The sequence below is a fragment of the Dermochelys coriacea genome, chromosome 26 (genome assembly GCF_009764565.3).
Source record: "Dermochelys coriacea isolate rDerCor1 chromosome 26, rDerCor1.pri.v4, whole genome shotgun sequence".
In the NCBI taxonomy this organism is placed as follows: Eukaryota; Metazoa; Chordata; order Testudines; family Dermochelyidae; genus Dermochelys; species Dermochelys coriacea.
In genome coordinates this window covers 9,986,580-10,058,668 of record NC_050093.1, presented here as the reverse complement: position 1 = coordinate 10,058,668, position 72,089 = coordinate 9,986,580, and the positions used below count along the sequence as shown (strand labels likewise).

Here is a 72,089-nt window from a genome sequence, read left to right as displayed (position 1 = left end):
TCAAAGGAAACCTGGGCAACACCTTCAAAAGTCACACATGGGAACTTAACGTTGCTACACACTAAAAATCAGATCTTAATAAAGACACTTAGAACAATCTGTAACCCGCTTATTCTACTTTGTCCTACCGCTGGAAAGGTGTTCCCAGAAGCTGGGAATGGGCTACAGGGGATGGATCACTTGATGATTACCTGTTCTGTTCGTTCCCTCTGGGGCACCCGGCACCGGCCACTGTCGGAAGACCGGATACTGGGCTAGATGGACCTTTGGTCTGACCCAGTATGGCCGTTATGTTCTGATGCGATAACTGTCTCTTGTAATGTGTGTTAACTCCTTATGCTAAACAATCTGTTCCACCTTGTATTTAGATGCGACGCTGATTACCTTTTCCAGACCTGAAGAAGAGCTCTGTGTAAGCTCACCAACAAAAGTTGGTCCCATAAAAGATATCACCTCACCCATCCTTTTTCATTGTAGAAGTTTCTAAACCAAGATAGTTGTGGTGATACAAAAATTGTGCATAGGTCAGTAGAAAGAGCAGAAAGGGCAACTGAGGTTCAGAGAAGTGAAGAGACTTGCCCAAGGTCATACAGAGAGTTGGTGGCATAGCCGAGAAGGAAGCGATGAGTTTGTTGGCTCCCAGTTCTGTGCCCTATTCACGCTGCCTCCCTGAAAACCCTATTTTTATACTGTAGTTAAAGGGGAATGATTTATTTTTCTCTCCTTTTCTTCCTAAGACATTGCTTCTAACTATTTTTAAGGATTTCCCTATGTAGCTCAAATCCCAGCCTGTGTGAAAACTTAGTTTCTTTCTTTCCTACCATTGGTCTCCCTGGGCCTGATTTATGATCTCTCATCAGTTTTACACCTCCTATGGCCTGAGTGCATACTCTTCACTTAAACTCTAAACCCAGTTTGGAATCGGGCCCCGCCTCTGTCAAAGCAAAGATCATTGCTTTCTTTGTTCTCTTTCCTTCCACAATATTTATTATTAGGGTGTGTTCTTTATTGTCAACATGAGTACTCATCATCCTGTAAAACCAGGGCGGGGAGGGGGCAGGGAAGACATTCAAATTAAATTAATTTGTTTTGCAATGAACCATGGACTCGAGCCAATTTTCAGGACAAATGTCATGCTGCAACTTCAGATGTTGAATAAATTTTACCATAATTTATGGCCATGGTATGCAAAAGCACACTTTTTTTTGAGTGTCTGCTTTGACCTTGAGGTAAATTAGAGATGATTCTTCAGTGGATGATAGGCGTCATTGGCTATAGCAATATGTTCTGTCAAGCAGTCGGGTTTACTTGTATTAAATTCCTTACACAGTAAATTAAACCAATTATGTTCATGTCTTAACTCAGGTTAGAGGCATTTAGGAGCTTTTATAATAAAAGTCATAACAGAATCAACTAGACTTGCATATATTTAATCTCCTGAGCAAATTGTACCTCTATAGAGGACTGCACAGAGTGCTATGTAAGTACTAAGTATTATTGTATTAGATATCTATGAAATGTAGGGACTGATCCTACCCTCCTTTTTTATGCTGATGTCAAAGCTTCCTTGGAAAAAATTGATGCTGTTTTGGTGAAGGAACTAGACTGGGATTCAGACGATTTGAGTTCAGTTCCCGGCTCTTCCTTGCATAAGTCACTTAATCGTTCTGTGCCTCAGTTTGCCCATATGTAAAATGGGCACAGTAATCCTTTCTTTCTTCCACTTATTTGCACTGCCATCTCTTCTAAGTAAGGGATTCATTATTACTATGAGTGTGGAGGGTGCCTTGTAAAGTAGGGGCCTGATCTTGGTTGGGGCTAGTATCACATAAATAATAAAGCCTCAATGGCCTTCATTGACGACAGGATCATCAGATGCTAGGGCCCAGATGTTCAAAGGTATTTAGGCACCCAGCTCCCGCAGTTAGGTGCCTAAATACTTTGAGCATCTGGGCCTAAGTACCTTTTTGAGGATCTGGGCCTTAGTTTCTAAATGACAAATAGTATCCCCATGCTTAAGAAATTGGATCAAGACGGAATCACATGGCTGACTCCTGTCTGCATTTGATGGCTGGATTCAGACAACAAAACATAAAGTTCACCATATATGCCCCAATCTAGTGCCTAGTGAAGTCGGTGGAAAGACTCTGAACTGGTAATAATGAAGTCGCCTTAGAATGTTGCAGACTTCAGTTGCAATCTAAAAATGAGTGCATAATTCTGACCCTGTAACTCAGTTCACAAGAGGTCTGTGAAGAATGTTATTTTCTGGGGATTGCAGCTCTGGAACAGGTTGATAAATATCTAAATGAGGGATGTTAAACTAATGTAATTTTATGAGACCTTGAAAGTAATTGCAATGGTGGACATGCGAGAATGATGTAAGAAAAATCAAGTTACTAATAAGAAGATACATATATTAGACCAAATGACTGGAAAGGAAGTAGGGAGTCTAATTGGAATTATTGGCTCGACTAAGGCAATGGGGCTTGCACAGATTTTTAAAGCAATGCAGAGGACAATTATTAAAGACAAAGGAGTGAAAAATTAGCAACAATGCTCCAAGTAATTCAAAGAAAGGAGAGGGCAATGTCTGTAGAAGGAGAGCAGATTACTTACACGTGAAATGAAAATAGTGGGAAGTATCTTCTGTTCAATGAGAGAAAAGTATGTGGAGAATAAATTTTAAGGGAAACACTGTGGAATAATAGTGGGGTGGGGAGGGAGGAAAAGAATTGATTCAAACTTTCAAAAGGAGCAAATTAAGGAGAAACAGTATCTCTCTATGTACTCACATGGCCCTTGTCTTTGTAGTATCTGAGCCTCTCATAATAACTAATAAACTTTTATTCTCAGAGCTACTTTGGGAGATGGGAAGCACTATTTCACACTCGGAAAACAGGGTAGGTTAAGTGGTTTGCCTGAGGTCACAAAGGAAGTGTATTCATAGATACTAAGGTCAGAAGGGACCATTCTGATCATCTAGTCCGACCTCCTGCATGACGCAGGCCACAGAATCTCACCCACCCACTCCTACGAAAAACCTCATCTATGTCTGAGCTATTGAAGTCCTCAAATCGTGGTTTAAAGACTTCAAGGAGCAGAGAAGCCTCCCTCAAGTGACCCGTGCCCCATGCTACAGAGGAAGGCGAAAAACCTCCAGGGCCTCTCCAATTTGCCCTGGAGGAAAATTCCTTCCCGACCTCAAATATGGCGATCAGCTAAACCCTGAGCATACGGGCAAGATTCACCAGCCAGATACTACAGAAAATTCTTTCCTGGGTAACTCAGATCCCATCCATCTAATATCCCATCTCAGGGGATTAGGCCTATTTACCCTGAATATTTAAAGATCAATTAAAATAAAATAAAGTATTGCTAAACTGGGAATTGAATCCAGTTCTCCTGAGTCCCAGTCCTGTGCCTGATCCACTAAATCTACCTTCTTAATAAGCCTCTAACTATCCATACTGTAACTGGCAGGGTCTAGCATTAACCCCTGTCTAACAGAAATGAATGTGGAACTTTGATTTCCAGTTGTTCTGGTACAAATCAATACATTTAGTTGCGTTTGACTGTATTCTTGATTTATTAAGACTGGAAACTCTAAGCAAATGTGGAGTAGAGTTGGGAGACAAGTCAGAACCCATGTGAATGGAAAGTTTGCATAAATCCGGGTCAACGGAAGTGCTGAGTTTCATTCATCTCTAGTTGTAAACCCCTGGCACACTGGGGTTTTACAATTGAAATAGCAATAAACCCTTTTAATAATAGCTGCCCTGTCATGAAATGGTGGTTGTTCTATATACAGTAATGTTCCTCAATGATCAGTGCTGATAGCCTCCCACTGTAATCAGATCAATTGAATGTGTATACTTTCTGAATAGCCTCACGGTGAAAGTATAAGAGGAAGGGGGGAAAATCAACCAGGAGAAAAAAAAATAGCGGAGACTCATATTGCACCTGAGAAGAACAAAGGGCTAATCTTTGAGTTGAGGCATTTTCAATACCCAGGGAGATGGCACTCAGGGAAGAATGGAAAAAGAGGTCACAATAAGGATACAAATGAATGAAACCCGCAGAGCTAACTTGTAGAGCTAAAGGTTACAGGGGATGTTTTATAATTGTTCTATGTCAACCAAACTGTGCAGAGAGAATTCTTTGAGGCTGATATGACTAGCTCCTGCAGGCACTTTTGTTGCCACCCAGCATGGCAATGCATGCATCGTCACTAGAAAGGACCACATTGTAGACCGGTGAGAGAAAAGCATCCAAATGGGAAATTATATAGCCCCGAACTCATATAACCGACAGCTTGGGCCAGATTGACTTCTGGCATCCATCACTGCAGCACTGTTAAAGTCGGTGGAGCTACACCAGTGAGCAGCAGCTGAGCATCTGGTGCATGATCAGTCCCTGACACCAAACAGGCAGTTGTTTCTGAGAATGAATTACTTGTGTAAATGGCCTATGTGCCGCCACTGCAGACCTCTATTCCCTGTCACAGGAAAGCACCAGTAAAAGCCCTGATTCTGTAAACCCTTAGGTTATGTCTACATAAGAACAACAACAACAGAAAAGACCCGCAGCAGGGAGCCCCAGAGCCTGGACTCGCGCTCATGGTGCTTGTGCTGCATGGCTAAAAATAGCTGTGTAGCTATTGCAGCTCTGGCTGGAGCCTGGGCTCTGAAACACAGCAATGCTACTTTTAGCTCCTCAGTGGGGCCCCAAGACAGTTGACCTGGGCTCTGAGACGTGCTGCTGTGGGGTTTCTTTTTTTTTCTTTTCTGTGGTGTAGATGTACCCTGATACGCTTGCTTTACTTTAAGTACACAAGCAATTTAACTGAAGTCAATGCAGGAGTCAATGGGACTACTCAAAGCGAAGCACATGCATAAATATTTTCAGGAGGCAATTTGTAACTTGCGTGGGAGCAGTGAACTTTTCCAGCTCTGATCCCCAGAACTTAATGGGTTACAAATACGGTGCTCTAGAAAACAATTTGTGATACTAAATTCAATAATTTTCCCATAAAGCTGCTTGCGAAACAACAAAATAATAATTTTGGCAAGAGTTTCTAAGGCTTTTTTTGTCTTGTTTTTCTTGGCTAGAAATTTTTAAACACTTTGAAATTCCCATCTCTAGTTACAAACCATCCTGTGCCATCACCCAAACATCCAATGCGGCCTGCTAGCACCACTCTACTGGCTGGATGATCATGTCCCTGCTCTGGGTCAAGATGTGTGGTCTTGTGGGTCTAAGTTGGGAAGTTTTTTGCCCTGGATATTTAGCCAGAATCTTAACTGGTATAAGTTGACAAAGCCCTGTTGCTTTTAGTGGAGCTATGCCAATTTGAGAATCTGGTCCATTAGTTTACCAGGGATGTTTTAATCAGATATTTTTGTTGGGACCCAACTCTAAGCACCACAATAGCTTTCAAACCATTTGACATGTCATCTTAGAACTTGAGCTGCGGTACACATTGAGCGTCACATGGGTATTACACTTGGCGAATTTAGATGGGATTTTTTCTCAAAGATCTGCTCTAGGGATTATTTTGGCCTGTATTCTACAGGTGGTCACACTAGATGATCACAATGGTCCCTTCTGCCCTTGCAATCTATGAATAGAAAATTTGGAATTGAAAATGCTAAGTAGCCACTAGTTCCCTATAGCCACAATTCGGCAAAGCATGTAACAAAGTGTTGAAATGCCTGTGATGGACGGAGAGGCCTTGCACCAGCAGAGAAAGGGTTAAGGAGAGCCTTTGAGCACAGCTAGCCTTGTCATGCTGTACCTGCAGCTGACACCAGGCCTGGAAGGCTGAGGGTCCAGGAAAGAGGACTGAGCTTTGCTTGCAGAGCTGTGGAGACAGGCCGTCTAGACAGACCAGTCACTTGAGAGGAACAGCTAGACCCCATGGAGTGAGCAATGTGAGAATCAGAGACTGCTTGGGAGCCAACCAGAAGGCTGGGGGATGGCCCAATACTGGGTTGAGTAAAGTTACATTTGCTTTTTGTAGTAGAACGTTAAATATCCACAGCAATTCATTTTGGGGGTGCAAAGCCCCTCAGTCCTGCCACAAGGGGGAAAGACTGAAGGGACAATTAGCTGGTAAGCCAGAACCTGCCTCAGTGGGCACCAAAGAGACTTCTCCCTGCTTCCCCTGGGAGGCTTACAGGGGGTGGGTGGGATGCTGCTCCAGCCACACCACTACGGTGCCATTGAAATTAGTTGAACATGTGCTTAAGCGCTTTGTGGAATTGGGACCTGTGCTGTGATCCTTCCTGTGTTGAATCCAGTTCCTTTGTATAGCTGGTAGATTACCAATTTATACGAACAATTCACACACAGCAATAGCAGGTATATCTTTCAATATTCTACTCCAGTTGCATTGTTCATGCCAGAAAGGGGCAGGTCTTTTCAATTGCAAAAAAATGAAAGTAGTAGAGGAAAACAGGAGTAAAGTTACCACCCAAGAGAGAGGCAACTCTTGGGATTGTAGGGGGGAAAAAAAGCAGTCTTGTAACTTTATTATGGCACTTGATCACGGTTATGAAGATGACATAAAGTTGCGAACAGTTATAATACAAAAAGGCAGTTACAAGAATGCAAAGTGGTCCATCACATACCCTGTATGACAACTTTATTACTGCAATGGGCTAATCTTGCAATAGGGAAATAGAGTGCCCATAAGTTATTTTGAAACTAAACAGCACGGTAAGCCAATGTGTTACTGTGTGAAATTTATTTCTTATGAGGCACAATAATTATATTGAACGGTTACCAAAATGTACAGGCACAAGGGAATAAATTGAGCGATCACAACAGAGATGGCTCTTTTATGTTGTAAGGACTTAGAACAACCATTGCAACACCGGCGACATCTAGTCCTCAGAGAGTAGTGTTCTAGGGACTGAGCCAATGCCCATGCAAGTCAGCGGAAGGATGTCTATTGATGTCACTAGCCATTGGATTAACCCCTCACTTTGAAAAGTACTTGAGCGTGCGCCTAAGTTCTACTGAAGTCATTTCATTGGGGGGTTGAGAGGTATATGTGTCTACACAACCTGTTGTTCTGTGTTTGTCTTCTAGATTAGTGGTTCTCAACCAGGGGTACGGAGGGGCTACATCAACTCATCTAGATATTGGCCTAGTTTTACAACGGGCTATATAAAAAGCACTAGCCAAGTCAGTACAAACTAAAATTTAACATGCAAAATGAGTCAGCCATTTTTCAATAACAGTGTGTTGTGTCACTTCCTGTATTTTTATGTATTTTTATGTAATAAGCAAGTGGTTTTTAATTGGGGAGAAACTTGGGCTATGCAAGACAAAGGGGTACAGTGGTCTGGAAAGGCTGAGAGCTACTGTTCTGGATTGTAAATCCTCTGAGGCGACTGTCTTAATTTTGTGTTTTGTATGATGCTGGGCACCCTGTTAGCACTTGAGAGGTAACAGTATTGTGGAATCCCATCTCTGTAATAGAGTCATATTTGACAGTACACCTCTCAGTATAACAAGGTGTATTATGAATGGAGAATCTCACTTAGCTATTAATTTCCTTGATTTGGGGGGTTTGGGTCAAAAGGTGAATGCTAGCTTTTTTTGTCTTAAGACATCTGCATTTCATGTGTTGAGAACAAACTAACGGCGTAGTAAAGATGATCTAGTGGATCAAGCACGGAACTGGAGAACTCGGTTCAATTCCTGACTCCACCTCTGATTTACGAGTGACCTTGATCTAGTCCATCTATGCTGTGGGTATGATTCACTGCAGAGTTAAACCTGGGGTCTTACCTGGGTAAGCACCATTGTTACTGAAAAACCTGTGACATGGGTGTGGAGTTGTTTAAGCCCCAGGCTATCTGATGTGGCTGGGAGGGGATGGGTTAGAACCCTGGCTTTGCTTTAACTCAAGCTGGAACTTGTCCATTTTGCATGGGGACACAGGCTAAATCACTTGAGTGCTAATAATCCTCCAGTGCCTTCCCAAAATTCCACCTAAAGGACAGACAAGTTCTCCCATAATTGATTGGGAAAGAATCCTAGAGGATCTCATCACAAAGAGCCATGGGATATGGCTGCAGATCCACAAGAGTGAGCACAGAAACAGTGAGGACACAGTAATGTAGATAGGGCTTTGCTGAGGGAATGTACACCTGTGCCTCACCTCCCCATCTGTAAAATGGGAATAATACCTCCCTACCTGACAGGGCTGATGTGAGGATGACATCCATTAATGATTTTAAGGTGCTTAGATGTTTCAGTGATGGGGGTCAGATAAATACCTGGGTAAATGGTTAGGTGGAAGATTCTTCAGGAAATCTTGCTTTTTTAACGCATATAAGCTAGAGGCTCACCCTCCACGAAATTTATTATTCACTTAAAAGTTCTGCACTGCGTTATTGTGTTCCAGATGAACGACATTTCCCTGCTGGCTATCAGAGGGAACAGTCTGCTGTCACTACTTGGTAATTGGTTCCGCAAATATATCCTTTATTAAAAGCCTGCTGTTTTCCTGACTGTCTTATCTTCTGCTAAAAATAGTCTGATTAATAAAAGGGATATGTCAAGATAGACATCTTTTTATATTTTTCCTGAGAATTAGAAAACACCAAACGGTACTCTGAGTTTCTTACATTAATGCAAATCTTGAACCGTCAGCACCATAATGATCCTTAAATCCTTTGTTCACCACAAATTTAGCTCTGTGGAGGTTCTCAGGGGCTGGCAATAAGATATTACCAGTCTGAATCCGATTAATGTTGGCAGTGATTAAAATTCAGGAACTAGCTGATCAGTTGTTTCATAGCCAAGTTACAAACCATGATGCCAATGGCCTAGGTGACCTGACGAACATGAGTTTGGGGGACAGCCCTATTTTGAGATCTCACATAAACCACCAGTATAAGTATTGGGAAGCCCTCATCAAATTCTCGTCTGGGCAATTGCATTCTGCCTACCTGAAATCTCTCCATTAGTTTCAAATGGATGCAGAGTAGGCTTGTTCCCTTCCTATTCGTAATCAGTTTAATTTCACCCAAGATAGTAGCTGCATTTCATTGATGTAGAAAATGAGTTTTGTTTTTTCTCTCTGGTTAGTTTGTGTGCGTGCATGTGTGTATATATACACACACACACACACAAAAATAATATATTAAGTTTGTAAAGATTAAATTAATGTCATTATGTAAATTCAAGATAAAATAAGATATTTACTGCCATGAGTAGTACTCCGGATGTATGCATGTGTTGGGATACCAGTAAAAGAAAGCCCTCATTATAGCTCAGCGATGTGCTACACATAGTTATAATTGTCTGTCATTTGGGAGTCCTCCGTGCTTTCTTGAAATTGCTGAAAAGAGCTTTGGAAGTAAAAATGGGGCTTTGTTTTCAGACGTATAAAAGGCTCAGGTCTTGTCTGTATCAGTATCAGTACATCAGTATCACTGCATCAATTTTAGTGGAGTTACTCCTGATTTACAACTCTGTAAATGAGAGGAGAATCAGGCCCAACATTTTCAGAAATATGTAATAAATTCCACAAATATCATCCTCAAGAGTAACTCCATTGACTAAAAACACGGTTCCCCTCAGGAATGAATGTGGCCCATTGTATCTTTCTCAAAACAGTACAAGTTCTGAGGGTCAACTGGCCTGGACATAAAGGCATTAAGGAATGAGATTTACACAAGCACTGTGTGTTTATGTTGATCTATGTAGGGCACCTTCTCTCTTCTAAAATCTACCTCTGGGATGAAACGTGTTCTTTGTAGGGATGTGTGGGTTACCTGACAGATGGGCAAGCTGCGAGGAGCTGCTTGGAAATGTGGAATATCTCCCGCTTCCATCCTGGTGCATGTTTGATGAAGAAGGTCAATAGAACACTAAAGGACTAAGGGTTTTCTCTGGGAGCATCAATCACCTGGAGTGGGAATGCAAGTTAACATCAATTAAGGGTTGACATCAGCTCAGGAGTGTTCACTCTCTGTGTAACATATTGTCCATGAGAACCTTCCCTGCATTCAAACCAGGCGCCTCATTCAGTGTTCGGAGGTACAAGAAGGTTCAAAGAGAGGCAGAAAAAATACTGCAAGTAGCAGCCATTCTTACACAGAGCAGCAAAGGTGTAAACATTGGGCTAGCTCCTCAGATAATGTAAATTAGCATAGCTCCAGTTAAATCGGTCTATCTGTCGTACTTGTATGACTCCTTTCTGTGTAGTATGTAAGCACCTCAGTCTTTCTGTGTACTTATCTTCACAACACCTCTGTGAGGTAGGGCAGTGCTCTTATCCCCATGTTACAAATGAGGAACTGAGGCCCAGAAATTCTATGGGTATGTCTTCACTACCCACCGAACTGACGGGCAGTGATCGATCCAGCGGGGATTGATTTATTGCATCTAGTCTAGGGGAGCGGCAGCAGTCGACTCACCGTGGTGAGTAGGTCTAAGTACGTGGACTTCAGCTACGTTATTCATGTAGCTGAAGTTGCGTAACTTAGATCGATTCTCCCTCCCCCCCCCCACACACAGTGTAGACCAGGGCTAAGTGACTTTCCCAAGGTCACATACAAAGCTTAGGGCAGATCAGAAAACTGATCTCAGGTCTCTCAAATCCTATGCTATTGCCCTACTGCTAGACCACCCTTCCTCTCTCATGGGCTTATACTGATGGACGCTAGTGGAGGCTCTTATGCAAAATGGCAGTTTAAAAAAAAAATTCAAATGTTGTATGAAATGTGCTTGACAGAACAAGTACTTTTGGTTTCTGCTGGGGGGGGGGATGGGGTTAAATTCATTCCTCTGCAGACAGCCTGCCCAAGCCCTATCCAATACTTAGACCCGACTTAAGCACTCTTTTGAGGGTTTCTGTGGGATGGAGCCCTTGACAATCTGGCCCAAAATGGATCTTGAAACTGGATCGGAATATGCCTGAAGTTTGGAATAGCTCAAATAGAAATTATACAGCTTGACCCATATCTGGAAATATTTACTATGCCTGCTCTCCATATGCACACCAGCACAAGCACTATTTCCAACCATGAAGATTCAGCCAGTCAGACAATGGGCATACCAGCAGACCTAGGCATGATTTTGAAAAATGAGAACCCCTTTAGAGGTTCCAAGTATTTCTGTGTGGGATAACTATCATCATTATTCAGTCCTGTGGACATCAGCATTTCTATATTAATTAGATTTACTTTGCATTGTGAGTGACCTACATCAATACCAATGCATCTTGACTCACAGTTGAAGGAAATATTTAGATAGTGTGATGTTAGGGCAATGACAAATCCTGTCCAAAACGCCTTTAGAAGAATCACTCACCGATGCAGTGATTACAAGTAAGACGCGTTCATTAATTTTATCTAGCACTGACAGTCCACATTTGTTTGTTTTTTAAAATAAACACCTCTATATGTGAATCACTTTCAGATATGAATGCAGGGCAGGCTTTGCTATTAAAAAATATCTGTGAATTTGATTTTTCTCTTTTACATTTGATTTCTAGGTGAAAAAACAGGGTGAGTATAAGTAAATTAAAGCACTGAATAATAGAGGAGAAGAGAAAATTGCATATGGAAAAGGTTTACCTGTGCCTTTAGCATGAGAAGCATTGACGACCAAGGCAGATGGCCTTGGCTAGCATAACAAACTCTTCCAACGTAGAAAAGCGGCAAGATGCTTTGGGGAACTAAATTCTGAGAATCTCGCTTTCCTTTAATTAAAGAAAAAAATCTCCTGCAGGCAGCATTTCCAGTGTTACTGACAAACTGCTTAGGTTCCTCAAGGTCCATCTACACGGCACACTCCTTTCAGTGGCGTGTAAAGTACATATGCCACATGCCCCCCTAGCGCAACATAAATAGCTGCTTAGATCAGGGAGGCACAGCTTAGCTTAGGCGGGTAGAGTACACGCTCACTTTAACCTTGTGGGTATGTGCCATATTTGTCCAAGCAGTGCCTTCCCCCATCTACACCCCTGTGTTTAGTGTCCCGCTACCTCCCCACTGTTGGAGCCTTTCCCCATCCCCAGAGTGGTGTGCAGTATAGAGGCATAGCCTCAGTCCTCCAGATTTCAGTGTGACAATGTGGTTGTTGAAGTGCTACTCATGAGGTGGTAGTGTCGGTTTGTGATCTTGTCCATGGTACGGGGAAACTCCCAGCCTAGGAGAAAGCATGTGACTTAGTGTCCCACAATCTCTTCCAGACTCCTACCTGTGCTGAGAAGGGAGTAAACTGTTACAGGGCTCAGCATGTGCTCCCCAATGCACCATTATAACTATACCATTGGTCCTGTTGAGGGTAGGGTGACCAGACAGCAAATGTGAAAAATCAGGATGCGGGTGGGAGGTAATAGGAGCCTATATAAGAAAAAGACCTATAAAATTGGGACATCTGGTCACGCTAGCTGAGGGGAGGGGCCACAGTTAAGTGTCTGCCCATTTGCACGAGAGGAGGGTGCAGTAGCTCTGTGGAGTAAAGTTGGGCGAATAAAGTTTTTTGATTTTAGTTTGCTGGCAAAGCTGAAAAATAATAAAGAAGTTGTTTCAGGTTGAATGAAACGTTTCACTTGTTCCAAAAGGAATTGTTTCATTTCAACTTCAAGCATTTTTTTTTTAAACTTTTTAAAATTCAAAACAAAATTAAAGGGCATTTTCAAAATAGTCATTTTGAATCGAAAAATCAAATCTTTTCATTTTGAAAATGTCAGAATGAAACATTGATTTTTTTTTCCAGAAAATTTCTTTTTGTTTTCAACTGAAACAATGGGGCAAAACCAGCAGGAATTAGAGAAATGTTTTGGAATAATCAGATCTGCATTTTTCCCAGGAAAAAAATTTCGGCCATAAAATTTTGCCACTCTTTACTGTCGAACCTTCTGTCCTCTGTGTACTGGACATCCTATTATGATGCACCAGCAGAAGGGTGTAAGCACCTTATCCCCGCTTCATCACTTGCGTAGGCATGCAGGATTGGGCCCTTTATAGCTACCTGCCCAAGACTAGTGAGGCATGTTACTGTTACAGTGGGCCAGGATTTGCAGTAAACATAAATTTTTATATACACAAAATGGTCTAAAATGAGTTGTATTGCTATTGTTTTTGATTGGTGTTCTTTTATGAGTTACAATATGCCAACATTCGGGGTGCTGTGTATAAGTGATTGGCTATATGTGGCAGAGCAAAGCAGTGCAGCCATGGCTGCATGGTTTATACAGTAACTGATGGCTGTGTTGCTGTCAGAGGGTGTCTGACCCTCTGAAAGGGTCAGGGGCCCAGGCTACCTCTGAGAGACTCCACAAGGAGGAAGGTGGCAACTCAAGTTCGCTTGGGGTAGTTAACACACTGAGTCACTGGGAGAGACAACGTGGGCGAGATAATATATTTTTTTGTACCCACTTCTGTTGGTGAAAGAGACAAGCTTTGGAGCTGCAAAGAGCTCTTCTTCAGGTCTGGGACTAACAGGGCTACAGAAGCACTGGAAGGCAGTTAATTAGGAAGGGAAGTCCCCATGCCTGATAGGCTAAGAACCTCGGTTAGAGGAGGACTCCTCTGTAGAAAGGATGCTCCAGGGAAGGGGATCTCCCCAGGAGCCAGAACTAGGCAAAAGTTCTGCAAACAGGGAAGCCTGGGAGAGACTCTGAACTAACAGCGAGAAGACTGCAGAGCTCTCCAGTCAGTGGAGAAACCTAAAGCCTCATAGCGGGAGGAGCCTAGAGACCTTTTGCTTTGAGAATTAGGTTTTTACCTGGGTTCTAAGGGAAGAGCCTTTAAACCATTGTGTGAGCGGTCCTTTCAGAAGGCTTTACTGCTATAAAGAGAAGGATTTGGCTTCTCCATGACCTCATTGTTAACTCAGTGCGGGGAGGGAAACTGAGGTGGGCCCCAGCAGAGGTTGACTCCTGCCAAAGGGTGTGCTCAGAAGGTGAAGGTACCTCTTCTGAAGCTGTCTAATAATGTTACTCCTTTAGGCAACGATGGCTGTGGCAAAGTATCCATTGTACTTAAGAATATTTTAATTTTAAGCATGGGCTTGTATACATCCCTGTCCAGCAAAATCTTGAAGCATGTGCTGAAAATTAAGTGCTTATGTGCTTTGCTGAATTGGGGCATAAAAGTTTAAATTGTTTCAAACGTCATGTGGGATTAGATTATGGCTGGTCTCTATGTGGGTGAATGCAAGCAGCCTTCGTGTCCTGAAATCCTCCCCTGCTTGTTTGGCCCTTAATTACATGCCACACAAACTGTCACTGGCAATTTTGTTGTTGGCATAGGATCAGATTTTTCACGAGTTCTGAAGATCTATACCCATCCCTTGCAGTATTTAAATCAAGACTGGACATTTTTTCCAATTTGAATGTTATGCACTTGAATCAGGAATTGTTGATCGAGTTTCTCTGGCCTGTGTCATAGAGGAGGTCAGACTGATGATCATACTGGTCCCTTCTGGCCTCAAAAATCTCTGAATCCATAAATCCAGTTAGATTCCAGTCAATGGAAGATGAGTGCTCAGCACCTCCAAACATCAGGCCCATAAAGTTTAGCAAAATGCTCTTTCCACTAGATCTAAAAATGAGATGGGAAGGAACAGCTTGTCAGTCTAGTAATCAGAAGCTTGCTAATGGCAGAACTTGCATTCACCTCTATATATCCATTGTACCTGTGCTCTGTAGATTGTAGAGTGAAAGATGATCTCAAACCAAAAATGTTTCCTTTTAGGGAAAATAGGACTTTTGTCACTTTTAGAACCAGGAGAGGTACCTTTTGTTACAGTTGCTCTTATTGACTTGGATTTATGACAAGCACGTGTCTAAAGCTCTTTGCAGGTACATAATATAATGTCCACTCCATGGTACGCTACAAGCTAAGGGTAAAAGCCCATTCATTTCAATGATAAGAAATCCCCCAAGTCTTTTCTCCCAGGACTTTGAGAAAACTAAAGGGAGTTACAGGTGCTCAGTAAATGCTAGGATTTGGCCCAAACCATTAACAGTCTTCCTCAGGCACATTAATGAGTCAGATTCATTGCTTAGTGCACTGGGGTCTTGGCTTCTTAGGGTATGTCTACGCTGCATTTAGATATCCGCAGCAGGCCCGTGCCACTTGACTCAGGCTTGTGGGGCTGTTGAACTGTAGTGTAGAATTCCAGGCTCAGGCTGTCGCTGAGCATTGTAAATCCAGCCTGAGCCCGGAAGTCTATACTGCAGTTGAGCAGCCCCTTAGCCCGAGCCCTTTAGCCCGAGCCAGCTGGCACGGGCCATCCACGAGTGTCTAACTGCAGTGTAAACCTACCCCTAGCTGCTACCACAATATGAATAATAATGTGTATAAATCAGTGTAGTTCTGCTGAGTTCAATGAACCAGTGCCAGTTTACACCAGCTAAGAATCTAGCCCAGTAATCCTCCCCCCCCTCCCCAAAATACTCCTTTCCATTATCCAGAGTTTAATCCTGCCTCAAAAGCTCAGGAGACAATATATAGAGAGCATCATATCACTGTAGAATGCCAAACAGTGTATCTTTGCCATGGACATACAGTAAGTATTAGTAGCACAGGTTTTCCCAGAATAATGAATTATTATTTCAGGGTCATTAAATTGCCTACCTGATAAAATGGCAAAAGATCAGCTCAAATAGCATGTAATAGCTAATGATAGTAACAAATAGGTTAATGATAGGCCCTGATCCTGCAAATATGCTTAACTTTACTCCCCCGAGCAGCCCAATTGAACTCAATGCAGCTGCTCCCACATGTAAAATTCAGCAATTGCATAAGTGTTAGCAGAAGCGGGACCTTAATCTGTATGTTTTTTTAAAAAAATGTACACTTTTTTTTTCGGTTCTACACACTGGAAATTTGAAGTTGAGGGGGCAAATCCTCCTCTCAAATACACCCAATTGGTTTGGATGGCCTTAGAGAGAATTTTGTCCTTGGAACTGCTGTCTGACATAAAATAAAGTCCCTATGTTTTACAACTACTTGCTCTGCCAGGGTCTTGACATGCGGACTCAGCACTGTTTAGAGGTAAGACTTCCTATAAGATAACATCATTGGCAGGAAACCCAAACCTCTGGAACGGTTGACACTAACTGTGGAATGCGCGGCATATTAATGAAGAATAACTGGCGAGGTGATCGTGCTATTGAAAAGGATCTCGGGGTTATGGCAGATCACAAATTGAATACGAGTCAGCAATGTGATGCAGTTGTGAAAGAGACAAATTTCATCCTCGGGCGTATTAACAGGAGTGCCGTATGAGAGATGGGAGGTAGCTGTCTCACTCTACATGGCATGGGTGAGGTCTCAGTTGGAGTACTGTGTCCAATTCCGGGCGCCACACTTGAAGAAAGATGTGTACAAATTGGAGAGAGCCAAAAGGAGACCAGCAAAAATGATAAAAGGTTTAAAAACCATAACCTCTGAGGAAAGGTTAAAAACACTTATGCATGTTTAGTCTTGAGAAAGGAAAAGTGAGGAGGGACCTGATCAGTCTTCATATATGTTAAGGGCTGTTATAAAGAAGAAAGTGATCAATTGTTCTCCATGCCCAGTGGAGATAGAACAAGCAGTAATGGGCTTAATCAGCAGCAAGGGAGACATAGGTTAGATATTGGGAAAATCTTCCTAACTATAAGGGTGGTTAAGCTCCGGAACAACCTTCCAAAGCAGGTTGTGGAGTCGCAGTTATTAGAGGTTTTTAAGAACAGGTTAGACAAACACCTCTCCGGGATGGTCTGGCCGTCTTGGTCCTTCCTCCTCATAGGGGGTGGGATTTGATGACCTTTCAAGATTGCTTTCAGCTCTACATTTCTGTGTTTCCACTATTATGATGATGATGATGATGATGATTTGGGGGGATCCCATTACATAATATAAGGAATGTAGTAATTGCCATATCAGATCAGACCAATGGTCCTGTGACCTTGGCATGTCTATTAGTCTACCAGCACCTCAGTTCTCCACCTGTAAACTTATTTGTATAACATTAGGGCCTAGGAGCTCTCGTCATGGAAAAGGACCCCTTTATGATCATTGCAGTACAAACACAGAACAAACAGATAATCCCTAATGCCAGAGAGATGGCATGTGAGACCGGTAGAGTGAGTAGCTATTAGCAAATGAATTTGCAGTTGGTTTATTAGGCATTTACAGTAGCTAGGAATGAAGCCTTTGTTTAATTGAATTCTCAAGAAGTTTGTGTCCCCCCAGAGTTTCATGAGACAATTTTTGCTCAGTTCTAGTTCTGTGGCACAGGTATCCGATATACGTTTTCTAATAAAAGTACAGGGAAATACGGTAATGCTTCACCTTTGTGACAACAGAAGGGTAAGGTGCTCCTGCAGAGTCTGTGTGTGGCTTCTGTGGATTTTTCTCTGATTTCCATGCTTGCAACCTGCAATTTCTTTTGCTTTATGAGCCTAGAGCTCTTTCAGCTGCCTTATGAATGCAGCAGTTCCCTAGCTAGGAAATGCTTTACGCTTAACAGTTGTAACCTTTTCTTCAAAGTTAGGGTTGCAGCCTGCTCTTCAATGGATGATGTGCTTAATTCGCTCTGAGTGCCCATGGGGAGATCATATTTTATTCCAGCTTTTGACATTTTATATTTTAATTAGGCTTACCCTGTAGGAAGAAAACCACTAACAACCAGACTTTCCTTGCTAGCACAACATGTTGCCTAGACTGAAATTTGCCGGCTCTGGTCCTGCTGGTGCTCTGTGCTTTTATTCTGCTGAACATCTCAAGAGAGACACAACATACTGTGTACAACAGCTAAGCTTGCAATGATTGAAATCGGGATACATTTAATTCCAAGACTTCTATTACTTCAACTCCATTTGAAATAAGAAGGGACATTTACATAGTTATACCATTGTGGTCGCCCTGAGGAGAAAACCAGAGGAAAAAACACATTGCTCGCTTTGGAGAAGAAAAGCGAGATTAAAATGTGTAGCCAAGCACGCAAAGAACAGCACCTCTAGCCTGGCCTTTTAGTTAAGGCACGGGAACCAGATTTAGGATATCTGCTTTAATTTCCCAGCTCTCCTGCGGTTTGTTTTTTTGGAGCACGTACTTGTGTACCTTACTGAATCAGCGCCTGATCAAAAGCTCCTTGTAGCCAATAAGAGTTTTTAAATTGACTTCAAAATTAACTTTTGATCAGGCCTTTAATTTCTCTGTGCCGTCGTTCCTCATCTGTGAGACAGGGATAATAAAACTTCTCTGCCTCAGAGGATGCTCAGATACTTTATAGATGATGTTTATATAAGTAAAGTGATCACATTATTATCTATTATTTGTACTGTAGTAGTGCCTAGGGTAGAGCAGTGTGCGGGACTGGGATCCTGCAGGACCCACTGCCATAAGAGCGGGAGCGGGATAGCTCTCTGCAGGGGCCAGTTTTTTAAAGGTTTTCTGGCACCTGGGTGCTTTTGAAAATCCCCGTAGGCACCTAAACACCTTGAAAATCTGGCCCAAGAAGCCCCAGACCAGGAACCCATTGTGCTAGATGCTATACAAACATGGAACCTTGTCCCCAGAGAGCCTGCAATCAAATCATGAAACAGGAAACAAAAAGTGGATATAAACAGATGGGGGAGTAGAAGAAAACAATATTGGTCAGCATGGTAGGCAGTGATCTCTGCATTTATTTCTCAGATAAAGAAAGAAGAGAATTGTGCATTGTAGAGTCTAGAACTTTGCCATCCTTCTCCCCTTTCTTCTGGTGGCACTGCACTTTTGCTGAAACTTACCAGGTTAGATGTCATCCTGGAGCAGGGGGAAAGGGTTTCAGACGTCACTTACCTTCATGGGCTATGTCATGTCAGAATATTAGTCTTTCATTCCAAACTGCACTTGCTTATAATGGGAAGAAAGTAAAAACAAGAGTGGAAGGTATGTTGCAAAGACAATGAGAGGACGCATAAAAACAATTCGCAAAATATAAGCAGAATCTGAATGAAATTGTATGGTTCGTTGTATCCATATCTCCACACCCTCCATGTGGATTTTGGAAAAGGGATGGCCTTGTAATTGAGGGATAGGACTAAGAGCCAGGAGACCTGAACTCCATTCTCCCTTCTGCCAAATATTTCCTTGTGTGACCTCAGGCAAATCACTTAATCTTTTTCTATGTCTCAGTTCCCCATCTGTAGAACACAAATGTTTATATTTGAGGACAATTAATCATTGGAACAATTTAACAAGATTTGTGGTGGATTCTCCATCACTGGTCATTTTAAAATCAAGGTTAGCTGTTTTTCCAAAAGATGTGCTCTAGTTCCAACAGGAATTAATTCAGGGAAGTCCTATGACCACAGGAGGTCAGATAGTAGAGCACAGTGGTTCCTCCTGGCTTTATACACTGTGAATAATGCTTCCTGGGGGTGGTATGAGGATAAACTCGTTAATGTTTGTGAGGTACTCAGATTTGGTAGTGATTGTCATGAACCAGGATGTGGGCAGTCAGGCGCAATGGTTGGAGCCAGAGTCAGGAACCAAGTGGGAAGCGGGGCTGAGAACAAGGCAGGATCAGGGCTAGAGTGAGACTAGGAGCAGGGCAGGCACAGGAGAGATCACAGCTGCGGGCACGTACATTGAGCAGCCAGAGATGAGTTGGTGGAGTGGTCAATCAGCTGGTCTTGCTGTGGCTGAACTGTGCTCATAGGCTGCTCAGAGACTGGGCAGCTGCAAGTCCTCATCTCTGACAGTGATGGGGGCCACATAAATACTCAGATAGCACCTTTAAAAGATCCTGGCCTGATGATCTCGGAGACTGAAGTCCTCTATACGCCAAACGGAGACAGCACAAGTAGCGGTGGAGTCTATGTGTATATATAAATGACTCCATCTTGTGCTGATTTACACACAGGCCACGTACAACACGATTGACATCACTTATGAATTTGGCCCAGGGATTTTTAATTACTAGCTCAAGGCCACACAGCAGCTGACCGTGTAACAGCTAGGAAGTGCAGGATGGTATCACTACAGCAAAACGCAAGGAAAAGTTACAACTTGGAGAGCAATCATTCCTTTTCCCCTTTACTTTGCCTTGGTTGCAATTGCAAGCAAAATTACAGCTGTCATGCAAACCACTAGCAGCGGTAGGGACGTATAAGTTTATATTGCCTAGGAATTACTGTAATAGATACATACAAAATGACTGGTCGATAGACACGCTGTACGTTATATATACAGGACCTCTTGAACAATTACTACTTAGACAAGCTGCTTCCACTAGTTTTAAATGCCATCCTCAACAGAGAGCAACTCATACTAAAATGGTTTTAAGTGCCACATCATTCTCCTGGCCTCTTGAACTTGTTTTTCTGGTGCTGAACTACTTTTTAATTTTTCCGACCTTTTGTGATCAGGTCACAGATGTTCAGAAAGTGATTAACAGAAGTTGCCCAAATGTGCAGTCCTATTCCCAGCAGAATATAGCGTGACAAGCTGATTCAGACGTGTGGGTCAAATGATTCCCCCCCGCCGCGGGGGTTGACTGCACTGGGCACAGGTGTTATCTTCTGTGTTAAGGCCTCATCCTGTGAGGTGCTGAGCACTCTCAGCTGCTATTGATGGCAGGAGAGTGTAAGGATGTTAAGTATCTTTCTGAATGAGGCAAGCTACTAAGACGCACTTTATTTTACGTCGTCAGATCAAGTCAACTTAAAACTCTTGCCATTTGATGGGGAAGTTCTGTGCCTTTTAAAGTACTTTCTGTGACTGTATTCTCCTTACTTGTTTATTTTATTAATTTAGTCTTAGATGTAAAATCTTCATACCAGAGGCGTCCCTTAGCTCCCCAAATATATAATTCAAACTACAAAAATTTAAGAAAAGCATTAGCACTTCTATTAACTCAACCAAACCGTATTTCACGTAATTGTTCGTCAGCACAGAATGCTCCCCCCCCCTCCCAATTCCTGACCACATTTCTCCACCACATGGTAGATGGAAGGGTTATGATTATCTGGATAGTCCTGGAGAGTGAAGTCTTCTCTCTGAACACACAAGAGCTACAACACTGTATTCTCTATATGTTCTTATATTGCTCTTACCACTGTAGTATCTGAGTTCCTTCCAGTAGTTCATTAATCATTCTAACTAATGTCTGTCCCATGTTTGTTCTCAGCATGAGCAGCAGCTGTGTCGGCTTCCCCCACACTGCCCAGACCTGTCAAACAAAGTATTTTAATATAGCCAAATGCATCCGGGAACAAAGAATGGAGGACTGTATCCTGAAAAGCAGTGATTCAGAAAAGGATTTAGGGGTCATAGTGGACAAATAACTGAATATGAACATGTTGTGATGGGTTCCCCCCAGGGTGCCACCTGGAACTGGGGTACCACTGAGCCCCCTGACCCACCAGCCTGGGCTCCCTCTCACACTGTACCGCTGTGACAAGCTGCAAAGCCCTCCAGCCTGCACTTTCACCAGTATTCACAGAGATGGGGACACGCCCAGCTGCAGTTACATGCAGGCTCTCTAACCACCAGCTTCTGAGCCTGGGACCCCAGAGCAGTACCATCCTGCCCTGGTCAAATCTGGCCAGTACCTGGATTTAATACCCAGTCCACCTCTCCCTCAATGTGAAGAGAACAATGCACACTTGTGGTAACCAAGCAGAGATTTTCCCCAGATGCCTTAGTCAAACGCACGCTGGCTTGGATTAAAACATAAAATAAGTTTATTAACTACAAAAGGAGAGATTTTAAGTGATAGCAAACAGATCAAAGCAGATTACCTAGTAAATAAACAAAAATGCAAACTGAGCTTAACACACTAGATAGGTAGGATATAAATTAGCAAATCCTCACTCTGAGTGATAAACAGGCTGGCAGATGCTTTAGGCACAAGTTGCCTTGCTCTGCAGCCTGGGTTTCCCTGGTTTTCGTACACAGGCTAGAAATCCCTCTAGCCTGGGACCATCACTTCCCCCTGTTCAGTCTTTATTCCTCAGATGTTTTCAGGTGTGTTGTTGTAGGGAGAGTGAGGTCCCTCCATGATGTCATTTCCCCCTATTATATCTTCTTCCCACTTGCTGGAAAGCTCTTTTGCTGTGACCTGGCTCAAACCGTTTCCATTGTGTAGTGCTATCTCTGAGAGGTTTCTATTGTACACAGTTCCTGGGGTAATCCTTGTGCTTGTGTGCATTTCCTCAATAAGCCATTAACACTGTTTGGCCTTTTCACTGTTGTACCTGAAAGGCTGCGAGTGGGTGTTTTCAATCTCGTGACATGTTTCAGTAACACACCCATAGCCAAACTTCATAACTTCACATGCGACGATAGCATATAAAATCCAATGAGATATGACAGTCTAGCAGAGCAAGGCTTTTAGAAGATACCTCACAAGGCATCCTTTGTACAAAACATATCCTAATTACATGACAGTGGTGAATATTGGGGTGCCACACATGTGATATACTGAAAGTCAGACTGGATAATCTAGTGGTCCTTTATGGTCTTAAAATCTATGAATCTTAAGCCCTAGCCTTGCAAAGATATATAATACCGTCGTCTTCACTGGGGACTGGCGGGTGGGGTGAAGAAGAAGTCAAAGACTGCTTCTGAGAGACCTAGATGTGAACAATGTTGAGTGGTTTCTGTGCAACTGCAATTAACAATCCAAATTATGGTGTTGTGTATTTATGAATGATGGTAAATTATGAAGTTTAAAAAGCTGTGTTAATTTCAAACGTGATGAGTAAAACCAAGTGGGGTGGTGGGGTGGGAAATCAGTCAGCTAACCCCTTCCCTCTCTTGGAGATGCCTGTAGTGAGTCCAGGACTCCTTCCATCCCTTTTCACCATCAGGGAGGGAATTTGGGAGTCTACTAGCAAATTATTTTTCATGTGTTGTGTCATCAGTGACCACAGCCTTTCCTGTGAGTCAGGTATTTCAGAAAAGAAGGTCCCAATGTATTATGATAATTAGCACTTGTGTATCACGTTGCATTGTAGATCTCAAAGTGTTCTACAGAGGTAAGTGGTATCTAACTAAGGCAGAGAAAGATCAAGTGACTTGCCCGAGATCCCACAGGAAGTCGATGGCAGAGCCAGAAATTAACGTCAGATTTCCTCTCACCCTATCCCCATAAGATAACACAGACCCAGCATTATTCACAGGATCATATTGCTTCTCAAATCTGTCTGATCTTTGTGACAAACTAAAAGATCCGTCTCTTAAAAAAGAAGCAGATACATATGCAAACCATGTTGTGAACAAACTGTTTTCTCCAGCTTTGCTGACTACATATTTTGCCGACTTGTCTTCTGAAAAAGTAAGCATGCATTTCCCCCCGCTTAATCTCCTGAAAGCTAGCAATAGTGTGTTTTACAATCACAGAAACAGATTTGCATCTCGCAAAGAGACGCGGATCATGGTGCCTCTGAATCACAATTACACTTGCATTTCCTTCTGGCTCTTCTGTTTTATGAAAGCCTTATCCTAACTGTGCATTTTTTGCCTGGTGGTGACATGTTTTTATATTCAAAGCACTCTGGCTGGAATGCAGCATGAGTTTATGTTGGCCATGTGGGGCAAAGGCGATAAAGGTCTACTAATTTTTAAACCGAGACCTGAGTCAGCTGCAAGCCCACCTAACCCGAGCCCGACAAGCACAAGTCATGATTGGCCCTACCCCTCCTCCTGAACATAGGCCAGCACCACCACCGCCTCCTATCCATAGGGTAAGGCAGCGGTGACTACATGTGACATTGGCCACAAACCCTGCTTCTCATGGTCAATTCCCCCGGCTATGTAGCATGTCCACTGCAGAGTGAGAGGTGCTGGGACACCTCAGCGTGCCCGCAATGCAGTGAGGTGTCAGCGGCTGGAAGGACTGCACCGGCCTGACCTGAGAGGGGGCCAATTGTTTTCCCATCTGACCTGACCCAGATCTGACACTTGTGGTCAGATCCCCTTGTGTTCAGGTGGGGTTGCCTGAACTGTTCAACCTGAAGGGATGCACCGTTTGCTCTCCCTACTGCCAGGCCAGCCCTGTAGATGGGAAGGTGGCCTTGCCTCAGGCTTCCGTCACTGGTGGCATTGCTAACAAAACCAGGCCTTTGTGTTCAGTTATCGCATGCACTGGGATTGTGCCGTGCCCCCATAGCAAGAGAGAAAGCCAAGCTCTTTCCTCCCCACTGTATGCAAAAGCCAGGCCCTGTCTGGGCCATAGGCTTCATGCTGCAAGATGCTGATACAACAAACCCCATCTGCAGGGTTGGAAGTCATGACCTCAGAGCCAAAGTGCAGGCCCCGACCGCTTGAGCTCAAGGACTAGAAGCCTAGTGCTATAGACCCACTGAAGTCGGCGGAAAGACTCCTAATATGCCAACGAGCTGTGACTAGGCCCTAAATGCGTTTGGTTGAATCAGTGGCAGATGGCTGCTCTCTGTGGACTAGTCAGCCCCAGACAGGAACACGTGACGCTCTTACAAGCGTGTAAAGGTGTTAGGTTCTGAGGACTCTAAATTCTCACCCATGTCCGTGGGGGTTGAGGATGTTCAGCTTATCAGGCATTTACTATTTTACACACGATTGGTTTCCATTGCTGAATAGACCGTAGCTAAATTTCAGGGACCCACCCAGGGAAACAGGATTAATGGAATATTATTTGATTAACTCAAATGCTCTTGACTCTGAAATCCATATAATTTCTCCTGTCTCTAAACCTGCATCTCTTGACATTTTCAAATGCTGTTATAAGCCATTCCATGTAATTTAACAATTATGAAAAATAATTCATTAATTTCCTTCTTTGGAGCAGTACATTGGGCGAGAGAGCACTGAGAGTTGAGCTAATAAAACTTTATCCATTTTATTGGAGATGATCCAAACTAACTAGCTATAATGAAGAGAGCTGGCTACCAGCACAGAGTGTGGCTGACAATGTCCCTGTGTTTTTTCTAATATTCTGCTGCTTCTGAAAATGTAAAACTTTTTTATTTTTTGGTCCCAAAGGGTGAAGCGCATGCCTTCTGGAAAACACCATGTTCCATTAAAACATAACTCCACTAGCTCAAATGGAGTCACGTCACAATGGAAACCAGTGTCGTACAACATGACAAAACAAGGGAACGAGTTGATAGTACATCATATGCAAACGGAGGCCAAGATTTTCAGAAGTGGCTTGTGATTTTGGGTGCCCACTTTCAAACACCTTAAAGAGGCTGAACCAGCTACCTTCCGAAAATCATCATTAAGATATCTGAAGGCACCTCAAATCGGTAGTTTCTTTTGAAAAATCTTGGCTACTAAACATATTTATAGATCTTTGTACACTTGATTAACAGCTTATTTATTTTAAAAAAAAGCAGTATCTGGTTTAATCAGAGACTGTATCTTGAAGCAAATATAGGGGCTGAACCTGACAACTCTTACTCATTATTAGTGATCATTAGTTACTTATGATTTAACATTAGTAAATAGCTCCATAGGAGCCCGTGGTCCTTGGAGTTAGGCTCCATTGATTTCAGGAGCCTAAATAGAAGTTAGGAGCCTAACTCCTTTTGAGCATTCAGCTCTGAGTGTATTTGTTACTTTTGGGATGGTTAAGTCAAAGAAGTGGGTTTCATGTTTTCATCTTAAGGCAGGGGGATTTGTGATCAGCCTCATCTGGTGGCTTAAGAGCACTCACATAGGAATTATTGCTTTGACTAACAATGTGACTTTGGCCTTTATACCACAAAGTATACATGCTGAACGTGAGTGGTCCCATGGAAATGCATAGGATGATTATTGTGCATAAAACTGAGCATGTGTGTAAATCTGTGAATCTCTACGTCCCCGTGCTTGCTTGCAAGCGCTCGCTCCTTTGTGTCTTGCTGTGTCTACACACACCCATTTAGCCAATGGGGAAGCTGTGGCACAGAGATTCAACGAGTTCCCCATGGCAACACAGAGTCAAGAACTAGAACTCATGACCCTTTGACTCCCCGAGCTCTGCTCAGTCCACCAGGCCTTGCTGCCTTTCGACCGTCCGCCCTGAAAAGTGAACTCCACACATTTCTGCTGCCCTTTTGCTGAAGGTGTCAAATCTACATTAACACGGCTTATTATGCAACATTATCCTAACGTTCCTGTTATTCCACAATCCACATCACTGCTGTTAGTTTAGCTCTATGCTCGCCCAAGGTGCTGAGTTGCCATTAGTATTCCTAATTTACTTTCTACTGTACTTGCAGTTATGAGATGTAATCTAGAGGACTATAAAGCTTTTTGAGTGATGGTGTTCCATTAAGGCATGTTTTATACAGGTGTTGCTAAAGGCAATAATGCAGAGTATTTTGTTCACTCCAGGCATGCCATAAATTAGGCAATGTAATTTTCTAGCCAAGTCTTCTGCATATACAGTACCATAGTGGATAAACTATATTGTGATCAAAAATAAAACCCACAACATTTTGTAAGCCTTTGAAGTGGCAAGATTTTAATTTTTGGCTTCCATAAAAATGAATTGTAACCATTTGTCTGCTGCTTAGAGGACAATTGCAGTGAGCGGTTTTAATTTAATGTGTATGGTTGGTTTAGTAGTTGGTTAGGAGCGTGGGATCCCTGAACCCCCTATCTTTGAGCAGGCACTTTCTTGCATCCGTGTGTATTTCAGTACAGGAATGGGGCTTAGATGGGGCTGCCCAGCCCTGCTTGCTCTGTCTTACAGGAGTACTCTCTATCCTCATGTGTGTAAATAGTTAAAAGACACAATTACAATAGATGATGCTAAGTATGTGTAGCTGAAGTTCCTGGGTTTTGTAGGACCAATAAAACACCTTTTTGTGCATTGCTAATGGCTTTCTCTGGGAGCTCTTGACATTAGCTTTTATACCCCACTCCAAAGGTGCTCCTAGAAAGAGACCCCTCTGAGTCAAACAGGAGCATGGGCTACAAGGACCTCAGGCTCCCATTTGGGGTTGGGGACACCCTAAACTGTGGCAAACGATCATTTGTACAATAGTAATAAGTTCTGGAGGATCCAACTAAATGCAATGCCTCACTGTGCTAGAAGCTGTACATACATGTTATAAGAAAAGGAGTACTTGTGGCACCTTAGAGACTAACAAATTTATTAGAGCATAAGCTTTCGTGAGCTACAGCTCACTTCATCGGATGCATTTGGTGGAAAAAACAGAGGAGAGATTTATATACACACACACACAGAGAACATGAAACAATGGGTTTATCATACACATTGTAAGGAGAGTGATCACTTAAGGACGACTCATCACTCTCACAGATCTTGGGAGACAGACCAGTCCTTGCTTACAGACAGCCCCCCAATCTGAAGCAAATACTCACCAGCAACCACACACCACACAGCAGAACCACTAACCCAGGAACCTATCCTTGCAACAAAGCCCGTTGCCAACTCTGTCCACATATCTATTCAGGGGATACCATCATAGGGCCTAATCACATCAGCCACACTATCAGAGGTTCGTTCACCTGCGCATCTACCAATGTGATATATGCCATCATGTGTCAGCAATGCCCCTCTGCCATGTACATTGGCCAAACTGGACAGTCTCTACGTAAAAGAATGAATGGACACAAATCAGACGTCAAGAATTATAACATTCAAAAACCAGTTGGAGAACACTTCAATCTCTCTGGTCACTCGATCACAGACCTAAGAGTGGCTATCCTTCAACAAAAAAGCTTCAAAAACAGACTCCAACGAGAGACTGCTGAATTGGAATTAAGTTGCAAACTGGATACAATTAACTTAGGCTTGAATAGAGACTGGGAATGGATGAGTCATTACACAAAGTAAAACTATTTCCCCATGGTATTTCTCCCTCCCACCCCACCCCCCACTGTTCCTCTGATATTCTTGTTAACTGCTGGAATTAGCCTACCTTGCTTGTCACCATGAAAGGTTTTCCTCCTTTCCCCCCCCTGCTGCTGGTGATGGCTTATCTTAAGTGATCACTCTCCTTTCAGTGTGTATGATAAACCCATTGTTTCATGTTCTCTGTGTGTGTGTATATAAATCTCTCCTCTGTTTTTTCCACCAAATGCATCCGATGAAGTGAGCTGTAGCTCACAAAAGCTTATGCTCTAATAAATTTGTTAGTCTCTAAGGTGCTACAAGTACTCCTTTTCTTTTTGCGAATACAGACTAACACGGCTGCTACTCTGAAACCTGTCATACATGTTATAGGAGACGGTCCCTGCCCCAAAGAGCTTGCAATATAACTCGGCAAGACGGAGGAGAAACATGGGGGAAAGGAAGTATTATTACCCCCAGTTTACAGATAGGGAACTGGGGCCAGAGAGATTTAGGGCCAGAATTTTATAGGTGCTCAAGACCCAGCAGCTCCCATTGAGAACAATCGGTAAAATTGTCATGAATCTATCAGTCAGTAACGCTTAATAACTGAAAGCGAGTCAGTGGGACCAACAGTGTGGTCCATGTTTTTTCTGCTTGTTTGCTTTCTGTGTTTGACAATGCTTTGTATAGTCACACCATTTTCTTTGTATTGTCAGCTTCTCCCTTGATGAAATGACTTCTATTAATATCAATTGGGAACAGAACATTCCTTTATATAATAATAAACAAACAAATAAAATCAGGATACACTATTTAAAATGTGCTCTATAAGAAAATGGATTTAAAAAAATTAATGACTCAAGAAAATCTGTTTGGCACTGTCCCTTTAATTATGCTTGCAAAGTGGTTTGAGATTACTGGATGAAATGGAATTAAATAAAAGTGAAACTTGCTATTGTATGATGGGATTAAATTAAGTTTTAAAATCTGAAGCCTACATGTATTACTGAGGTTTTCATTTCTGGCATTTAAATGCCAGGTTCAGTTATTTATCTGAGAAATGTGTTTATCAGAAGAATCCTAAAGTTCAAAGGAGGATAACTATAGGCAATGGAAAAGTGGGAACAGGTGCAGATCATATCCCTTTCATGGCTTTATTCTCTGGAAATAAGTCCCTTTGCTATTCTTAGTTATGCATTTTTTTTTTTAAAAAAAAGTCATACATGCCCTGAAGCATACAGAAAGAGATGAGTTTAACATCACCATTAATACTTTGACCAGCAGCCAAACAGTGGATTACATGTCTGTATTTCAGGTCTGGGCAATTCTTCAGTCGTTCTGTACACTACTTTAATCTCCAAGAGTAGCATAGCTGGAAAACTTAGAGCTTTCCAGAAGCTTTGAAATAGACCAGCAGCTGAGACAGTACAAGATGTTCAGTAAGGAACATTTGCTCCTCGTTTTCATACAGCTATATGGCTCCATGCTGACTTTAACTTGAGATGCACAACTGAAGTTCATGCAGTGCTTTGAAGATGCAGGAGGCTGGATGGTTTAAGGGCTTTCACCTCTAGCTTGCTGGTTAAAGCTTGACTTAGTAGTGACGAGAATCAGTTAATATGCTGAGGGAGGTCTCAATAGATCTTAGCAGCAAGGCATCGATGTGACAAAAGCCACCCCAACAATAGCCACCATTTGGCAGCCTTAGCTGAGACAAGGATGAAAGACACTGAGATACCTCACATCTCAGGAGTGACTCGTCTGAGGCATATCCAAAGCCCACTGACATCAAGGAAAATCTTTGCATTGACTTTGATAGGGTTTAGATCAGCCCCCAGGTGAGTGTTGAGGTCTGTTTGCAAGGCATTGTGGGAAACTTGTATCACTTTTGCCATCAGGGAGAGATTTAGGCAAAATGGGACCCAGATCCACCACACCTTCAGGCTCCCTGATTTCCTCCTTCAGAAAAACTCTTTCTCATCAGAATGGCCATCCTGTCTTCTGACAGTGGCCAGTGCCAGGTGCTTCAGAGGGAATGAACAGAACAGGGTAATTTTGAGTGATCCATCCCCTGTCATCTAGGCCCTGTTTCTGGCAGTCAGAGGTTTACGGACACCTGGAGCATGGGGTTACGTCCCTGAACATCCTGGCTAATAGCCATTTATGGACCTATCCTCCTTGAACATATCTAATTCCTTTTTGTACCCAGTTATAATTTTGGCCTTCAGAACATTCCATAGCAGTCAGGTTGACTCTCTGTTGTGTGAAGTATTTCCTTTCGTTTGCTTTTTAACTGCTGCTCATTAATTTAATTGAGTGACCCCTAGTTCTTGTGGTTTTTTTTTTTCTGGCATTGCTCCTCCTGCCAGTGAGTGTCTTGATCCCCCTCCCCGCATTAGCCTTTTCATGTTTGTTTATAATTATAAAAACTGCACATTCCATGTGATGTGGTATTTTCAGCCTTTTATTTTCTTGTTGCCAATATTGGCATTTGTCTTTATATATATTTAGTGCAAATTTCAATTAATCGTTCACCATCCCAAATACCTGTAATAATCACAGTGTCTGTATGTTCCTACTTTTAGTACCATGACGTGGCAATTACTGTGGAGTTTTTAATTGCACCCACCCTGGTTGCCGTAATCTAAACTCTCTACAAGATTTGTATTATTTTTCCTAGTTTACAGATGAAGAAACTGAAGCACAGAGAGGTTAAAAAATTACTCACCAAAAGACTCACTGACTCATTGGAGTTAGGAATAAAACCCAGGAGCGTTGAGTGATTCTTGTTGCCATTAGCTAACCACTAGACCACACTCGTTTCCAGAGAATTGGGAATAGAACCCAGGAGTCCTGGTTCACAGCTTCCTCTGCTCTAATTCATAGGCAGAGTCTTCTCAACTGTAGCAGCTAGGAGAAAAGAAATATTTTTCTCTCACAAAGTTAGTCACAAAACACCTTGAAACAATCATCATTAGTAATGTTCCAGTCACACTCAAAAATGGTGAGCTTTGGACTTCGTGCTTTTTTTTTTTTTTTTTTTTTAAAGCTAGTAGCAGAATGAATGGGAGGACAAGTATCAAAGTGTAAGACTTGAAAGTGTGATAATCTCAATGTAAAGGAAACATGCCCAGTTCGACAAAAGGAGTATATCTCCCATCGCAATGGAAATCATAATTCTGCTGCAAACCGGTAGGAAGTAAAAATACCTAAATAAGACATTAGCAATGCCAGACACACAAATATCATTGCTACTCCCACCATCTTAAAGAGCATGAGCTATTGAATGATCTATCTGTGTGGAAATCCAGCCCTTTTCTGGACTGGATTTAGACATCAGGCCCACTTGCCTTCAAGCTACTTTAATTCCTCAAATTATTCTTTAAGGGTGTGTGCGTATAGATGGAGGTGAGAAGGAAACATTAATAGTGACAGAATGCCATGTTGAAAGGTGTGGGAAAGTCACAGGAACTGAGTATTGTAGATTATTTTACAGCAGAATGGTCTGTTTTGCACTACGTCTCTTGAGCAAAAGGGAAACAAACAGATATAAAGGACAGGTTTCAGAGTAGCAGCCGTGTTAGTCTGTATCCGCAAAAAGAAAAGGAGTACTTGTGGCACCTTAGAGACTAACACATTTATTTGAAGTGAGTTGTAGCTCACGAAAGCTGATGCTCAAATAAATGTGTTAGTCTCTAAGGTGCCACAAGTACTCCTTTCCTTTTTGCAGGTATAAAGGAAGTATCTTAACAGAAGCCCTATGCGTACAAAGCATCAGTGGTTTAACTGAGTCTTTGAACACATGCAAAAGTTGAGCAATGCTTCTGGATGATCTTATTTTAGTTTGACAGTGGCTTATTCCAGCTAAGTTTAAACTTGTTCTGAATCGAAGTAAGCTAAACTGAAGTAAACCTAGTTTAAGCCAAGATGAGTGTCCACACAGCCTTTTGCATCAGTTTAGCTTAAGCAGTTTAAAATCACATATTAAGTTAAACTGGTGCTACTTTCCCATGTAGGCAAGGGCTCAACATCTATCTTTTTTTTTTACCCAGTTTAGTTAAATTGGTTCAAGTTTGTTTATAGACATTTTTATTTCCATTTGAGTGGCTTATTTCAGTTTAGGATAAACACTTTTTTAATAGGATTAATCTAAACCAAAAAAAGCCATCTTAAACCATGGTACAGGCCAAATCCTCCTCTACTGTGCAAAGACTGAGCAAATGAGCGTGAGCGCTCTGTTTGGAGGAATGTTGTCCTTCCACTCAAGGCAATGGGACAGCAGCAGGATTGCTGTGTGGCTGTTGTTGCAGCCAGTTGGGGGTATTGCTGGACATGCAGGTACATGGGTGGCTTGTGTGCTGTGTTGGGCATCCCAGACAAGGAAGTGGACACTGGTTACAGACAAAACTGGAAGCCATCTTGTTTTATTTGAAATCTATGGCAGTTCTCTTCAGTGAATGCCTGTTGTATAAGGATGATAGACCCAGAATATTTGATTGTTATAAACGATTGATTCTTACAAGCCGAGTATAGGTTAAGTATAGGAATGATTTTGTCCCAGTAGTTTGGATCACTCTATGTGGTTGATTCTTACAGCAGTGATTCTTATAAATGGAGAGCACTCTATGATGATGATGTAGCTCCTCCTCCCCCAGTTTTCCTCCATTAATCTCTGTGTGTGTGTGTGTGTGTGTGTGTGTGTGGTATTTTCAAAGAGCCGATTACCTTGGCATCTGGGCACAAAACAAAATTATGGCAAAGTGTCCAAAGAAGGCATTGCTGAGGAGGCTGGAGTACCCATTTAGAACAGCTGCGAAATTCACAACGCGGTGCAGAAACTACTGAGTGCCTGTCCACACTGCTTCCACTGCCGTCCAGGTTCAACAAGTCGCAGACATGCATGTTGGCAAGACGGAGCCTAGGAGTGTATCAGGATATATGATCTCTTAGTGGATGAAGTGTGAACATGAGAATCTGAATAAACTAGGGCTGGAATTTTCTAAGGCGTCTAAGGGAGTTGTGTCCAATTCCCATTGAAATCCTATAGAAGTTGGGCACCTACCCCCCTTAAGTTCCATTGAAAATCCCAGCCTATGAGTTTGCCTTTCTTAATAATACTTCTGTGCACTCCTATGTGATCTACACTAATTCTCTCTCCCAGTCACCTTGGTATCTAAATACTGATGTGGAGAAAATTATTTTTAAATGGCAACAACTGCACATGGGTTGAAGAGTACTAGAAGGGAGTTAATAAACAGTCATCATTTCAGTGCAACATGTAATGAATGATGGGACTGATTCTGATCTTAATTACACAGGAGTAAATCAAGAATATCCGATGAAGGCAGTAGAGTTAGACCAGTGTAATAGCTCTGATATAAGTAACATTGGACTCTACCAGTCACTGGGCTTTCTGTAGTTTAAAGCCAGTGGATTTAGAAATTAGTTCTTTTCAGAATTTTATTTTTAAAATACACTTTGAAATGTAAACCAATGAATTGTAAGCAGCTGTCACTGGTGAATGAGAAATATTGTATTATACTACCCAAACATGTTGTAGTGGTGAGATATTTTCCATGCAAACAGAGACATTACTATACTTAGCTCAGTAATGAAATCATAATTAATTGTCCAATGTACTATAAATACACCCTTTTTTAACTTGTTCCCACATCTCAAAATTAATTCTTGTTTTTACCTAAATGAAAGTTGCCTGGCATGCCTGAAATATTCCATCCAACATCACCATAATAAAGTACGACGACACTCTATCATCAGACTATCATCATTTGGATAATCCACTGCTGTAATACATCACTCGTGCGCTATTGTTCTGAGGATGTATGAAAGTAATGCATCATTACAGGGCTGCCAGCAGAAATATCCCAGCGGTGCTTTGTAAATTTCACTGCTCCCCCCCCGCCCCCTCCTTAAAAAATAGGTATTTGTGGGAGTTGAAAAGGAAGGATGTGTAGGTGGGAAACAGAGAGAGAATACTGTGTATTGAGGGTTTGATTTTTGTCAGAGATTTTCAGCTGAAATCAATAGAAAATGGAGGTGCTCAGCACTTCTGAAAACTAGGCATGAGATCTGATGACCACCAGTCCTGTGCCTTAACCACAGAGCCATCTTGATCCGCTTTAGCTACATGGAAGAAAAGGTGGGATGAACTTGTTGAGGCACTGACCTGGGACTCAGGGGACCTGGGTTCATTTCTTGGTTCTGCCACTGACTTCCTGAGTGACTTTGGGCACGTCAGTTCACCTCTTTATGTTTCAGTTGCCTATCTGTAAAATGGGTATAGTAATAGTCCCTCTTCCCCACCCCCATTTTCCTATGTTACTTTTTTTATATTGTGTTCAAGTACCAAGGTGATCGGTAAGGAATTTTTGGTGTTACAATAGTATGTGCTAGGTGCTGTACATGCACATTGCTTACTTCGGTGGCTGCTCTGAAGAGCTCCCAGTCCAAAGCCCTGAGTGAGCAAGGTATTTAAGCATATGACTAAGGCTTCTAAAGCTAATGGGACTACTTACATGCTTAATAACAATAGCTGTCTCTTATACAGAGCTTTTCAGCTGTAGATCTCTAAGCACTGTACAAAGGTCCACATTTCACCGATGTCCATCATTGTCCACATTTCACCAATGAGGAAACCAGACCTCCCATCAGTCCCAGGTTTTGTTGGACTGCCTCACTTTGAAACCCCAAATCCCCCGTCTCAATTGTAAGTAACATCGCTTGTATTTGGAATCGGGTCCTCCAAATGATGGCATTGCAGCCTGGTCCACAGGATCACAGTACCAGTCTAACTTGGCTCACTTGCCCTTCCCTTTCCACAAATGGAGGGGCAGAGGGGCCAAATTTGAGTGGCATTGCAACCCCGGGTGTGTTAGGCCACAATACCAATCAAATATGGCCTGTCCGCCTCTCCGTCGGTGGAGGGGTGGATGGGCCAAACCTGAGTGCCAGCATCTCTCTTTAGCCGCTTGAAATATTAGGTGGTATGGGAAACTGAGTCACAGAACAAGGCCCAGAGTCACTCAGCAGATCTGTGGTGGACCTGGGAAAACCCAGGTCTCTTGAGGCACCACTGCCTTCTCTGCTGAATCAGGGCACTTTGGAGAAGGGGTTGACTCCTACCGTGTTTGTTTAAAGAACCGAGCACAGTGGAGGCTTCTCAGCACTACTGATTTACTAAGAACAATATTTTATATGCAAGGACATAGTTCCGGGGTTGACTACAAAACCACAGTCGTTACTATTTTTTGGAGATCGATGAGGTCTTTGGTTTCGTACGGCGTCTTTCATACTCCATGTATCTCTGGTCACTTTACCGTTCAATTCCAGCAGCTTTGCTGGTGTGACAAGACCTACGGTAGTTGCCTAGGTTAATTCATCACTCGTCTGAGTCTAGGACAGTTTTCAATGATAGTAGGGTTTTGCATGGTCAGTCCAGCTTGTGTTAGTGCCTGTTTCAGATAGGGCTAGACTGTGACTTGGATTATGTGCTCCGCTAGGGGCTAAGTAGGAGTAAGACACCTTCCGCCCTTCACATGAGCTATTCGGACCTTGTATATATCTAAGGTACTTAATGGCCCTCATCGCTGTAGTATCTGAGCACCTCACACACTAATGTATTTATCCTCACAATACCTTGTGAGGCAGGGCAGGGCTTTAGCCTCTTTTTATAGATGGGGAACTGAGGAACAGAGAGGCTAAGTGACATGCCTAAGGTCACTGTGGCAGAGCAGGGAATTGAGTGTGGGTTTCATACATCCTAGGTTAGTCCTGTAACCATTGGGCCATCCATCCTTTCCTTGAACTGGAGCTGGCCAGAGGAAATGGGCAATGTGTACCTGCAACTCCTAACAAGGGTGTAGGCAGGTGAGGGTTGGGACTCTTCACTGGTGAGCCTAGATAAGCTGGTTCAGGGAGCATCGTCATTGGTTGTGCCAGCTTATGCGAGCAGCAAATGAGCAAATAATCCCTCCCCACACTCAGATTGATTCTCAGGGTGTCTGCCAGACACAATGCTGCTCCAGGCCTGAAGCAGTGTATCCACCGTGCCTTGCTCATGGCTGTGTCTGTTGTCACAGTCTAGTCTCTAGTGAGCCCCTTCAGGACCTCGCTTTCCTGCCTCTCAAAGCTATGCATCATTTCTCTTCCTTGCCATTCTAGCAGGCCACTGCATCCTGTCGCTGATGGCTTGTCAAAGCCCCCCCCTGCTATTCCTTTTCATTTTGGACAGCCTAGAGGAAAACGCCTCTGAGATCCAGTCTCTCCTCTGTTCGGCTAATTACAAAGCCAATCCTCCCTGGGTTTCTGTTCTGCCTGCCTCGGGCCTCCTGGTTTCTGTTTCTAGCTTTTGATCACTGCATCTCTTTGGTAAGAGCCTGACTGTCTGGGCTGCAGCCCATCTGATTATTACACTTCACAATAATGAGTTTGCAACTGGTACCTTGGTGACAGGATACGAAGAAATCATGTGCTGAGCAATAGCTTCCATGTAGCCTGAGACGTCTGGGAGCATTGTGCTGAGAAGGACTGCTAGCCAGGAAACTAACCCTCTGGAAAATTATTTAAGGGATCTTTAACTTCTGTCTGGGCATCTACTGGAGGGTTCATGTTACCGTCTCAGTCAAAGAGCGGCTCCTTACAAATCCAACTGGGTTTTAGTGTCCAAGATGTACCATGCAACTTGAACTCATGATCTTAACCAACAGCAGTATTGCTACCAACTGCATGAGTGGGCAGGGGGTATATAGTGAATTGGTTTCCAGGATCAGTGTGAAGGGGCAAAGGGCAGAGATGAAGGGAGTGATGATGCTGATGCAGAACGTGTACATTGGGCTGGGTTTTCCAGAGATCTCAAATCCCATTTAGGCATCAAAATAAGGGACCACATTTTCAAAACCGCTCAGGGCGTTGGGTGCTTACGTACTTCTTTCTGCAAAACAACACCGAGATTTAGGTCAGAAGAAAAGACAACAATGAGAGTAGCAGGTGTGGAATATATGAATCCTCAATTTAATGGGGGCTACAAAGCAGACAAATACATTAGGTAGGGTTCGTTTTTTGTTTTTGTCATCTATCGTAAACACAGCCATGTACTAAGAGGGCAGAGCCTAAGTGCACAGACAATATAGCAAGGTTACTCGGCTAAGCCACGTGTTTGTCCAAGGAAAAGCATATTAATCGGGAGCGACATGAGCAATCGTTGACCCAAAGTGATTGCTTCTGCTCTCATTTGTCTGCTCCTAAGTGGGAAGGAAGGGCAGGTCTGCAAGGGAGTGAAGAACACTTTTCTGTGCTCAACCCTTGAAGCCGCTCACTCTGCACAGAGGGAAATTCACCTGCCTGCTTTGACACAGTAAACATTTTAAACACAGCAGCAATCCTCCATCCATGGGCTGGGGCCCGCAGAGCCATTTCTTGATGGTTTGCTGAACAACCAAGAGCAATGCAGAATTCTTCAGGGAAAGTGGGCAATAGGGAGGGTAGCTGGTGCAGGAGAGAAGGATGTGTAGAGAGTATTCGACAGCTACTGGTTTAAATACCAGGTGGTGATGCAATTGGACTGAGGAAATTTCCAGCAGAGTTACTGATTTAGCACCACCCAAAGCCATGCACCAGCACCTGTGTGGGTTTTGGGATGCAGTTTTTTTTCTTAGACACTGTATAAAATGGATTGTATGTGTGCTGACTGTTGAGAGGAAGGATGGCTGTGTGGATAGAGCAATGTCCTGAGACTCAAGTTATGCAGGGTCACCTCTTGGTTCTGCCACTGACCTGCCAGTGTGACATTGGGCAAATTTCACTTAATCTCCCTATGCCTCAGTTCCCCATTTGTAATATAGAAATGGGAATATTTTTGTCTCACTCGTCTACTTAGGCTGTAGCTGTTCAGGGCAGGGACTGTCACTTACTCTGTGTTTGTGTAGTGCCTAGCACAAAGGGGCCCTCATCTCAGTAGATGCCATTATAATACACACAATAAAACTGACTCACATTATTATCTTTTATCTCCTTGTTGATCTCATCTCACCTGCTGGTTTTCTTTGTATTCCCTGTTTTTTCCATTCTCCTTAAGCAGCGTAAACTTTAAAGCATTAGGTCGAGTCTTACCAGGCATGTAGAGAAATAAATCCCATTGGAAACAGCCAAAGCGATCCCTTTCTGAATGTTATCTTGCTGCTCCAGGCACTGTCTGGTCCCTATGCATGGTGTCATGTCAGGCATTGGCAGCTCAGCCTGGTGTGGCTTTCCACTCATCACCATCCCAGCAAGGAAGCAGCGGCAGGCATGTAAATATGCAAGGGGGGAAAGAGTTCGTTCTCTGGCATGCATTCTTCCTTGTTACTTTGCTAAAATTGGAAAATGGCCAGCCCATTGATCCCCAACACCATCTATAAAACTGGAGGAAGCTAATACTATCTGACCAAGTCTGCTGCAGAGGGTATAGGAGTTGAGGAAAGTCCAATGATCTTTGCTTTAAATGCAATATGACTATATCGGCATGCAAAATCAAAGTGTAGGGACGCTTTATAATTCGCCAGAGCTAAATTGTGGCTGGTCTCAGATCCATTGAGTACAGGGATCACCTTGTTGTGCCTTGTCCTTGCACAGGGTGTACAAGAGGAAATGGGGCAGGCTATTTGCCCTTTATTTCCTCTGTGCATCTGTGCCATAGCCAAATAAAAGGTGGTCCTAATGTTTGTAAGACACTCTAGCGACTTTGGAGAGAATGTGCCATACAGCTATACAGTGGTGTTAGTTAATTAAATAATAATAAAAATTTAGCCATAGTACTCTGAACTTCTTATATTGTTATGGCAGTTGTCACATGGTGCTGCTGCTTCACATAGTTTTAAAAGTTGTTTGTTAGTGAGCGAGCATTTCTCCAAAGACAGAACAATGCTATGTTAGTGTTTTGATTCACTTTCTTTTTCGGGGGAGCTGTTGCAAACAGCAAGATAGTTTGCTCTTCAGTGCCTTAATCTATCTAACAAGAGTCAATTCTTGAGGCAGAGTTGCTCTCTGGGAACTTGGGATTGATGTTTAGCTGAGATTTATGGAGGCGGTGTTTACACACATACCATTTGTAGCAACCTCTGTACAAGGTTTGGTGTACACAGTGAAAATAAAGAAGCTACACTAAGAAAACACCCAGACTCTACTTTATTGATTTTTCTTCTAATGGGAAACTGACTTATAAGGCCCAGACACCTGCTAGCACTCATAAACATACACACCATTAAAGAAGTTTAAAATATATTACCGGCTTTAAGTATCTTGGACCAGATTGACCATATCTTGGGGAAGAGAATATCATCTTAGGAATTTTGGAGCTTCCCCCACCTTGTTCTGATAGGGGGATTGGGTTTTACCACTTTGTGATACTGACATGGTGATTAGCAGGTTCTTCAGAAAACCCTCTCCTTGTTGAAAAGTCCTGTAGAAGTTAGTAGGGATGGAGAGTTGTATAGGAACTCTAAAAACTCATCAGAATGAACTTCTTTTGGTAGAACCATTTTCTAAAATACTATAGCAGGGAGGTCATCCCCTATTGAACTATTTAGGATACACCAAAATAACAATAATAGTAGTAATTAATAAGAGTCAAAGAAGAATGATTGATTGCATTTGAGCACCTAAAATGCAGGAATTTTGTGCAGGGTTTAAACAAAATTCCTGACTACCCAAACGTATGGAATTGATTTGTAGCCAGGTTTTATTGGTGACAGATGGAGGTAAATTTTTGACAATAGCGTTCCTCTTTTTGTGCTTAAAGACCTGGTATGTCGTGAAGGCTGCTTTTAAAAGAATTCCCATGGTGCAATATTGAGGGATACTAAAAAACAAAAATTATTGTGGTATTGAGGACTGTGCCTTCAAGGCTTCCCAGACAGTGGGGCCTTGTGAAACTCTTGTTATGCACAGGCAGTTGAAACTGACCACACAATAAATGGATCCCTTGCAAACTCCTTAAGCAATGAGTGATTACTGAACAACACGCTGACAGAAAAGTTACTCTCTAGGGAATTCTGTAGGGCTTCTCCATCAGGTGGGAACGAGGATCATACTTTTAGAAGCCCCTGGACTCTGCATCCGTTCCGGAGCCTCTTTCTTCAGGACCCCAACGACATGGGTCAGGTCTCGGTTGATCGGTGGGTCTCCTTTGACTTCAGTGGAGCTGTGCTAAGTTACGCTAGTGGAGGGTCTGACCCTCTGGGCCCTCGTGAGCTGAGCTTCCAGTGACTTTTTTCACACGCCCCCAAATGTCTGTGCACTAGCCGCAATCTCTCGGAAAGCTCCTCTGGCAGCATGGGCAGTTCCCGTGGAGTGTGAGTCCCTCTCAGGATCCTGTAGATATTAGGGGAGGGGATAGTGAGGTTTACAATACAGTCCTCTCCACAAGCTTAGGATCTTTCTCCTGTCCTGTGCCTTCCCCATCTGCAAATCCGGTAACGCAAAAACTAGTAACGCAGCCCTGATGCAGCAAAGCGCTTACGCACGTGTTTAGCCTTAAACACCAGAACAGTCCCATTAGAGTCTATGGGACGACTTCTCCATTTAAATTTAAACGTGCATAAGCGCTTTTCTGGATGGGTGTCCATATCAACACATATGCTATCACTTCAGCTGGCATATAAAAATGTTTAACAATAAGTCGTTCTAAAATAGCACTTTTCTCCTGGAGCTTGCAAAGTGCTTTTCAAAGAAAGTCAGTGTCGTCACCCCCATTCTGTAAGAGTGCAGAGATGATTTGACTTGCTCAAAGTCACCCATCAGGACAGTGACAGGGTCAGGAAAAAAAAAAAAACCTCTGCATCTCCAGAGTGCCAGAGTACCCTATCCACTGAACCACAGTGCCTGCAACTATACCATGAAAGAGGGGGGCATTGGTTTTTTTTTAAGTAAAAATAAAAATTAGACGATGAAAAAGACCTAGGAGATTGTTCTGGATCAAACCTTTAAACTCAGCCACACTCAAGCTCTTCTAACTGGGTTTTCTACACTAATAATTACTGTGGATAGCTGTCAGTTCAAAATAATTTTAATGGGAACTAAAAGAAAACCTATACCAAAATGAGTTTGCCGTCCAAGATAGGATGAATATATCTTGGAATAAATTCATTGCCAGATCCTCTGCTTGAGTTAATTAGCTTAGCTCCATTGATTTCAGTGGACCTCTAGGTATTACTGTAGTAGGAGTAGTAATAATAATAATTAATAATAAAATGACACTAGCTAAGATCTGACCACAATTATTTCGGTCCTCTGCATCTGCAACTCCCATTGGAGCCAATGTTGATGATGGGTGCTTCGCGCTATTCAAGATTTACCAGTAATAAAGAGTGAAATAAACTTATTTATAGAGGTCTATGCACCACTCAGAATCCACTTAAGCCCATTGTTAATAGATCTTAAGTGGTGCATAAGACTTGAGTTGGCCCTCTGCATGGGGTGAATTGCACTCAGAGAGAACAAGAATGTTAAAATCTGAAAATGAAAATGTTCTCCCAGGTAGCAACCTCAATTTAAAAAAAAAAAAGAAAGAGAGAGAGAAAAGGGAGTAGGAGGAGAAAGAGAAAGAAAAGGAAGCTCATTCCACGTATATTATTGGCTAGGAGATATTTAGCACTTAATCATTTCCAATCCCTTGTTATGTATTTATAGGTGTTTTAAACATCTGTTTCCCACTTGATTCAATTTACAAGACCTGATGGATTATTAATTGAAATGCACATCTAGGGCATTTTGAATCGTAATGGTCTCCAAGTGCCCTCTAATAATGACAGAAATGGATAAAGGATTGTTCAAAGGGAGGGCGAGATTATGAATAAAGATTCATTTCAGAGGAACATGCTTTTATTTTTAAATAGTGAATATCGTCAAAGTCATTTTTAAACAAATTTGCAACTACTAATCTCCCTTCATATCTGGTTGGCAGACCAGGGTTTCCTAAGTGACATTTTATGTTCTTTAACGGGTCAAACCGCTGGGAATGAACTCTAGGGTGGTAATTAACATTGCGTGTATCTGTTTTCCCAGAAGTGCAGACATGGCAATTAGGATAACACTTTGGGGGATTAACTTATTTTTTTTAACTTACAGGAAACTGCAAACTGATTTAATTTCTGTATCTGTGGGGCAATGTCTTATTTCAGAGATTTTTTTTTTTAAAAATTGCATCATAATGGCAGTGGGATGTTGGTCTTGAAAGTTGACTCTAAACAGTGTTTAAGTGTTTCATGAAAACTAGAGGAATCAAACACGTTCTTGTAGCCTACAAATTTATTGTGTGAGTAATAAGAGTGACTCTGTAACCTGGTGATTAGAGCAGTTTTGTGGAGCTGGTCTCCCTGCTCCAATGACTTTTTGACCTCTCGAGGTCCCTTCCAGCCCTATATTTCTATTGTTCTAACATACTTGCCCTTGGATGACTTATTTTGTGAAGTTATTGAATGTGGGCTTTCTAGATCCAAAAGTACAGGCTCCCTACTGCATGAGCAGCAGTGTAGAGCTGTATGACTAATTGGTTTCTCAGTTTGCTGGGAATGCTGAAAAACTGAAGGAAAAAATAGTTTAGGTCTAACTGAAAACATTTTCTAACAAAATTTGCAGCCAATAAATTTTTTTTTAAATCTTTTAATTTAGATTCTGAACATTTTGTTTTTAGTTTAAAAAAAAAACGAAAGGAAATTTCAAAACAAAAGTTATTTTAAATAGAAAAAACAGAAAATTTCAAAAATGTTTTGATTTTTTTTCTGGATTTTTTTTCACGGAAACAATTTAACAACATCGACACAAATAAGCAAAATGTTACCGTGTCACCAAATCTGCATTTTTCTTTGCCTCCAAAAGTTTTGACAATCTTCATCCACCTCTCCTGCAGAGTCTATGTTCCATTGAAGGCTTAAAAACCTGTATACTGTCGACTAGGCAGCCACTAGAGGGGGATCGAGAACTATACTGTGTATGAATTGTTTACATATGCAATGGCTGTATAGAGCTCTTGTTCCTGCTCTCATAGATGTCAGAAAAAAGAAAAGGTGCCACAAGTACTCCTTTTCTTTTTGCGAATACAGACTAGCACGGCCGCTACTCTGAAACCTGTCATAGATGTCAGATTTCAGAGTAGCAGCCGTGTTAGTCTGTATTTGCAAAAAGAAAAGGAGTACTTGTGGCACCTTAGAGACTAACAAATTTATTAGAGCATGAGCTACAGCATCCAATGCATCCGACGAAGTGAGCTGTAGCTCACGAAAGCTTATGCTCTAATATGTTAGTCTCTAAGGTGCCACAAGTACTCCTTTTTATAGATGTCAGAGTGTCTTTCCATTGATTCCAATGGGAGTTAGATCAAGACCATAGATAGTAGAGGTGTAGTCCATGCCTCCTCTCTGGCTTTAAGGATGGTTGTGGCCTTGAAAAACTTGCCATTTACGCACACCTTAGTTTTTGACTCTGAAAAGGGAGACATTCCAGAGACTCTATCAAGTTTGCTAGCAGTAGCTATTGCTATTGAGTTTGTGGAAAGCTCTAGATACTGTGGCAGCAGATGGCAGTATAAAACCCCAAGATAGATAAATCTGCAGATACGCAGCATTTGGAATATTCCATTTTAATTCCCTATTAGAGTTGGTTGAAAAAAATTTGAAGTAAATGTGAGTTAGGTGCCTAAACTTTTGAAAGCCTGCTAAATTTATCTGCACCTCCAGGTTTCAAAATACCTTAGTCCTTCTGTACCAACAATCTGCAAAATGGTGATAGTAGTAATTTCTTACCTCTCACATTTTTTGTGAAGTGCTCAGGTATTTTCCTCCAAATGCATCCGATGAAGTGAGCTGTAGCTCACGAAAGCTTATGCTCAAATAAATTTGTTAGTCTCTAAGGTGCCACAAGTACTCCTTTTCTTTTTGCGAATACAGACTAACACGGCTGCTACTCTGAAATCAGGTACTTTGGTACCTAGGGACATAAAAGGATCTTAGAGAGAGAGACAGAGTGGAAGGGGACAGAGTTCATGAGTCCAAGGAAAGCCATGAAGTGAGCTGTAGCTCACGAAAGCTTATGCTCAAATAAATTTGTTAGTCTCTAAGGTGCTACAAGTTCTCCTTATATTTCCTCTATTCTCTAGAAATCATGCCTTTCTAGAGAATAGAGAAGTTTAGGGAGACAAGGAGGAAATCAGCACCTTGGAGAGAGCTATTTGGAGACGGTAGAAAGGACTGATGATGGATGCTGAAGTCCCAACAGATACTGAATAGCTATAAGTGATCTAATCAATTTTTATTAGATAGTGGTGACTTCGATTTCAAATTTCTTTGTTGTTGTTGTTTTCCATTTTTTCAGACATTAATCAGGTACAATTTCTTGCAACATTGTGGCAATGTTTGAGACAAAAGCTGTTAAAGAAACAGAAAATGAACATCCCTCGAGTACTAATTCCACAGATTATTAGATTAGACCAAGTGTTTTACTGTAAATAAATTTTATCTTCTTCCCAGGTCTTGGTTTCTTTTTTCTTTCCTCTTGTTCATATTTCTGAAATAGCACTTAGACTGAAAGAAAATGACTATTCCTCCCTCCCCCACTCTGTGATTTTCACTATGAGATTATCCCATACTCTGTACTACAAGCTATCATGGGATTCCTTCCTTTTCTACAAGTCTGTCTAGGTACATCTTGGCTATATTCATATTTTTTTAAGGCTTGAAGGGTCCCTTACATCATTTAGTCTGAATCACCTGTTTGTTGCAGGCCATAGCGTTTCACTCAGTTACGCCTGCATTGAGCCCAATACCTTGTGTGTGGTTACAGCATATCTTCCAGAAAGGCATCCGGTCTTGACTTGAATACATCAAGATATGGGGAATCCACCACTTTGTTGATAGTTTGTTCCAATGGTCAATCACCCTCACCGTTCAATATGTGTGCCTTATTTCTAATTTGAATGTTTCTGGCTTCAACTTCCAGCCATTGGTTCTTATTATGCCTTTCTCTGATAGATTAAAGCACCCTTTAGTACCTGGTCTTTTCTCCTCATTATTGCACTTTAAACACACTAATCAACTCACCTCTGTCTCCTTTGATAAACTGGATGGATTGAATTCTCTTTATCAGAAAGTGTGAGAATAATTTTGTGTTATGGAGTGGATAGGACATACACTCAATGTAAGGAGATGACTTTAACACAGGGTCAGCCCATACTCTGTATTAGCCTGTTGTGTGTCTCTTGACAGCTCTAGTCTCAAATCATAAAGATTTGGAAATCAGAATAACTACTAGCAAACATTTGTTCATGTTGATGCAAACACTGACGCTATCCACAGTACCAGCTGCGGCTAGGAGAATATTCACACAGGTGAGCCACATCAGAGAAAGATGTGGCTACTACACTACATTGGGCCTCAGGAAAACCCATATTTAATTCCAGGCTTCACCACACACTCTCGGTATGACTTTCAGCGAGTCATTTGAAGTCTGAGCCAGCAGCCATTTAAGTCAACAAGAGTTTGACTGGAACATGCCCTTCATCTGTCTGTGATTTAAGAGCAGGTTAGACAAACACCTGTCAGGGATGGTCTAGATAATACTTAGTCCTGCCGCGAGTGCAGGGGACTGGACTAATGACCTCTCAAGGTCCCTTCCAGTCCTATGATTCTATGTAGTTTCTCCATCTGTAAACTGGACATAATACTACATAATTCATTAATATTTCCGAGGTATTCAGAGACTACTATGCAGGGCCAGTATAAGAATCTAGATAGGCAGATGTCTAAAATCAAAGATTGAGATTGAAGGTGGGAATCTACAGCTGATTTAGGCCTAGCAAGATGGAGTTAATTTTATTTTTAAACAGCCTCACTTCAAAATGAGGAGAGGAGTGTACTGGGAATCTGCAAAGTGGAAGTGGCAATTATAACCTCAGCTACACATCTTAAGATAGAATGGAATATGATGATCACCCTTTAGAGTAAGAAACGGGGTCTGGACTCTGCAAAAGTTGAGGATGGAAAGATGTGGAGCCCAGTAGATGGGTTTTATTTTCTGTATAGTCAGTCATGGCTCAAAATAGGAAAAGGGATCGAGTGGTGTGGAACACAGCAGATGGGAATATATGATACTTACTTAATCATTGTTCCAAACGGGAGGAGAGTGATTCTACAGGTTGTAGGAAGAGATTGTCAAACTAACTTTTTTGTAACACACACATTAATCATGTCTCGAGAATTGGATTGGGCCAGGAGTCTAGAGCATCTGGTTTAGAGGAGGGAAAATGCAACTTCAAAAAAAATCTAAATATACATGCGGAGCTGTGACTCATGCAAGGGAAACAGGAACTGGGGGAGCTGATTTGGGAGAAGGCTAAGGGTATGAGTTTGATCTTTTACGCATGTTGCTTGCTGAGGTCCAGTGTAAGAACTGAGTCCCACTCATTTCAATGGGAGATGTACGGGAGCCCTCAGATGCAGGAAATAAGGGTTAAATCCTTGACTCTGCCACAGATTAGTTGTTTGACCTTGGACAATTCTCTTAATCTCGCTGGGAACAGCTCTGTTCCTTATTTAAAATATTAATACATTCTTTCCCTCACCTTATGCTTGTCTGGTCAAGTAAGATGGCAAGTTCTTCAGGGCAGGGTCTGTCTCTTACTCTGTGTATGTACAGTGCCTAGCACAATAGGGCCTGATCACAGCTGGAATACCATGTAGTTGAGTCCTGGCCTGACATGAGTAATTAACACACAGAGTGAGGCTTCATTTCTTGGAAGATAGAATTAAGGAAGTAAACAGATAATTGGGCTGAAAACAGAACTTTTGTGCTCAGTAGGATAGATAAATAGGTCAATAGGCTAAAAGGACAGAATATCTGAGCCAACTAAGTCAAGAGGGAGAAGTTAACACCCAGGGAACTCTTTACTATGAACTAGATAACCAGGGACAAAATAAATTAGGAATGTAGAGATGAGGCAAAGAGGACGTTGAACCGCAGACAGCATATGGACAAAAAGAAAAGGAGTACTTGTGGCACCTTAGAGACTAACAAATTTATTTGAGCATAAGCTTTCGTGAACTACAGCTCACTTCATCGGATGCATATGGACAGTGCATGCTGCACAGTGATTGGTTCCTTGCAGAGTAACCAAGCCAATCCAAAAATAAGTGATGCAATGCATAGTAAATACAATGAGTGTAATGTATATAGAGGGAGAGAGTTTCTGTTCAACTTTGGAGCTGTAATGAACCCAACATCCATCTCCCCTGCATTTGGTCAACTCAGGCTTGCATTTCTGTATGCCAAATAAAGATACCTGAGTGATGAAGGCTGGACTCAAACTGAGTTCTTGGGAAGCCAAGTGGAAAAAGGTCCCAGAGGGAATGCTGACATGCAGATGAGAAATGGGGGTGCAGGAGTTAAAGATAGCAGGGCAGGATACTAAAAGAGGAAAAAAAAACATACCTTCTATAAAGCCAAGTCCCTAGAAGTTGTATCAGAGGGAGCAAGTGCAAATGGATCAAGAGAATAGAAAACATACAACACCTACCATAATGGGGGGCCTGGTTCGTGATGGAGATTTCTAGGAATGGATAGCTAGAAGACAGGAATTCTGATTCGCAGAATTCTTGAAGTTTTGACACCTGGTCTCATTCCAATGCAGAACAAAATCAAGACCTTCTAAAAATTTTCGGGGGGGGGGGGAACAGACACACACACCTCAGACTAGGCAGTACCCCAGTGGTTAGGATACTCGTGTGGGAGATTCAGGTTCAAGTCCCTCTCTGACTGATTCAAACCATGAGAATGTCTCCTACATCCCAGGTGAGTGCCCTTACCACTAGGCTGTTGGCTATTTTGGGGAGGTGTCTCACTCTCTGGGTTTGACCCAAAATTACATCCTGGATCAGAGAAACCTGCCCAACAAATTGGTATTTTCAGACAAAAAATGTAATCGAAACATTCCTAAGTAGCTCTACTTTGAGGTGCTACTGAAATACAAATAAATGAATAATGAGAAGCGCAGGGCTGTTTAAAGCTTGATCCAACCTTGTTGACTTTGATGGGAATGAGATGGGCTACATAGCTTTAGTGTATTGGCTGCACTCTAACTGGGGAATCTCCTCTGCCTATGTGACTTCTCCCTGCAGTTCTAATTGAATATACTCCTCTTCATTTTTGTCCTGAAAATAATAATAATCCTTAGCTCTTTATATGTTTACACGCAAGTGTGAGTTTTGCAGTGCCTATGATTATGGTGGATTGTTCTTCAGTTTGCTGATTGAAAATGGGCAGCTCAGCACAATAGGATTATGTAATTAAAATGAACATCTAATTTAAGATCATTCAGAGTCAGCTATATTAAAGCAAATCTTAGTAGTACAATCAATTTTTCTGCACATTGTTTTTTTAAGGTAATTGCATTTAGCAGCATTGCATCACTAAGCAAAAAGGATTGTTATGATTTTGTATGCCTTAGCTCCTCCAGTTAAACTTTCTAGCAGTGGGTTAGATCTCTAGCTGGTGTGAATCAACAGAGCACCATTCTCTCGATCATAGGTACATATATGGCCCCAATTACAGCAATACATGACAAGCTCACAATCTTTATTGTATTTATTCTCTCAACACCCCTGCGATATAGGGAAGTGCTGTTATTACCAATTTACAGATAGGAATCAAAGGCTAAATGATTTTCCAAGGCCGTACAGGAATTCTAGGGCAGAGGAAGGAATTGCATTCAAATCTTCTAGTTCCCTTGTCCCGTCCTTCCTCTTTTTGAGCAAATGGAGCTCAATGGACGATAGGGACACATGATGGATTATTATCCCCATTTTACAGGCAGGGAGCTGGGTCCTAGAGGGAAGAAAGGACTTGCTCCAGGTCACACGGGGAGTCTTTAGCAGAGCTGGAATTGAACTCAGCTTTCAGTCTAGTGCCTTAACCACAAGACTATCCTTCCTGTCTTCGAGTTAAGGGAGCGGTTACACCAGCTAAGCATCTGACCTGATATTGAAGTTTATTGGAGATGAGCTTGATTCTCGTCTCACTTACACTGGAAACAATTAGATTAATAGATTACATGGCCAGAAGGGATCATTGTGATCATCTAGTCTGATGTCCTGCATAACACAAGCCAGAGAGTTGCACCCAGTAACTCCACTGAAGTCCATGGGTTTACACCAGTATAAAGCCAATGTGAATTAGGAGGATCAGTATACAGTAAGAGCAGAATCAGGTCCAAAATATGTCTCTTTCAGATATTATAGTGATATGCCCTTATATAGGTGGATAACGGTGGTATTGAAATCAAGGCACAAAGAATTGAAATGACTTTTCCAATGTCACACAGTGAGTCAGTGGCAGAAATAGGTGCCCTGTCTCTCAATCCCTTTCCTCTTAAGAAACCGAGGAACCATCAGGAAGGATTCTCTCTTTGGGCTTGATTCGTCTCCCACTGATACTGGTATAAATCAAAAGCAACTCAGTTTAAGTCAATGCAGTTAGTGTTGTAGAACCAATGAGAAAGCATGCTCAGTGGTGGTTGCGGGTACCTGTGTACCCCGGTTAATGTGCCATTCCTTTTGTGTAGCTGTTCTAAGTGCATTTTAACTTTCTATTACTTATCTCCTCTTTTGCAAGGACTAACCATTGTAATTTTCTATCACTAATATGAGTTTGCGTCTAGACTCTTATGAAATATTATCTCATGCACAGATAAAAAGAATTGGCAAGAATTGTATCTTTCAGAAAGGAAATATAAGTGAATGTGATTATTATGCCAGAAGCAGGAAGAAGAAAAATCTGAGGAAATGTGAAGAGCATTTAATATGTTGACTAAGAAATAATGGAATATACTAAGGGCTAGAACGTGGAATTCTGGCGAGGTCTAAGCAAAGGGCAATGTATAGTTTCTCTGCTATGCCCCAGGTGCAGATTGGGTATCAAAATGTGACTCAGGTTGCAATATTTGTAAAGCACCTAACACAATTGGGTGTCCCGTTCCATGACTGGGTCTTCTAGGAACTACTGCAATACAAATATGTCTCAATGTAGACAAGAAGGCAGACAAGATGGGTGAGGTCATGTCATTTATCGGGCCAACATCTGTTGGTGGAAGAGACATGCTTTTGAGCAGACTCGGAGCTGTTCTTCAGGTCTAGGAAAGTTACTCAGTGTGTCACAGCGTCACATATCTACCAACCGCTTCTGTGTAATCAGTGCTCAGTCTGATTCTTCCTTTGGTGAAAGGCATTAGTAGATGCAAACATCAATGAAATGCTTGGCAAAGGTCCCATCGTACTCTGGCAGCTGCAGTTTGCCTGTATAATTGTAACATTTGTGCAGATACCATTAAAAGGGCAGACTGACTCATCAATTAATGATTGAGCCTGATGCTTTGTTGTATATCTCCCATATCTAGAAATTGTAAGGTTTGAGATTCACTTTCCACAGGTGCTGCGTTTATCTCTAAAGGTCCCAATTCATCAAAAATACATAGCCCTTCATTTCAGTTGGTTTATCTCATACTTTAAAACCTGTGCCTTCTCTATTCACAATTCATGAATCCTTCCTCCCAGTAGCCGAAACAGAAAACCTTAATTACCAGATGCTACGCGAAGACACATAGGGACGGGTGGAACAATGCTATTAGTTCAGGTTACGTGTTACTACTGATATCTTGATATGTTTGCAAAAGATTTTACCCCAGGAGGTGAACATCCAGGTCCAAAGGGAAGGATGATGGGGGATTAAGGCATTGGATGGGAACTGAGGAGATCAAGGTTTGATCCTCAGCTCCATGATGGGAGTCCTCAAGGAAAGATGTTTGTGATGAGGGTATACTACTTCTTTATGGAGTAGCCTGGAGCTTGCAGACAAAACAGCCTGGGCACAATAAAGGAGCAGCCTGCCCTGCTCAGTGGTAGGGAGAGACATATATAAGCAGGAAAAGGGAGCTGGGAGAGAGGCAAAAGGGATCCATCCCATCCATGTTGTTATGGGTTGCAGGCTTCAGGATGCTTGTCTGATCTGGGTCCTAGTGACTTTGCTTTCTGACTGTAAGTTTGGTTGCTCCCATTCAAGGCTCTGGGGTAAGAGCCTTATGAATTTGGCTTAAACTGTTCCTTCCCTGATTTGATGCCTCAGGGAAAAGGAGGAAGCCAGCCTGGCTCCCTCCTAGAACGGTAAGAGAACTGCAAACTCTGCTGGCTGGGGTTGGTTTGGAGTGTGTCCTGAAGGGGCCATGGTGGTGGTTCAGTTTGGGTTTGGCCTCCCTCCTCTTGGATCCTGTACAGTATTCTCTTTGCTTCAGTTACCCACCTTCTAAAATGGGGGTGATAATGCTTCCCTACCATGAGAATTAGGCTATGTGTACACTATAGCCTATGTTGGCATAACTTATGTCACTCGGGTGTGAAAAAACCTTGAGCGACCCAAGTTTACACCAACATAAGCGCTCGTGTGCACGGCACTATGTTGGTGGGAGAGTGTCTCTCGTTGCACTAGCATCTGCCGCTTGCGGAGGTGCAACGCTGTATGTATAGACGTGGCCCAAGTGCACAAAAGTCGGTAGGGTGTTGAGATACTAAAGTGGAGGGGTGGTCTTAAAAGTACTTGGAGTAGAACAGCAAAGGTGAGAGATGAGTGACAAATGCCTGACAAATAGGCGAGCACAGGATTAAGTATTATTCACATGCAGTATCAATACAAGTGGATAGCATTGGGTTTGATCCTCCAGACACATACTACCAGGGGACTCCCATGGGAATCGATCATACTATGCCAGATGGACACTGTGGGAGATTTGGGTCCTGTGCTCCATAGTGATTTACTGCAAATTAATGTAGCCTCTCTAATTTAAACCTCAATTTCTTAAATCAGTCACACGTGAAAGAAAATAGTCTTTTATGCCTTTGATCAGTCATGTTTCCCTCAAGGTAAAAAAAAAAATGCAAGCAAATTGTCTTGTGATTTGTAATTAAACTGCACTCCTGAACATTTTGCCAGAAACTAGATAGAAAAGTTGTCTTTGAAATAGTGTCAATTAAATAGACTTAGATGAAGTGTTAACACATTTGGCATTTCCTAACAATGAATTGTGCTTCTAAAACAGTTTATCATTTATAAACAATCCTAAGGACCTTGCTCAGGCAAAACTCTGCCACAGAGAGGTGTTTCGGCGTAAGGATTGAGTAAAACCTGATGCATCAGTTCTGTCACTCTGACTCCCCTTGAGTGGTGTCTTACTACAGGCAAAAATGTACTAGCTTTGGGCTGAATTCTACAACCCTTAGGCCCCTTGTATAATACCCACTCACATGAATAAGCCTATTGAATCATAGAAATGTCGGGCTGGAAGGGATGTCAGGAGGCCATCTAGTCCAGACCCCTGCACTGAGGCAGGGCCAAATACACCTAGACCATTCCTTCAAGTGTTTATCTAACCTGTTCTTAAAAGCCTCCAATGATGGGGATTTCACAACCTCCCAGATCTGTAGCTGAATTTAGGCCCATTTCTAATATAACATCACAAATGTGGTCATGATGACCAGTGACATGTCTGTTGTTGGGTATTTCTCCAATCAGAAGGAACTTCCTCCTTTGGAAAGCTATGAAAACTGTTGGAGGTCAGCAAGTTGAGTCTGATACAGGAAGCACTGGCATCGTCAGCCGATCAGTCAAGCATGCGTCAGTGGAGACTTCATGCAATGCTGTATGAATAAAATGAGGTGTTTGATTAAAGGTCTTTACAGATCTGCAATATGCAAATGTGAAAGGAGTGGGGTAATTGTGACAAGTTCCTAAATGTGGACTGAGTACACGGCCCATCTCTCTGTTGTATTTTTAATAGCTGCCTCCCTGCGGATAGGCCAACCTCTGCGTGGATGCTGCAGGCACAAACTTCAAGGTCTCAAGGTTGCACTGGGCCATACTGACTCCCTTCCCTAATGGAAAAATCTTTAGGAATTTGGCCCCGTTAGCTCCAATCCAGACAAGATGGAACTGATGTTCTATACCTGGGGAGGAGGATCATTTGGGAGTGGGGTAGGGTGGATTCTGCCCTAGCTATTGCCTGGTGTGGCTTAATTAAATTCAGTGACAAAACTCCCATTCACCAACTGATGGCGGATTGGACTCCTGTTAACATGCTTGGTTTTGCACCACTGATTTTTTTTTTCATGGAGTTGCATCTGATTTACACCTGTGTAAATGAGAAGAGAATCAGGGACTCAGGACTGGGTAAAAAAGGCTCAACAAACACAGGTAATGGTTTCTTCCTTTCATAGGTGCTGGAACTAGGGGTGCTGGGGCAGCTGCCTTACCCCCTGGCTTGAGGTGGTTTCTATCATATACAGGGTTTACAGTTTGGCTCAATGGCTCACAGCACCCCCACTATACAAATTTTTCCAGCGCCCCTGCTTCAATTAAAAATGTTGCTTTAAATATTATTAATTATTATTACCTATAGTATCATAGGGCTTAGGAGCCTCGCTCGTGGATCAGAACTCCATTTTCCTAGGCGCTATACAAACAGAGCAACAAGATAGTTCCATCCCCAAAGAACTTACATGCACGGGAGTTTAGATTGCTAAGTGTAAGACGGGACACTTTGGTTTGCTTGAGAAAGTCTTTGTGTAATGGAGGCTTTATTAATATACACTATGAATGGCTCCTCTGCTAGTGTGCATATTTCTGAGCTGAAGGTTACAGATCACATTATCCTCTCACATTAAGTAATTTGGGGTCCAGTCCTACTGAAGGCTAAATTATAAGGCAATTCAAGGTCCTAAGAAAAATCCCTATAAGCAATACGCCATCTCCGCACTGTCCTTCATCCTTCCTCGACTTGGCAGCAGGTTTCAGAGTTAAGAAAAACGGGGCAATTTTAGATGCTATTGTTTCAGGGTGTCTCTGCTGACTTAAGCAGACATTGACTGTACTTGGTGCACATTCTAAAACTTTTTGATGCATCCAAGAGGGCTAGAAATGTTACTTTTTTAAAATGAAAGCTGAGATTCTGATCTCCTCATGCCTTTTGCACGAGCACATAATGTCTGTCTTAATCCAGCCCTGATCCTACTCTCAGTGAAGTCAGTGGGAATAGGACTGTGCCATTATGGAGCCATTAATTGTTTCATAAATTTAAGGCTCAAGAGTAGGGATTTGTACTGTCAGTCCCAGGAAGCTGTACAGAAAATCTCTGTGCATCAAACTAAAATCGTAACCCTTGCCATGCCAGAAATATTTTTTGTTATAAATATAAAATAGAAGCCAAATGCGTTCTCATTTTAAGAAATTGTTAATGTGGAGTTGAGCTTTGAAGCTCAAGCCCATTTTATACAATCATTAAAATTCTTTCCTAAGAAATACTGTATGATTCACTTGAATCATTAGGACTTGTTTTGGCCCACACAGCTGTCAGAGGTGTGACTGCAGCATGTGCTGATGTACCTCAGCTATCTTAGATCTAGCTAGCTGAAATAACAATGGCAGTGAATCCTTGGCAGCAGCTCCAGCTGCTCAAGTACAATGTGAGATTGGTTAAGTGTCTTGCTCAAAGTCAAAGCATGAATTAGTTGCAGATCTGGAAATAGTACCATGGTGTTCTGACTCCTAGTTCTGTTCTGATATGTGTTTGCAGTGCTTCAGTTCTTTCTTTAATGTACCTCTCACTTAAATGTTAAACAAATGCTGATTTGAATATGTTAGCCTGGCATATTAATTTACTGTACATAATGACTCTCAGAAAAGGTCATAAAGGACTAATTGGTGTCAATAATGGTAACATTGACAAATGCCTCACTGTGTAAATGGAAGCAACGTTTCCCAGCACGTATGTAGTTAAAATTCATTTCCCACATGGAACGTCCCACTGTTTGATCTTCATCTGGAAGAAAAGCTTCAGCTGTATGCTAGGTAAACGAGACAGTGAGTGTATGAAATACAGCTGTTCATCAGCCTTGTTAATTGGTTTGCATTTAGCTTTATTGATTTCTGCCCAGGACTATTTGTTTTTAAGCTCAGAGGAATCAGAGAAGTGAGGCTGAAATTAGCAATGATTGTAACTTGGCTATTTTATTCCTTCCTACACTAAGAGGACATTATCATTTGGACACTTCTTATGTATGTATATTACAGAAGCATCTAGAAGTCTCAGGTTTTCTTGTGACCCTTCTTCACTTGGCACTGTGCAAACACACTGAGAGTATCCCTGCCTTGAATAATTTACATTATAAATAGACCAGATAGACAATGATGGACAAAACTGAGACCACTGCCTGTCATGCTGAATGATATTTGTTTCTTTGTACTCCGCTGTCTTGCTGTCTGTAGCCATCCCTTGTCATGTACTTGGATTATAAGCTTTCCAGGGGAAGGACCATCTTTTTGTTGTGTGTTTCTACAACACCTAGCACAATAGGGTCCTGGTCCATGACTAGGATTCCTAAGTACTTTGGTGATAGAAATAATAATAAAAAAAACAACCAAAAGGGTAGGAGGGGAATAGAGGAATAAGGAGTTGAAGTGACTTGGCCAAGGTCAAAAAGTAGATCAGTAGCAAGCCAGGAATAGAACCCACATGTTCTGACTCACATCCCTTAAACCATACTGCCACCCATAGCCTCCTACAGCCTTTCTACTCTAACTGTGGACACTGAATGTCAATGGATATCCTGGACTTTTCCCTTCTGAGACCATTTATGTTGCAGCCACTGGTTAAACAGAACTCTAAAACCTATATGTTAATGTAAATAACTTTTGAGTGATTAGCGGTCACTGTGGGTCAGCTGGAACTAGCAGAGTACTATTTAATCTCTTGCTTAATTGATGTGTCTAGGCATCTAACTAGGTGCACGCACCTTTAGGTATGAGATCTTTGTGTTTTATAATAAGGTATTCTACACGTAAAGAAAATGAGCTTTATAAGACTGCTCCTTAGATGATCCCTTGTTGATTGCACTCTACATTTGCTGTCCCAGAAGTTACTTGAATTTTTTTAAACCAGTCCTTGTCCTCCTTACAGAGACCTAGAAATGCTGGAATTGAAGAATAAAGGTTTCCAAGCCAAATCCCACTGATAACTAATAGGAGTTGAGCGCCCACCTCCCATTTGACAACAGCTTCTTAGGGTCAGGAAATAAGGCCAACCTACTTGGCCAAGTAAGACCTTCCCAGATATTTGGATCTAGTCAAGTCTCCATCTTGTGAGCAACAGGGGCGTGCAGTGAAAAGAGCGTTGACTCCGCCCCCTACTTGCAGCTCAGGTGTGTGTGGTAAGGTAAAAGTTGCCCGTTTCAAGTGCAACAGAAATTGACTATGCTTCTTCTTCCCTCCCACAACCCCCCGTGCTATGTGGGGGGTATTCTTATGATGGTGCAGCTTACACAGCACCTCCGGTTCTGTTGGCGCAATCTAGCCCTGCTTCACATTTCTGTAATAAGTACCTACTTCCTCATACCTCGCTGGTGTGTTTGTGTGTATGCACTGAACGTTTTTACAGCATTGTGCCCAGCTTACAATCTGAAGGAAAGCAGATAGAATACACTGATTCTCTTCTGGTAGAGATTATGCAGAGTACAGTGCAAAGCCCTTCAGACCAGTGGGGCTCTTTCTATTGACATTTTGTCTGAAAAATGTCACCCTGCTGTAGTCAATAGTATTGGGTCACCAAGCAACCAGTATTACCATTTTTCATTTCATTCCCCTCTTCATTCCCCATGTATAGGTGTCAGCTGAGGATGGGGAAATCTGAGATGACCTAGAAGGAGGTGACAAGAGCAGTGAAAGGATGAAAACATGAATTTCAGCATTATCCTTCTGCTTTCCTGTTTGTCATGCTTCTCTTCTCCCCAGCCTCCTCCTCTTTTGACATTTTCTATTTTCATCGCTTTGCAGAAAAGTGGCTCTTCTGCCAACATATATATATATAAAAACACCTGGATGCCCAAATTTTCTTACAGCATGTCCCTTTCACTCATTGAGACCTTGTAGCAGAATTTGCTAACAGCTTAAACATGCGTTTTCAAGGTCACTGCAAAAATAACATCATCTGCTACTGATGTGGAATTTCTTGTTTTTCCTAACGGCACTAGTAAAGGCTCAGTTACAGTGATGCTGCCTTCTCTCCCTTTTACTGACGTTACATATTTCACAGTTTTCAGTAATGTTCTTGACATGTTGTTTATTAGGCTCTTTGGGTGCTTTTCTATTTCTTCCTTTCTTGCTCTCTCCTTTGATGGATTCCTCCTGAAGGTTCATTAGCCCCACCTCCCACTCCTCCTCCACATTTTTGTCTTTGAGTACATTTCCACTCCACCTTTCCTTTCACTCTCATTCTCCCACACACACTTTTATAAAATAGCTTAAGATGAGATCTGTGGTAATTTCAGGCTAAGAAGCAGAGCATGAGAGAGGTGGAGAGATGCAGGAAAATTGCTCCACGTGAGTTTCATTAAAAGTTGGTAAACTACACATTTTCCCTACTTTCCCGCTTTCCCCGGTTTTGTCATAATTTTCCTCAATTTCATCTATATTTTCTGTTGTTGACATTAGAAACATTTCAAGCGGATCTACTCCTGGTCTAACGGCCCAACCATAATACAGTGGAGGGCATATGGGTTCTTTACTCAGATCTGCACTGTGACCTTGGACGAGTCATTTCTCCATTTCCCCTTTAACTATGTTGTCTTCTTATATTGTAACAATTCTGGAGAGGGTCTGTCTCTTAAAATATGTATGTACAGCGCATAGCGCATAACTGGATTAATGATCTCATTTGGGACCTCTAGGGGCTACCATAATGCACACGATAAAATAAAAATAATAGTTGCTTAAAGAATGAGAGGATGGGGGGTGGGAATGTGTGGAAATTATCATAAATCATTTCCCACCCTCTCTTAGCCTGGGCCAAATTTTCAAAAGAGCTGAGTGAGCATCTGTTTAGGCACCCAAGCAGCAGCCAGGTTTTCACAAAGAGCTCAGGACTTGGAAGCTCCCATCTGTGGTACTGATTGGCAGATTTTCAAGAGCTCGGCACCCACCAAATATAAAATGAAGATATAACAAGATCCAGTGGCTGAAAGTTGAAGCTAGATGAATACGGTATTTATGTTTAATAGTGAGGGTGGAACAACTTCCCAAGGGTTGTGGTGGATTCTCCATCACTGGCAATTTTAAAATCAGGATTGGATGTTTTACTAAAAGATATGCTCTAATTCAAAAGGAATTATTTTGCAAAGTCCTTTCGCCTGTGTTATGTAGGAAGTCAGACTATATGATCACAGGTTTCAGAGTAGCAGCCGTGTTAGTCTGTATCCGCAAAATAAAAGCAGTACTTGTGGCACTTTAGAGACTAATAAATAAATAAATGTGTTAGTCTCTAAGGTGCCACAAGTACTCCTTTTCTTTATATGAACACAGTAGTCCCTTCTGGCTTTAGAATCTATGAAAACTGGTCTTATGTGTATGTATAGTGCCTAGCACAATGGAGCCTGATCTGGGTTGGAGCATCTAGGCACTAGCGTAAGGTGAATAATAACAACATAGAAGTCCGTATGGAATCCATGGGGATTTTACCTTGTATGTTCTATAGATGCAAACGTTTCAAGAACCCCTTTTCCTGAGAGTCATGTGCAACTATAGCATAGAAAAGTTTTCATGCGAACACTTTTTCCACCAAAAAGACATAAAATACGAAAATTTGAATACATTCACCAAAGGCACGGAAGGAGTATGGTTCTTCTAAGCAATAACTTTAATGGAATGGGCTTTGTACATGGTGATAAACATCCCCACAACTTCCCAAAGAGCTGAGCAAGGGTCATAGCACAAGGTGTTTATCACTGTGAGAAATCATTAGTGCCGAGAAGACAGATTCGGAGGCATTTGAATTGTTGCTTTCAAATGTCATCTTTGAAATAAAAATGTAAATTTCACAAGTATCTGTCGCCTCTTTGTTATAATTTAATTGTCATAGTGAGCACTTCCTTTTTAGCTGCAAGATGCTGCTCTCAGCAAATCAGGAGGGGAGACAATTACCAGCTGCCGGCTTCTCAACTCCAAGGAAATGCTGCAGCTTTGGGGGTTAACAGGCAATGAAGTGATATTCTGTCCTGCGATAGGCTGAAGAAATTTACTGGTCCAGGATAGCTCAGTTAGATTACTGGAGAACAATAGATTAAGGGAGAGTCATTATCTCTTGATATAACCCACCTCTCTGATATGCCTTATTGCTTAGCCCTGGTCTACGCTACCAAGTTAGGTCAAAGCAATGCAACTTTTGTCCACCTAACTCTGTAAGCGTCTACACTAAAATTTCGCTCCCGCTGCTGTAACTCGCCCACTACACCAACTTAATAACTCCATCTCCACAAGAAGCCTGGAGTCAATGTCAATGTAGTTCGGTTGATGTAGTCTCAGTGCAGGCACTGTGTTGCTTACATTGATTGTTGCTGGCTTTCAGAAGCCATCCCACAATGCCCCACACTGATATTTCAATCGCTGCGAGGCTTTCTGGTAAGGATGTGCACCATTGACATAGGAAGCAAAGTGCAGACACGCACAAGCAATGTCATTACTGTGGCGGCTGTATGCAGATGTAAGGTAGGTTGACTTAATTTTGTAGTGTAGACATACAGTTAGATGCTGTTTGCAGAGGCAGATGATAAATGTAAATGGTCTCTGAAGGTATGTTTTCAGGGTGGCAGGGAAAGGTCAGGAAAGCACCATCTAGGACTTGTGGAGCCTATTAATTAATACTGATAAGGTAAATGAGGTGAAATCTTTTATTGGACCAGCTTCTGTTGGAGAAAGGACAAGCTTTCAGAGCTCTTCTTCAGCTCTGGGGAAGTTGGGACAGATTGTTAAACAGTAGAGGTAATGTGGAAGGCAGGGATTAGGTTGTTATCCATAAAGGGTTTGAAGTTGGCCATAAAGGGTAGTAGGAAGTGTGATGTGTTAAAAATTGTTGTAATGAGCCATAAGACCGATGTTTTTTGGTGTCTCAAGCTTGCATTTTGATGGTGTTGTGCAGGTTTCTCTTAGGGACAAGTACTGAAAGATCAGATATGAAGTGATCACTTTGTGAAAAGTGTTCCCCAAGAGGTGGGGATGTGTTTTTCTCTATCATTCTTCTGTGCGAGTTCATTCAAGAGTGTAGTGATTGTCTGGTTTCACCCGCATAGTTGTTGTTGGGGCATTTGATGCACTGGATGAGGTACACTCATGCTGTGAATAGCATGACCCATGAAGTTGAAAGGTGTATTGGGGGGTATTGATCAATGTAACATGTCTGACGGTTTTGCATTGGTGGTTCTGACAGGGTCAGGTGCTGCTTTGAGTTGGTGTGTCCTGGTCTGTGGGGAGCTTGCTTCTGAGGATGAGCTTGGTGAGGTGGGCAGGGGAGGTTGTTTGAAGGCCAGAAAAGGGGGGTCAGGAAAGATTTCTTTCAGGATGTGGTTCCCATTGAGTGTGGGCTGTAATTGTTTGATGATACTGTGTATGGGTTCCTGTGTGGGGTAGCCGGTGACAACTAGGGGAGAACACTCAAAGGGTTTCTTATTCCTGTATTGAAGCAGGTTCTCCCAGGGTAGATCCAATAAAATATATTACCGCATCTACCTTCTCTGTCTCGTATCCTGGGACCAACGTGACTGCAGTAACACTGCAAACAATTAATTAAAAACAGCATTATAGAGAAAGGTACAGAGAGAAACAGTGGGAGAAACTAATGTTTGAAGCACATATTTATAAATAGGCTTTGTGAAAAGAAAGGAAAAAAAACACCCAGTGGTTTAGGACTTAGTAAAAACTGATTAATGAATGCTACCAGATGCTTGATGATGATTTGGTTTCATTGTGGCCCTGATTGAATTGTAACTGTAGTGAGTATAGGACTCTTTGACAGAGTTCTGAGAGCCGGCAGCTGACCAGGCCCTCTCGTCCCTTAGACACTAATTCATTCCCCTCGAAAAGCTCTGATTGAGGGTCAGAAGATTTAATTACCTAATCAGATTGTGGCCTGATGAACTAAAGGGTTATCTATCCATCAGCTGAGAAGGTAATTAAAAAGCACAGGAAGGGAGGGTGGGGAGAGAGAGGCAGGCAGAGCCTAGGGAAAGCTAGGTCTCCGGCTGGTGAAATAGCTTCCTCTTCCTCTCCCCAGAGAAAGGGCTGAGGATTGAAGTACAGTGTAAGTAGAAGGGCTGCATGTGGAGTGAGGTGGTGATGGTAATGGTAATAAAAACTCAGAGGTGTTGACAATCAAGGGAGGTCCAGGACTGTTTGTGAGGAACTCCAGGGCAGGAGAGGAGCCTTCCCTGTGACTGACTCTATAAATACAAAAGTCAATGAAGTATAAGGTTTGGATTTTCCAAGGAGGCTGAGGGGGTTAGGTGCCTGTAGTGTACAAGAATTGGGTAGTATCCTTTTAAATAGTTTGGAACTCTCCCTGTCTTCTTTTACAGAAGCCACCAGATGCCTAACAATATAGCAGTGCATATATAGCTGGGTCTTGTATGTTAGTAACCACAGTTATTTGGAACCCAACTGTATTGGCGTGGTCTTCTTGTCACCTTAATGTGATACGGGCAGCAAAGACACAACAGCATTCAACTATCGTTGTGTTTGGATGGGAGTTGGGTACCTAAATCCTTAGGCTACTCTGAAAATCCCAGCCTAAACAGCCCTGCCAGTAGAACGGTTCTTTGTCCTCCCACCTACAATGCTTGTACATTTGGAGGAGAATAATAATACTTAATGATTTCAGGTTGAAATTCATACCTCTGCAGAGGGGCCTGTACAATACCAATGTACCTCTTAAATACCACTTAAACCCTGTTTTAAATGACACACATAGGGTTGCTACATCCTATTCCAAAGTGCTGTCTGGTGGTTGGGAGGATGAGAGACTGGGAGCCAGGATTCTTGAGGTATGTCTACAATTTTTTTTTTCACCATCCCCTGCAGCAGCAACCCCGAGACTGGATTTTTCAGACTCGGGCTCACAGGGCTTGCACTGTGGTACTAAAAATAGTAGTACAGATGTTTCCCCTCATGCTCTGAAACCGGGCAAGGGTGTCAGAGCCCAAGTTCCAAGTGGAGTGGGAATGTCTCCACTGCTATTTTTAGCACTGTAGAACAAGCCCAGCCTCTGAAACTTGCTGCTGTGGGCTTTGTTTGCAGTGTAGACGTGCCCTGTGGGGGGAGGGGGAGAGGGTTCTATTTGTGGGTCAGCCACTAACTTGCACAGTGTGGCTTGCCTGAAGTCAGGTACCATCGTTTATGAGCAGGGGAGTAAAATATGTTTAAATGGGACTTAAGTGCAGAATTGGCCTTTTGTTGGCCCTCTGCCCAGGGGGTGATTTTTATCTTCACTCTGAGATGTCAGATAATTTTACACACATTGGGCTGGATTCACCTCTATTTACACCAGTGTATCTCCATGCTCTTTGGTGAGTTTCTCCTTATTTTGACCGTGTTTTTCCCCCTTCCAGGCAAGGTGGTCTAGGGAGACTGTATTTTGGGGCACATTCTATCACCCGTCTAGCCCAGTGAAATGGCTAGCTGTTCCATGGTGATGCCTTTTATCTTCCAGTGAGCAGGGAAAAAGAGCGTTAGGAAATTATGAAAATGTATACAGACCTTTTAGCTGTGATTCATTTGTACTGGTGATTCTCTCTGTATTTAGTTCACATGATTCCATGTTTGCATGATTTAGGCAAATTCTTCTTCACAGAATAAATTATGAAGGGACGCATCATGAATTTTATACCAGGTAAATAAAGGAAAATCAAGGAACTGTCATGGAACTAGCTCTACCCAGTTGGATTTTGATCTTAAAGGCATAAGAACTGGCTAATAACATATGTTTTATGGGAAACAAAGAGAATGTGAAAGGAGAATATTTTGCATCAAAACTGAAAATCAAGAGAAGAAATGGTTGAGGTATTATGTTATATATAAACTTCCTTTTCCGATGAACAGTTGATTTTTCAAAACCACTATTCTACCTCATGCATTTTTCAGTGCCCATGGAAGAGAGACACTGGTGGCCAATCGAAAGAATTTGAGAAGCAGGAGATTTGGATTCTTTTCCTGGCTGTGCTAGAGAATCCCTTTCTGTGTCCTTGGGCAGGTCACTTAACCTGTCTGAGCTTGGTACCAGGTGGTACAGGGTGACTGCACATCACACTGAAGTTAATGAGAGTTGAAAAAGCTCAGCACCGTGTCAGGATCGGGCCCTAATGGTATGTCTGCACTGCAGTTAAACACCCGTCGCTGACTCGAGCTTGCAGGGCTCAGGCTGAGGGGTTTTTAAATTGCAGCATAGCATTTGGCTCAGGCTGGACCAGCAACCTGCCTGCCAACGCAGCCACTGGAAGCAAGTAAGTCTTCCCCTGCCAAGGGGAATTTACCGCCAAGCCCCAACTGTGGGGAAACTGGACTAGCTGGGCCATGCCCCAAACTAAAGGATTTATGTACGGAACAGCTCAGACAACAGGTCCTGAGCTCCTCCCTTATGGCTGGGAGCAAGATCCATTTCCCCCTGTCAAAGGGTGAGAGTGGCCCAGGACTCTGAGCCAGGACCTGAGGGAAGGCAGGGCAGGTTCCCCCCCTCCAGCCCCTAGCCAACTGTCTAGCCAGTAGGCTGCCCAGCCACTGAAGGCCCTATCACAACCCTGTTATAGTCTTGGCTTTCACAACATCCTCTGGCAAGGAGTTCCACAGGTTGACTGTGTGTTGTGTGAAGAAATACTTCCTTTTGTTTGTTTTTAAACCTGATACCTTTTAATTTCATTTAGTGACCCCTCCTTCTTGTGCTATGAGAAGGAGTAAATAACACTTTGATATTTACTTTCTCCACACCCGTCATGATTTTATAGACCTCTATCATATCCCCCTTAGTCATCTCTTTTCCAAACTGAAAAGTCCTAGTCTTATTAATCTCTCTTCATATGGAATCCATTCCATACCCCGAATCATTTTTGTTACCCTTTTCTGAAACTTTTCCAACTCCCATATATCTCCCATGAATTTATATAGAGGCAATATGATACAGTATTTTCTGTCCTTTTGTCAACCCCTTTCCTAATAATTGCCAACATTCTGTTCCCTTTTATGACGGCCGATGCACATTGAGTGGATGTTTTCAGAGAACTCTCCACAATGACTCCAAGATCTCTCTCTTGAGTGGTAACAGCTAATTTAGACCCCATCATTGTTGTTCCAGTGGTTGATTACCTTCACTGTATTTCTACTCTGAATTTGTCTAGCTTCAATTTCCAGCCATTAGAACATGTTCTACCTTTGTCTGCTAGATTGAAGAGCCCATTAATACTTTTGTGTTCTTCATGTAGGTACTTTTAAGCTCTGACCAAGTCACCACTATTCTCTGTCAGTCTCTTAAAACACACACAAATAAATTATACAGGTTTATCAATGCTTCATTTTTTTACTCTTTTTTTCTATAGTAAATGTAAGGGCGGGGGATGCAGAAATTTTTAACCTTGAATAAGGGGTGGCCAACCTGAAAAGGCTGAGAAACACTGATCTACACCATCAACACACACTTCCATCAAGAGGAGCCGAGAGATTCTTCTAGAATGCACCTCATCTCATGATGCCATTATATCAAGTAAAAATACTTGTGCTTAAAGCTCACGCAAAATGATAATGTATCAGGGATGTGTTGTCTTGTTTCTAAACTTCAGACTGCTGCTGTGATAAAGCTTTTCTCTTAGGAGAGGCTGCACTCAGAAATGTGTGTGATGCTATTGATTTCAAGATCCCTATTTTTAATCAAGGTTGCCAAATCCTTTTCTTTAGTTTACATTTTAAGCCTTTGGGTTCAATATGGGATTGCTCCTTAGTCACTCATTGCTGGATATTGTATTGTATTCCTCTGGCAGCAAATCATTAAGAATCAACATTTTTTTAAAAGGAGTCCTGTCTTACAAACCGAGTTGAATCAAATTGTGCAATTGAAGTTTGTCAGAGGCTAGAAATTTTAAAGAAGCAGTGTTGAGAGCTGTATAATCTGGCAGCACTGCACTGTAATAACTTTATTGAGCGTGCCAATTTTATGAAAATTGTTACATACTCCTATATGGCAGTCACTTTATATTAGTTACCTTTATATACAACCATAGATATTCTCTCATAAAAGGTGGATTCTGTGTTTTTTAAATGAAAAAAAATTTGTTGTAAACTCAGAGTCAAGTTCTCTGGTGTAACTAAGATCAGAATTTTGTAACTTTTGGCTCCTCAATAAACAGTTGCACTGTTCTTTCTCCTTCCCTGATCTGCCCCTTTTCTTATATTTATCTACAAGGGAGCAAAATGAATAATTGACTGTACTTTGATCAAAATCAGTTGTTTTGCCCCCACACTAAATCATAATTACAATGTTCACATTTGCTTGAGAAATGGAAAGGATTTCCACTGCTGAAATGTCTTTCAGGAAACCTTGTAGGTGTTGAGGCGCGGGGGAGGGAGGAAAAAAACCCGCTATCTAGTTTGTATTTGTTATCTTCTGACATTTGCAGCAGACTATGTTAACTGAATGGATTATAGAAATGAAGCCAAACAACTAGCAATAAATGTGTTATGCATAAAAGTATGTAAGTGGCACCTGGCAGAAGTCAAGTGACAAAGTATAATAAATATCTGACATGTCCTGTAAATATGTGACACTCAATCAAAATCCATTTGAGCCGCAAAACACCGAGGGCGTTATAAAGTTTAATGGCACTATTGCAATCTCACCCATTTGCTTATGATGATTTATTATTAGAATCTTTTAGTTAGAGATTTTCAACCTCTAGATTCACAATTTAAAACATGAGGCTTCAGAAAATGTATCAAAGGACTGACTACTGCAGACATGAAAAGTAGAGTTAGTCCCTCGGTATTTATAATTTTCCATCCTTTTGGTACAGCCACAATTTGAGCTGTAAGCTTTCCAATCAATCAGTGGCCCTAGGAATATAAGAAAAAGTTGTAAACGCTCTAGCCACTGTGTAAGTATTGTGTGAAATATTGAGGGTAGAGTTTATAAATAAGGAGATAAGCAGAGGACATTGAGGAAGAAATGAAATGGAGGCAACAAGCTCACGACTTAGGAACGTAGCAATTCCAATGCTGGATCCAACTCAGTGGTCCAGTGTCCAGTCACGGACTGAAGAACATCGTTGGAGGCAATTTTTAGATAATTTATCTCCAAGGAAAATTTCCTTAATCCAAAATAGTCACAGATTGGCTCCTGTCATATGGTGGGATGACTCTTCAGGGGGGTGTTGGGTTTAGCCTCAGCCTGTGACTAAACAGCTGCCTCCCAGCTGGTTGGCCAAAAGGCCAACAAGTGACTCATTTATGGGGAAGAATTGTAAGAAAGTTCTTGCAGGAGAGCCTGGGTCTGGGAAAGGACCCAGAAGGGGAAGCTTGCTACATCGGCGAGGGGAAAAGACCTGGCTGGGGATATCAATGGTAGATAGCGGTAGAAGCCCTCTAAGGCTATGTCTCCACTGCAGTCAGAAGTGTGACTGCAGCACACGTGTGTAGATATAACCCAAGATAGTTTTCATCTAGTTCACTGCTATTGTTCAAACTAGCTAGATGAAAGCTATCTTGGGTTATGTCTACATACATGTGCTGCAGCCTCAACTCTGATTGCAGTGTAGACGGTAACTTAAGGCAGACCCCTTAGGGTGGGGCAGGGGGCAGGACCTGGTTTGCGTGTATTGACTGATGCTGAACTGTGATTGTGTTTGAGCAATAAATGCATTCCTGGGGAAAAGGAATTAAAATAACACTGGTGGGAACTTCAGTGGATGAATAAGCTGGTGAGTTGGTCTGTCAGTTTACACAAGAGTAGGGAAATTGAAGCAGAGACAGGATCTGACACTGGGTTGGGGGAGACCCTGCTACATGTCCTGGTTACAACTCCCTTTCAAAATGTTTGTTTACTTTCTCAATATTAACTATTATACCTTTGGATAGTCTCATTATCCATCTAAATGCCCCACTTTTTTTTTTAATATCCTGTTCATCTCTCGGCCTCAATGATATCATTTGGCAATGAGTTCCACAGGCTGCGTGCTCTACATTAAAAATAGTTGCATTGCTCCATGTTGAATGACACCAAATGTCCCTTGGTCCATTCCACTCCTCACTGAAGATTCTAACTGTGGTGGAACGGGGACACCATGTGAGAATATTTATGGGACCTGGTCTTATATTCGCAAAAAAGAAAAGGAGGACTTGTGGCACCTTAGAGACTAACAAATTTATTTGAGCATAAGCTTTCGTGAGCAGATGCATCCGATGAAGTGAGCTGTAGCTCACGAAAGCTTATGCTCAAATAAATTTGTTAGTCTCTAAGGTGCCACAAGTACTCCTTTTCTTTTTTGCAAATACAGACTAACACGGCTGCTACTCTGAAACCTGGTCTTATATTGTTACCTGTGGCTGTTTGTAAGGTTATCTTCCTTGCAGGTCCTCTCTGCTGATTTTAAATGAGGATAACGACTTGCAATGAGAAGAGCAGCATAAAATCCATGTACCACTTCAGCCTTAATTTCAATGCACAGGGTTCAATTTTACCGCAGACTCCCATTGAGAATCTTGCTTATATAACAGAAGGATCAAGCCGTAGAGCTGTCCCAGCTGTTGTCAGTGTATTCTTCATGTGTCATGCTGTCATGATTCCAAACCAGGTCCCTCTATACATTTACTGTAGCCCAGCATTCTGTGCAAATGATTAGGAGGAGGCTAGTCCACAAAAGCAATCTCATGGATCTCAAATTACCCCAGAAATATTGTCTGATGCTGTGTGGCACTGTTACATATGCTGGTTGCTTTGGTGGTGATATTATATAGAAGCAATCCTCTCAAAGAACATCTTTTTAAATGCCAAGGTCTTTTGATCATTTAAAAATTCTCTCCCATCTTTCTTTTGTCTTTTTAATGCTGTTTTTTTCCAAAGGGGTTTAAGGGAGTTAGGCACCCGATACCCACTAAATGCCAATGGGTGTTAGACCTCTCTGAAAATCCAAGCCTTCATTTCATTAGTGACTCTCCTCCATTTGCATGGCTTCTTTCTAGAAGCGTAAGTGGTAGTATTGTGCTCAGCTGCACTGCTGTCAGTCTGGAGTAAGACTTCTGTAGTCCATGAAGTTTCTTCAGACTGGTACCAGTGTAGCCAAGGCTCCCAGTTGTATCACCAGTCTCATGCTATTTGTATTTCAATGGACTAGCTCCTGGTGTCAGGTGATTACAGCAGAATCTCAGATTTTTGTTTAAAAACAAAATTAAGTTTATAGCCCTCATGCCTGGGCAGAGCAGCTGGAAGACATGAACACCAGAAGGCAAATATAAAGAACCACAAAATATTATCTTTATAATCTTGATTACTCAGACAATCTCATGGTTTGCGGGGGGAAGGGGCTGGAGGGAGAATGACTCAGAATACTTTAAAAGCAGCAAAGAGTCCTGTGGCACCTTATAGATTAACAGACATATTGAAGCATAAGCTTTTGTGGGTGAATACCCACTTGGTCGGATGCATGTAGTAGAAATTTTCAGAGGCAGGTATAAATATGCAAACAAGAATCAGGCTAGGGATAACAAGGTTAGTTCAATCAGGGAGGATGAGGCCCTCTTCTAGCAGTTGAGGTGATACTTGGGTTGTCAGTATGGTACTTGAGGGCAGTGTTGACTCTGTCTCATCCCGGTCTTTATTTGCCTATATCACTTTACTGTCACCTTGGCTGGAATAGCTGGAATCACAAATCAGTAATAGGTTTCAGAGTAGCAGCCGTGTTAGTCTGTATTCGCAAAAAGAAAAGGAGTACTTGTGGCACCTTAGAGACTAACAAATTTATTAGAGCATAAGCTTTCGTGAGCTACAGCTCACTTCATCGGATGCATTTGGTGGAAAAAACAGAGGAGAGATTTATATACACACACACACAGAACATGAAACAATGGGTTTATCATACACATTGTAAGGAGAGTGATCACTTAAGGACGACCCATCACTCTCACAGATCTTGGGAGACAGACCAGTCCTTGCTTACAGACAGCCCCCCAATCTGAAGCAAATACTCACCAGCAACCACACACCACACAGCAGAACCACTAACCCAGGAACCTATCCTTGCAACAAAGCCCGTTGCCAACTCTGTCCACATATCTATTCAGGGGATACCATTATAGGGCCTAATCACATCAGCCACACTATCAGAGGCTCGTTCACCTGCGCATCTACCAATGTTATATATGCCATCATGTGCCAGCAATGCCCCTCTGCCATGTACATTGGCCAAACTGGACAGTCTCTACGTAAAAGAATGAATGGACACAAATCAGACGTCAAGAATTATAACATTCAAAAACCAGTTGGAGAACACTTCAATCTCTCTGGTCACTCGATCACAGACCTAAGAGTGGCTATCCTTCAACAAAAAAGCTTCAAAAACAGACTCCAAGGAGAGACTGCTGAATTGGAATTAATTTGCAAACTGGATACAATTAACTTAGGCTTGAATAGAGACTGGGAATGGATGAGTCATTACACAAAGTAATACTATTTCCCCCTGGTATTTCTCCCTCCCACCCCACCCCCCACTGTTCCTCTGATATTCTTGTTAACTGCTGGAATTAGCCTACCTTGCTTGTCACCATGAAAGGTTTTCCTCCTTTCCCCCCCCTGCTGCTGGTGATGGCTTATCTTAAGCGATCACTCTCCTTACAGTGTGTATGATAAACCCATTGTTTCATGTTCTCTGTGTGTGTGTATATAAATCTCTCCTCTGTTTTTTCCACCAAATGCATCCGATGAAGTGAGCTGTAGCTCACGAAAGCTTATGCTCTAATAAATTTGTTAGTCTCTAAGGTGCCACAAGTACTCCTTTTCTTTTTGCAAATCAGTAATAGGTTTCATTAGAAGAGTCCTGTGGGGAATCTTTCAGTGCACTATACTTGGTTCTAGCCAGTGCAATTAATTTGCCTTTTCCACAGGTAGTATAGTCCCACAACAGCAATAATAAAAAGTAAACTAATCCTTATTACTTTCAATGCTAATCTAGAAAAAAACCCCAGCCCTAATAGGTCAGGGTCACCAGTGGTGTAACCTATGGAAGTTAGTGGAGTTATATGGGGGTTGAATTTGGCCCAATGTCATTTAATTTGAAGAAATAATAAAACTGGATTGGCCACTCTGTATACGTGGTTATTCCTGAACAATTATATAAGTTATTGTCCTCCTTCTATTTGTGAAATGTCAAATTTGATCTTAAATTCTTTCAGCAATAGATGCTTATTGCCAAGGTAATTAAGCTGACTGCAAGGACTACATTTTAATGAAGTTTGTGGGCTTGATTATTTCTAGTTGGTCATTAAGGGCTCTGTGTCCCAGTGGACAATTGTCCACGTCATAAAGTCCACCATCCCATTTGGCATTAATTGGCCCCTTGTTGCAGTGGCAGCATGAATTCCAATAATTCAGCAGTCCAGGATGCTGAAACTAGCTCCAAACAAATGCTCATTAGCCTTGGCTGGGGTTTGCTTTGGGGACCCTTCAAAGTGAGGCTGAGGGCAGTGCTCAGCAATGCAGTGCAGAACAATAAGACAATTCTACAGGCGTTCAGCTTGTGTAAATACCAAGGGCCAGACTCTTGGCCACATTTTATCTGCATTGCTTCGGTCTCTCACAAAGCAGCCATCCGTCCCCATGTGGGGTAAAACTATTGAAGTAGTTGTATGGCAATAATCCCTCCCCAGTCCTGCAGTCTTCAGCACAGCCAGCATAGCCTCTGTGCTCCCACAATCCCAAGCTGCAGTTAGTTTTTCCCCAGTTCCAGCTGCTGTCACTCCCTTTGATTCTTGACCTATTTATTCCAGCAAGCCTCCAATGTGTCCGGGGGAAAAAAAAGTCTGTTGAACAACTTTCAGTCTTAAGTGAATGGTGGATTTATTGGTGGCTACATATGTTATTATTTATGTAAGTAGTTTATATCCTGGCTCCATACTTTTCTTAGTTCATCCGGTGAATGAGTGATAGGTGAGAGGATACTGAGTCAAGTAAATGTTGCCCTTGAATAGGGAGAGAAATCATATTAGAGAGAGATTAGGTTTATTTAATATAATTCTGGACAGAGTTATCCTAGGAGATCCCCACATTTATATTTTTTATTCTCCAGATCTGTGACGGGGCAAGGCCAGATGATTATAGAAAAGTAGTCTTATTGGGATCCGGGAAGCGGGCGGGCGAAGCCCGTCCACTGCTAAAGGATCCCCCCCAGCCTAAAAGGGGGATCCACAGGACCTAGATACCCAAAAAATTCCGGGGGACAACTAATAAAATAACAGGGACAGGAGTGCGGTCAAAGGGTCAAAAGAAGGGAACCGGACGGGGACACTGAGCAGAGAACCCTGGACATCGCCCACTGCTCCTCAAAGGCATCAAGGGAGTCAGAGGACGCCGCCCAGAGGAACTCTGCCCGGATACGTGAACGGACCGAGGATCGGAAATAGGCCCTACAGTCACAGGAGACTCCATCGGCCAACCTCCTCACTCTGGTTTTGTAGATGGCCATTTTAGCTAGGGCCAGGAGGAGGTTGACCAGGAGATCCCGTGACTTTGTGGGGCCACGGATAGGGAGTGCATAAATGAGAAGGTGAGGGGAGAAGTGCAACCAAAAACGTAATAAAATATTGGTGAGGAGCCGGAATAGGGGCTGCAGCCTGGCACACTCCAGGTAGACATGTGCCAGGGTATCCCTCACGCCGCAAAAGGGGCAGGTGTCTGGGATTGTGGTGAACCGTGCCAAGTACACGCCCGTGCTCACGGCTCCGTGAAGGAGCCGCCAACTGACATCCCCGGCGGGCTTTGGGACTAAGGTGGAATATAGGCTGGCCCACCGGGGCTCCTCACCCTCCGAAGGTGGCAGAAGGTCCCGCCATTTTGTATCGGGGCGGGACACGAGGGTGCGGGCGTGAAGGGTGTGGAGCACGAACGTGTAGAGATGTTTTCTTGGCGCGGTTTGAAAGCAGACCGGCTGCATCTCGTGCAGCCGGCTTCTAGTGAAGGGGTGAAGGGATCTGTTGGGTCCACAGAGCAGGGGTCCAATTAAAAGGTCCGGCGGGCCTGTGGTAGCGGGTGGGCGGGGTGCGCCCTCGTGCAGGACCCGGTCGAGATAAACCCGAGCAGCGGGCGGCAAAGTGGCCTTCACCTCCTGAAGTATGCGCCGGGGAGTACAAGGTCTGGAAAGCCCCATGCGCTGAGCGAG

The 72,089-nt window shown here is 42.4% G+C and overlaps 1 long non-coding RNA gene across 1 annotated transcript; it reads left to right on the top strand.

Moving 5' to 3' along the window:
• The first annotated feature begins 32,459 nt into the window (after positions 1 to 32,459).
• LOC122457528 lies at positions 32,460 to 63,301 on the top strand. The gene is made up of 4 exons (XR_006277084.1): positions 32,460 to 32,473; positions 35,835 to 35,844; positions 59,431 to 59,437; positions 63,153 to 63,301. It is a non-coding gene; the product is annotated as an uncharacterized LOC122457528 (long non-coding RNA).
• The last annotated feature ends 8,788 nt before the right edge of the window (positions 63,302 to 72,089 follow it).